The sequence below is a fragment of the Mesoplodon densirostris genome, chromosome 1 (genome assembly GCF_025265405.1).
Source record: "Mesoplodon densirostris isolate mMesDen1 chromosome 1, mMesDen1 primary haplotype, whole genome shotgun sequence".
Taxonomy (NCBI): Eukaryota; Metazoa; Chordata; class Mammalia; order Artiodactyla; family Ziphiidae; genus Mesoplodon; species Mesoplodon densirostris.
In genome coordinates, this window is record NC_082661.1 from 91,670,883 (window position 1) to 91,742,971 (window position 72,089).

A 72,089-nucleotide genomic window follows, 5' to 3' on the forward strand; every position below is an offset into this window, starting at 1 on the left:
TTTTAGATATTCAGTTATTTTTCTTTTTTCTATGAACAATGTTGCAGTAATGGCTCTTGTGGCTTTCGTGTGTGTGTGTGTGTGTAGCCAAAATAAGTACTTAGAAATTATACTTTTGACCTGTAGCACTTTAAGAATGTCAATATATACAGGGCAGAATATCCTCAGGAAAGTGGAACTATGTTTTTAATAACTCAAAACAATGTAGCTCCTCATGTGATGTCTTTCAAACATGGTACTAAATAAGGAAAAGGGAAGAAGACTGACAAACTTAAATTACTACCTTATATTTTATTTAATTATAATTGCATGAGGTATAAGAAATAACTTAAGAATCCATTCTACAAAAAGTTCATTTACTCTATCATTTGCCCTTTCTAGCCCCCAACCAAAAAAAAAAAAAATCCCTCCCTGGCTTCCAAATTGTTTAAAGTATTAGAGGAAATTTCATATAATTGCCATATATATACTGTTAAGCACTTAAAACTCTACATTATAATTCCATTAATCTCTTTTTATAGTATTTATCTTGACAACATTTTCACTTTGTAGGACTTAAAAGTGAATGCAGCTGTCTATGGTCTTTCCTATATATCAAGCATTGTTCTTTGTTCTTCATATTATTACTCTTTATCTCACAAAAAAACCAAAGAAGTAGATACAATTAGGTGAGCAAACTGAAGCTTTCACTGGAGGCTTTGGGATTAATTCCTGAGTTTTGTGCTAAGATTAGTCCTGCTATTGTTCTTCATATATTTTATATAAGGGTGCATTTCTGTGTGGTATTATTATTATTTTTTTTTTTTCTTTTTGCGGTATGTGGGCCTCTCACTGTTGTGGCCTCTCCCGTTGCGGAGCACAGGCTCCGGACGTGCAGGCCCAGCGGCCATGGCTCACGGGCCCAGCCGCTCTGTGGCATATGGGATCCTCCCAGACCGGGGCACGAACCCGTATCCCCTGCATCGGCAGGCGGACTCTCAACCACTGCGCCACCAGGGAGGCCCATCTGTGTGGTATTATTGAAATGAAAGTTACTAATATAGGTATATTAGCAGGATGATCCAGCCTGATAAATAGGATCATGGCTTGACAGTGAAATAAGCCAAAAGGTAAATATTATATCAGTCCAGAGTAATATGATTTAGAAAATTAGGGAAACTTCTACTTTTAAGATTGCCCTAATTGAAAATGGCCAATGGCAGAGCTGACTAGGAGATAGGGGCTGATGGAGGTTATGTGTATGAGTGGGTGGGTACGTGTAGCTGTATGTATAAACAGCCTTTTCTTCAGTTCTATCACTGCCTATTGACTGGATGATGATTGGCTGTGCTGGTATTCATTCGGTTCTCCAAGTCACTAGTGAAACTGCAGGAAGTTACTGGATTGGGGACTGATAATCATATCCACTCTACTCCCGCACCTGGGTAGTTAAATTGTGCTCTGTTTTGGATACTGAAAAATTTTAAATTGCCATATTTTAAGTGAAAACAATTAAGGTGTATTTTACCCTATCTTATTTATGTCCATAGTTGAACCAAAGTGCTTTTCCATAGGGCCTATTCATTTTCTGCCTCCCCAGATGTTTGTTTTCTTCCTTCCTTCCTTCCTTCTTCCCTCCCTTCCTTTTCTTCCTTGCTTCCTTTTCTTCTTTCTTTTTCTCTCCGTCTCCCTCTCTCTCCTTCCCTCCCTCCTTTCTTCCCTTTCCTTCTTTCTTTTTAAAATTTTTCCTTTCCTTTCCTTTCCCCTTCCTTCCTTCTTCCCTCCTTCCCTCCCTCCCTCCTTCCTTCACTCTTTCTTTCTAAAATTGACCTACAACACTATGTTACTTTCTGATGCACAACATTGTGATTCAATATTTATATATATTACAAAATTGTTATCCCAATGAATCTAGTTACCATCTGTCATCATAGGAAATATTACATTATTATTGACTAGATTCCTCATGCTATATATGTCATTCCTGTGACTCAATTATTTTGTAACTGGAAGTTTGTACATAAATTTTCCTGACCTATTTTACTCATCCTCCCACTTCTCCCTCTGGTAACCACCTGCTTGTCCTCTGTGTCTATGACTGTTTCTGTTGTGTTGTGTTCATTTATTTGTTTCATTTTCATTTATTTGTTTCATTTTTTAGATGCCACACATAAGTGAAATCATGTGGTACTTGTCTTTCTCTGTCTGACTTATTTCACTTAGCATAATACCCTCTAGTTTCATCCACATTGTCTCAAATGGCAAGATTTCATTTTTTTATGGAAGAGAAATGTTACATTGTACATATATATCACCTCTTCTTTATCTATTCATCTACTGATGGGCACTAACTTTGCTTTCAAATCTTGACTATTGTGAATAATGCTGCAATAAATATAAAGTGTGCATACATGTTTTCAAATTAGTGCTCTTGTTTTGAAAAAATACCCAGAAGTGGAATTTCTGGATCTTTTGGTAATTCTATGTTTTCTGTGTTGTTTTTTTTTTTCGAGGTTCCTCCATACTGTTTTCCAAGTGACAGCACCAATTTACATTCCCATCAACAATGCACTAGGGAAGAGATCAGTTACCAGTGGTGAAGAAAAGGCAGGAGACATGGGGTCAGCTTTGCTGGGTGTGGATTGCACCTCTGCCACTTACAGAAATGTGGGACTTACCAAGTAACACTCTCTAAGGATCAGTTTTTACACCAGGAAATGGAAGTAAGTTTAAATAAATAAATGTTTAAATTAAAATTAATCAAGGACCAGGAGAAGATGGTGGAAGAGTAAGACACGGAGATCACCTTCCTCCCCACAGATACATCAGAAATACATCTACACGTGGAACTGCTCCTATACAACTCCCACTGAATGCTGGCAGAAGACCTCAGACCTCCCAAAAGGCAAGAAACTCCCCACATACCTGGGTAGGGCAAAAGAAAAAAGAATAAAAAGAGACAAAAGAATAGGGGTGGGACCTGCACCTCTGGGAGGGAGCCATGAAGGAGGAAAGGTTTCCACACACTAGGAAGCCCCTCTGCAGGCAGAGACTGTGGGTAGCAGGGTGGGGATGCTTCAGAGCCATGGAGGAGAGGGCAGCAACAGGGGTGTGGCGGGCAAAGCAGAGAGATTCCCACGCAGAGGATCAGTGCCTACTGGCACTCACCAAACCGAGAGGCTTGTCCGCTCACCCACTGGGGCAGGTGGGGGCTGGGAGCTAAGGCTTGGGCTTCGGTGGGAGCACAGGGAGAGGACTGGTGTTGGCTCTGTGAACACAGCCTGAAGGGGGCTAGTGTGCCACAGCTGGCCGGGAGGGAGTCCAGGAAAAGGGCTGGAGCTGCCCAAGAGGCAAGAGACTTTTTCTTGCCTCTTTGTTTCCTGGTGCGCAAGGAGAGGGAATTAAGAGCACTGCTTAAAGGAGCTCCAGAGACGGGTGTGAGCCATGGCTATCAGCATGGACCCCAGAGATGGGCATGAAACACTAAGGTTGCTACTGCAGCCACCAAGGTGCCTGTGTGTGCGAGCACAGGTCACTATCCACACCTCCCCTCCCAGGAGCCAGTGCAGCCACCACTGCCACTGTCCTGAGATACAGGGACAACTTCCCGGGGAGAATGCCTAAAGTGCCTCAGGCTGGTGCAATGTCACACTGGCCTCTGCCACTGCATGCTTGCCCTGCATCCGGACCCATCCCTCCCCCCAGCCTGAGTGAGCCAGAGCCCACAAATCAGCTACTCCTTTAACCCCGACCTGTCTGAGCAAAGAACAGATGCCCTCAGGTGACCCACATGCAGAGGGGGGTCCAACACCAGACATGGACCTGCCCAACAGAAAGACAAGATCCAGCCACATCCACCAGAACGCAGGCACCAGTCCCCTCCAACAGAAAGCCTACACAACCCACTGAACCAACCTTAGACACTGGGAACAGACACCAAAAACAACCAGAACTATGAATCTGCAGCCTCCGAAAAGGAGACCCCAAACACAGTAAGATAAGCAAAATGAGAAGACCGAAAAACACACAGCAGATAAAGGAGCAAGGTAAAAATGCAACAGACCTAACAAATGAAGAGGAAATAGGCAGCCTACCTGAAAAAGAATTCAGAATAATGATAGTAAAGATGATCCAAAATCTTGGAAATAGAATAGACAAAATGAAAGAAACAGTTAACAAGGACCTAGAAGAACTAAAGAGGAAACAAGCAATGATGAAAAACACAGTAAGCGAAATTAAAAATAGCAGAATAACTGAGGCAGAAGAACGGACAAGTGACCTGGAAGATAAAATAGTGGAAATACTACCACAGAGCAGAATAAAGAGAAAAGAATGAAAATAACTGAGGACAGTCTCAGAGACCTCTGGGACAACATTAAACACACCAACATACAAACTATAGGGGTCCCAGAAGAAGAAGAGAAAAAGAAAGGGACTGAGAAAATATTTGAAGAGATTATAGTTGAAAACTCCCTAATATGGGAAAGGAAATAGTTAATCAAGTCCAGGAAGCACAGAGAGTCCCATACAGTATAAATCCAAGAATAAACATACCAAGACACATATTAATCAAACTATCAAAAATTAAATACATAGAAAGCATATTAAAAGAAGCGAGAGAAAAAAAACAAATCACACACAAGGGAATCCCCATAAGGTTAACAGCTGATCTTTCAGCAGAAAATCTGTAAGCCAGGAGGGACTGGCAGGACATAATTAAATTGATGAAGGAGAAAAACCTACAACCAAGATTACTCTAACCAGCAAGGATCTCATTCATATTTGATGGAGAAATGAAAACCTTTACAGACAAGCAGAAGCTGAGAGAATTCAGCACCACCAAACCAGCTTTACAACAAATCATATAGGAACTTCTCTAGGCAAGAAACACAAGAGAAGGAAAAGACCTACAATAACAAACCCAAAGCAATTAAAAAAATGGGATTAGGAAGCTACATATTGATAATTACCTTAAATGTAAATGAATTAAATGCTCACACCAAAAGACACAGACTGGCTGAATGGATTGAAAAACAAGACCCGTATATATGCTGTCTACAAGAGACCCACTTCAGACCTAGGGACACATACAGATTGAAAGTGAGGGGATGGAAAAGGATATTCCATGCAAATGGAAATCAAAAGAAAGCTGGAGTAGCAATTCTCATATCAGACAAAACAGACTTTAAAATAAAGACTATTACAAGAGACAAAGAAATACACTACATAATGATCAAGGGATCGATCCAAGAAGAAGATATAAAAATTGTAAATATTTATGCACCCAACATAGAAGCACCTCAATACACAAGGCAAATACTAACAGCCATAAAAGGGGAAATCCACAATAACAGAATCATACTAGGGGAATTTAACACCCCACTTTCACCAATGGACAGATCATCCAAAATGAAAATAAATAAGGAAACACAAGCTGTAAATGATACATCAAACAAGATGGACTTATTTGATATTTATAGGACAGGACATTCCAGCCAAAAATGACAGAATACACATTGTTCTCAAGTGCTCATTGGAACATTCTCCAGGACAGATCATATATTGGGTCACATATCAAGCATTGGTAAATTTAAGAAAATTGAAATCGTATCAAGTATTTTTTTTTCTGACCACGATGCTATGAGACTAGATACCAATTACAGGAAAAGATCTGTAAAAAATACAAACACATGGAGGCTAAACAATACACTACTTAATAACCAAGAGATCACTGAAGAAATCAAAGAGGAAATCAAAAAACACCTAGAAACAAATGACAGTGAAAACACCATGACCCAAAACCTATGGGATGCAGCAAAAGAAGTTCTAAGGGGGAAGTTTATAGCAATATAATCCTACCTTAAGAAACAGGAAACATCTCAAATAAACAACCTAAACTTGTACCTAAAGAAATTAGAGAAAGAAGAACAAAAAAAAAACCCCACAGTTAGCAGAAGGAAAGAAATCATAAAGATCAGATCAGAAATAAATGAAGGAAATGATAGCAAAAATCAATAAAACTAAAAGCTGGTTCTTTGAGAGTATTAAAAAAAATTGATAAACCATTAGCCAGACTCATCAAGAAAAAAAGGGAGAAGACTGAATTCAATAGAATTAGAAATGCAAAAGAAGTAACAGCTGACACTGCAGAAATACAAAGGATCACGAGAGATTACTACAAACAATTCTATGCCAATAAAATGGACAACCTGGAAGAAATGGACAAATTCTTAGAAATGCACAGCCTGCCAAGACTGAATCAGGAAGAAATAGAAAGTATGAACAGACCAATCACAAGCACTGAAATTGAAACTGTGATTAAAAAACCTTGCAACAAACAAAAGCCCAGGACCAGACTGCTTCACAGGTGAATTCTATCAAACATTTAGAGAAGAGCTAACACCTATCCTTCTCAAACTCTTTCAAAATACAGCAGAGGGAGGAACACTACCAAACTCATTCTACGGGGCCACCATCAAATCACCCTGATACCAAAACCAGACAAAGATGTCACAAAGAACACTACAGGCCATTATCACTGATGAAATTAGATGCAAAAATCCTAACAAAATACTAGCAAACAGAATCCAACAGCACATTAAAATGATCATACACCATGAACAAATGGGGTTTATTCCAGGAATGCAAGGATTCTTCAATATACGCAAATCAATCAGCATGATGCACCATATTAACAAATTGAAGGAGAACAACAAAATGATCATCTCAATACATGCAGAGAAGGCTTTCAACAGAATTCAACACCCATTTATGATAAATATGCTCCAGAAAATAGGCATAGAGGGAACGTTCATCAACATAATAAAGGCCATATATGACAAACCCACAGCCAACATCATCCTTAATGGTGAAAAACTGAAAACATTTCAACCAAGGTCAGGAACAAGACAAGATTGCCCACTCTCACCATTATTATTCAACAGAGTTTTGGAAGTTTTAGCCACAGCAATCAGAGAAGAAAAATAAATAAAAGGAATCCAAATCAGAAAAGAAGTAAAGCTGTCACTGTTTGCAGATGACATGATACTAAACATAGAGAATCCTAAAGATGCCACCAGAAAACTATTAGGGCTAATCAATGAATCTGGTAAAGTAGCAGGATACAAAATTAATTCACAGAAATCTCTGGCATTCCTACACACTAATGATGAAAAATCTGAAAGTGAAATTAAGAAAACACTCCCATTTACCACTGCAACAAAAAGAATAAAATATCTAGGAATAAACCTACCTAAGGAGACAAAAGACCTGTATGCAGAAAATTATAAGACACTGATGAAAGAAATTAAAGATGATACAAATAGATGGAGAGATATACCATGTCCTTGGATTGGAAGAATCAAGATTGTGAAAATGACTCTACTACCCAAAGCAATCTACAGATTCAATGCAATCCCTATCAAACTACCAATGGCATTTTTCACAGAATTGGAACAAGAAATTTCACAGTTTGTATGGAAACACAAAAGACCCTGAATAGCCAAAGCAATACTGAGAACGAAAAATGGAGCTGGAGGAATCAGGCTCCCTGACTTCAGACTATACTACAAAGCTACAGTAATCAAGACAGTATGGTACTGGCACAAAAACAGAAAGATAGATCAATGGAACAGGATAGAAAACCCCAGAGATAAACCCACGCACATATGGTCACCTTATCTTTGATAAAGGAGGCAGGAATGTACAGTGGAGAAAGGACACCATATTTAATAAGTGTTTCTGGGAAAACTGGAGAGGTACATGTAAAAGTATGTAGAACACTCCCTAACACCATACACAAAAATAAGCTCAAAATGAATTGAAGACCTAAATGTAAGGTCAGACACCATGAAACTCTTAGAGGAAAACATAGGCAGAACACTCTATGACATAAATCACAGAAAGATACTTTTTGATCCACCTCCTAGAAAAATGGAAATATAAACAGAAATAAACAAATGGGACCTAATGAAACTTAAAACCTCTTGCACAGCAAAGGAAATCATAAACAAGACCAAAAGACAACCCTCAGAATGGGAGAATATATTTACAAATTAAGCAAGGGACAAAGGATTAATCTCCAAAATTTATAAGCACCTCATGCAGCTCAATAACAAAAAAACAAACAACGCAATCCAAAAATGGGCAGAAGACCTAAGTAGACATTTCTCCAAAGAAGATATACAGATTGCCAACAAACATATGAAGGAATGCTCGACATCTTTAATCATTAGAGAAATGCAAATCAAAACTACAATGAGGTATCATCTCACACCGGTCAGAATGACCATCATCAAAAAATCCAGAAACAATAAATGCTGGAGAGGGTGTGGAGAAAAGGGAACCCTCTTGCACTGTTGGTGGGAATGTAAATTGATACAGCCACTATGGAGAAGAGTATGGAGGGTCCTTAAAAAAACTGCAAATAGAACTACCATATGACCCAGAAATCCCACTACTGGGCATATACCCTGAGCAAACCATAATTCTAAAAGGGTCATGTACCAAAATGTTCATTGCAGCTCTATTTTCAATAGCCAGGACATGGAAGCAACCTAAGTGTCCATTGACAGATGAATGGAAAAAGAAGATGTGGCATATATATACAATGGAATATTATTCAGCCATAAAAAGAAATGAAATTGAGTTATTTGTAGTGACGTGGATGGACTTAGATTCTGTCATACAGAGTGAAGTAAGTCAGAAAGAAAAACAAATACCATATGGTAACACATATATATGGAATCTAAGAAAAAAAAAAGGTCATGAAGAACCTAGGGGTAAGACAGGAATAAAGACACAGACCTACTAGAGCATGGACTTGAGGATATAGGGAGAGGGAAGGGTAAGCTGTGACAAAGTGAGAGAGTGACATGTACATATATACACTACCAAACGTAAAATAGATAGCTAGTGAGAAGCAGCTGCATAGCACAGGGAGATCAGATCAGCTCGGTGGTTTATGACCACCTAGAGAGGTGGGATAGAGAGGGTGCAGGGAAGGAGACACAAGAGGGAAGAGATATGGGAACATATATATATGTATAACTGATTCACTTTGTTAAAAAGCAAAAGCTAGCACAGCATTGTAAAGAAATTATACTCCAATAAAGACATTAAAGTAAATAAATAAATAAATAAATAAATAAACAATGCACTAGGGTTACCTTTTTCCACATCCTGTCCAATGATTGTTATCTGTTGTCTTTTTGATAATAACTATTCTGAAAGATGTGAGGTGATATCTCATTGTAGTTTTGATTTGTATTTCCCTAATACTTAGTGATGTCATGCATGTTTTCATTTGTCTATTTGTTATCTGTATGTCTTCTTTGGAAAAATGTCTATTCTGGTCCTCTGCCCATTTTTTATGGGTTTGTTTGCTATTTTATGTTGAGTTATATCAGTCCTTTTTATATTTTTGATATTAACGCTTTATCAGATATATTGTTTGTAAATATCTTGTCCTATTCTGAAGGGGGTCTTTTCATTTTGTTGATAGTTTCCATTGTATGCAAAAGTCTTTTAGTTTGTCGGAACTTCCTGGAGGTCCAGTGGTCAGGACTCAGCACTTTCACTGCCAAGGCCAGGGTTCAACCCCTGGTTGGGGGACTAAGATCCCACAAGCCATGTGGCACAGCAACCAAACTAAGCAAAACAACACATACACATACACACACACACACACACACACACACACACACACAGAAAGACACACATAAAATCTTTGTTTGATGTAGTCTTCTTTAATTTTGCTTTTGTTTCACTTGCCCTTGGAGACATAATCCTCCAAATATTGCTGTGACTGATGTCAAAGAGCCTACCTCTTATGCTTTCTTTTAACAAACTTATGGTTTCAGATCCTACATTTAAGTATTTAATCCATTTTGAGTTTAGTTTTGTATATGCTGTGAGAAAGTAGTCCAATTTTCCCAACATCATTTATTACAAAGACTGTCTTTTCATGTATATTCTTTCCTCTTTTGTTGTATATTCACTGACCATGTAAGTGTGGATTTATTTATGAGGTCTTTGTTCCATTGATCTATGTGTCTGTTTTTTTTGAAAGTATCACACCGTTTTGATGACTGTAGCTTTGTAGGTTAGCTTGAAATCAGGGAACCTGACACTCCCAGCTTTGCCCTTTCTCAAGATTGTTTTGAATATTCTGGGTCATTTGTGTTTACATACAAATTTTAGAGTTATTTAATTCTAGTTTGGTGAAAAATGCCATTGGTATTTTGATATGGATTGCAGAACCTTGGATAGTATGCTTATTTTAAAAATATTAAATCCTCCAATCCATGCCATATCATTCCATTGGTTTGTGTTGTCTCCAATTTCTTTCATCAGTATTGTATAGTTTTCTAAGTATAGGTCTTTTGCCTCCTTAGAGTTAGTCTAGGATATTTTATTCTTTTAGATTTGATTGTAAATGGCTTGCTTTCTTAATATCTCCTTCTGATAATCTGTTTTTAGTGTATAGAAAGACAACAGATTTTTCTATATTAAATCTGTATCTTTGAATGTACTTACTAGTTCTAATAGTTTTTTGGTGAATTCTTTAGGATTTTCTATGTATAGTATCATGTCATCTGCAAACAGTGACAGCTTTACTTCTTCCTTTCCAATTTGGATTCCTTTCAACTGTTTTTCTGTTCTGATTGCTTTGGCTAGGACTTCAAAGTCTATGTTGAATAAAAGTGGTGAGAGTGGGCATCCTTGTCTTTTCCTGATTTTAGAGAAAAAGCTTTTTGTTTTTCACAGTTGAGAATGATGTTGGCTGTGGGTTTTTCATATATGGCCTATATTATATTGAGGTGCATTTCCTCTATAACTTGTTTGCTGAGAGTTTTTATCATAAACGAAAGCTGAATTTTGTCAAAAGGTTTTTTTGTGTCTATTGAGATGATCATATTGATTTTATTCTTCAGTTTGTTAATGTGGTGTATGACATTGAGTGATTTGTGGATGTTAAGCCATTCTTGCATGCCTGAGATAAATTCCACTCAGTCATGGTGTATGATCCTTTTAATGTATTGTTGAATTCAGTTTGCTATATTTTTTAAGGATTTTCGTATCTATGTTCATCAGTGATATTGGCTTTTAATTGTTTTTTGCAGGTCTTTGTCTGGTTTTGATATCAAGTTGACACTGGTCTCATTTAATGAGTTTGGAAGCATTCTTTCAATTTTTTGGAATAGCTTGAGAAGGAGAGGTGCTAGCACTTCTTTTAATATTTGGTAGAATTCATCTGTTAAGCTGTCTGGTCCTGGACTTTTGTTTGATGGTAGATTTTTTTTTACATTACTGATTCAATTTCAATACTAGTGATTGTCTGTTCAGATTTTCTATTTCTTCCTGATTCAGTCTTGGTAGATTGTACATTTATCCATTTTTTTCTACACTGTCCATTTTATTAGCATATAATGGTCTTAGTAATCTTTTATGATCCTTTGTATTTCTGTGGTGTCAGTTGTAACTTCTTTTTCATTTCTGATTTTATTTATTTGGGTCCTCTTTCTATTTTTCTTAATGAGTCTGGCTAAAGGTTTATGAATTTGGGTTTATCTTTCCAAAGAACTAGTTTTTAGTTTCATTGACTCTTTTCTGTTCTGATTCTTTGTTTTAATCTCTATTTCATCTCTTATATTTATGATTTCTTTCCTTCTACTAACTTCAGGTTTTATTTGTTCTTCTTTTAATAGTTCCTTAAGGTGGAAGGTTATGTTTTTCACTTCTCTGGATTTTCAAAGGCATTTAACATATATTTTCTCTTTCTTGAGACATGTATTTCTTATTCTAGTAGTTTTACAAATTCCTGCTTATCTAGCAGTCAGCATTTCAATTTTTCTGGTAAAGAAAATAAAGAAGCATTGGCTTAGTTCAGATATACTGTTTTACTAAATCTGTGGGAGAGAGAAGTATGATAAATGTTCTTTTTATATGAGCCTTTATATAGTAATTTTATGTTTCTTTTGATATTAAATCACACTGTTTCAAAAAGTTTTAAAATTGGAATTGAAATTGGAGGTACTGTATATAAGGAGAAAAGATAAGTCAATCCATTTGTGTGGCATTTATATAACTTAGTTGATATTGGATTAGTATACTTAAAGTTGATGTTTATTGAAACACAAAGAAATTGAATCAAGAGAAAAACTATATACAGATCCCCCTCTAATAGTGCAGATTTCCTCATGTATAAATAACAAAATTAATAGTCATAGTATAAAATATTGGTAAAGTATATTAAGTCTTAATTCACTTCTTTATAAAGTCTTATCCCTTGACATATTCAGAATAATCTGTGAGGGAGGCACCGTGTGTTGAAGGAACAATGTTCTCCACCATCAATATGTTCCTCTTAATTATCTGCATGTGTGATTCTCTATTAATCTTCCTCAATATGGATGAGTTCAATGGATGTCACTGAATTTTCCGTGTTCCTGGGAACACTTAGCTTTAAAAAATGTAGGAAATGGATATTGGGAAAAGATAGAATAATAGTAGAAAAAACTGAGGTGGAAAAAATGGTGCTTTTATTTTTTTAATTATTTTATTTATTTTATTATTATTTTTTTAATGTGGATCACCTTCAAAATCCTCACTGAATTTGCCATAACATTGCTTTTGCTTTATGCTTTGTTTTTTTGGCCCTGAGGCATGTGGGACCAGCTCCCCCACTAGGGATTGAACCCACACTCCCTGTATGGGAAGGTGAAGTCTCAACCACTGGACAACCAGGGAAGTCACATAAACGGTGCTTTTAAATTTATAGATAGATCTGACTGAGAGACAAGGATTCATTCTCATCTAGTTGTACATAAGGTTATTACAGATAAATTAAAATCTATAGGGTTGGTTCTGAAAAATAATTCTTTATTTATAGCAAATCCATAAATTGTTTCCGACCACAAAGATTTTTTTCTGTCTCAGAATTACAAATACTTTTGAATTTTAATGGAAATCAACCACTGTAAGACACATTAATTGTTCACCTAGTAAATCATTTTTGTGCAATTACCATATTACAAATAGTACCATGTTCTGGAGATATGGGATGATTAGGAAATACACAGTTTCTGCCCCCATAGAGCTTTCCAATCTTCAGGGATAAAGATATTAAACAAATTAGACTAAAAAAATATACTAAAGGAGCAATTGGTGTGCACAACAGGAGCACCTAAGCTTATCTAGAGGTTTTCTGGAAAATTTCTTTCATAATATTCAACATATCTTCATAATATTTAATTAAAACAAAAAGCATGAAAAACAATTAGCTAGGTAAATGGAGAAGTAGAAAGAAAAAGGAAAATGTGCAAAGGCATGAAAACAAGAGAGGTTTGGTTTGTTGATAATATGAAAAAAAAAAAAAACCTCAGCATCGCTAAGCATGGATGCAAAATAGAAAAGGATAAGTAAAGAAGCAGAAAAAAATGTCAGGAGCCAGGACATAAGGGACCACATCAGTTTCATTAAGGTTTTAAAATACAACCTAGTTTAGAAGTACCATACGAGCTACAAGATGGAGATAATGGGGTTACAATTGTGAAGGTACAAGAAAGGGAAATGAAGTTGCTCAGGTGAGGGATGATGATGCCTAACTAATGATGAGGATAGTAAGGAATGAATTGGATCAGAACTGTGTGTTGTAAGTAGAATGGTGAGAACATAATTGATTGAAAGTAGGAAAGATGTAGGGAGAATAAAAGAATGGTTTCCATGTTTTTGACTTGGGCTCTTGAGCCAATAATTGTGATATTCATAATGTAAAGAGCACTGGTGAGAAAAAGAGTCTGATGTTTTCAGTTTAGAACATGCTGATTTTGTGGTAACTGAGCCACATACCAAATACATATGTCTAGCGGACATATAGATCCAGAGTGTATAAGAAAGACACTAATCATATGTAGTAATTACAAATGGAGTAAAGTATAAGCTGATGAGGGTGGCCAGAAATGTATTCTGCAGAAGAAGATGGGGAGCTCTTTCAGTACACAATTCAGGATTGTATTATACTGTGGATGAGGTACAATTACACAATTGCCTTACTAGATAGTTTATAATTTGAAAGTCGCAAAGTTTTATCATCTCTGTATTACTCCTTACTCTACTACTCAATCACTTCCTTGGATAAGCAGTTCTAGGAACACTCTGTGTGTAAACCTTTACCCCACATGAAGTTAGATGCTGTAATCTGTTCCTTCCCTCTTTTGGGTTCAAGTCTACAGCATGGAGAATGCTTATTGAACTTACATTCTTGAAGTCTCTGTTCTCTGGCCTCAGGGTCAAAATTGTGTCAGATGATTTCTAAGTCCTTCCTAGCTCCATTTATATTGCTTTCTAGCAACTTTTTATAATTTAATTATCTTAACTAAAGGATATTATTTTCTTAAAGGTTTTAAATGATCACTTAGAAAAATAATTTCCAACATTGATCTATGATTATTTAAATTAAATTCTAACATTGATTTGGTCTCTTATTATAATAATTTTCAAAGTCATATTTTTAGTTGTATAATTTTATCTTTGAATATTATTTATATATTATTTATATATATTTACATATATATAAATATTTTACAATTGCTTCTGTAATGATCTAGCCATTAAAATACACTATTTATTCAACATGAACCATGTATTTGGCTCATACTTCATCTTATTTAATCTTCTCATATCATTTAAGATATGCAGTAGTTCTAATTTATAGACCCGTGTCTTTGGGCAAAGTCATGAATCTAAAATTCTATGATTTTTAAGAGTATATTTAAAATTCAATGATGCAGTAAATATAGGAATCACACATGTCCCATTATTGAATTATTTTGTAAAATGTTTGTAAAATGATCATGACTCTTTAATTGCTGCTTTAGGAATACATATTTGGAAATCTCTTTGTAAATTAGCTTTATATTTAATTGTATATTCTATTTTCTATTATGCTGTATTATCTCAGGGTTTTTTGAGTTCTGAAAATGATTTTGATAATAAATTTTATTTTGGGACTGTTTGTTTCAAACAATGAGCTATATTTTGGGGGAATTAATATTTCCTGTGATATACTTGCACATCATTCAGTAGCCATTTGCATCAACATATGATATTCTAAGAAGATGGCCAACAGACACATAAAAAAGATGCTCAACATCACTAATCAGAGAAATGTAAATTAAAACCACAGTAATATATCACCTCATACCTGTCAGAATGGCCATCATCAGAAAGAATACAAATAACAAATGTTGGAAAAGATGTGGAGAAAAGGGAACCCTAGTACACTATTGGTGGGAATGTAAATTGGTGCAGTTGCCATGGAAAACAATACAGAGGTTCCTAAAAAAACTAAAAATAGAACTACCAGATGATCCAGCAATTCTACTCCTGGGTATATACCCAAAGAAAATGAAAACAATAATTTGAAAGGATTCATGCACCCCAATATTCATAGAAGCATTATTTACAATAACCAAGATATGGAAGCAACCTAAGTGTCCATGAACAGATGAATGGTTGAAGAAGTAGTGTGTGTATATATATACACAGCCACACACACACACACACACACACACACACACTGGAATATTACTCAGCCATAAAAAAGAAATACATACACAAAATGGAATATTACTCAGGTATAAAAAATGAAATTCTTTCATTTATGACAACATGGATGAACCTAGAGGTTATTATGCTTAGCGAGATAAGTCAGATAGAGAAAGAATAATACTGCATCTTATCACATGTGGAATCTAAAAAATAAAATGAATGAATATAACAAAATAGAAAAAGACTCACAGGCATAGAGAACAGACTGGTCGTTACCAGTAGGGAGAAGCATGGGGGAGAGGCAGGATGGAGGTAGGACATTGAGAGGTATAAACTATTATGTATAAAATAGATAACCAACAAGTATATATTGTATAGCATAGGGATTATAGCCATCATCTTGTAATAACTTTAAATGGAGTACAATCTATAAAAATACTGAATCACAGTCTTACTGAATACAGGATTGTTAATTTAAAAAAAAGGAAAAATGTGTTTGTATGCATGTATATGAAGAGTTACTGTCCTTTTTACTCTTTCATTCTCACGTTCACTTTCTTCACCCATTAACTCTAATGCTAGCTCAATAATAAGGAGGTAATTACAGGAAGAACCTCCATGAGAAAGCCTATCTCAAGGTTACATATCCTCTCAGAAAAAAAGGAGCCATCCTTTCTGATGGTAAACTTGTAGAGTGTGTATTGTACAGCACAGGGAAATATAGCCATTATTTTGTAGTGACTTTAAATGGAGTATAATCTATAAAAATGTCAAATCTCTAGGTTGTACACCTGTAGCTAATATAATGGTGTGAATCAACAATAGTGTAATAAATACTGCAATAAAAAATTGAAAAAATTAAAAAAACAAATATATATATATGTCATTTTTAAACATTGATTTAATGTGAAAAGAGCTTTTACCAAAACTTTATATTCAATAGAAGATTAAATTATGTGTTAAAATGGATTCTGCAAGGAACTCAACAATTCTGTTATCTTAGAAAAAATAAAGGTTATAAATTTTTTAAATGTCCAACTAAGCTACATTTTTTGTTGTTGCTTCTTTGTTTTTAGTACAAAAAAATAAGATTTTATATATAACCATATTCTGATGATATAAAAGGCTATCAGTTAATTTTATAATCATTTTATTATACTTTTGTGAATTAGAATCATTATCAATAGAAATTAAGATTTTTCTTTGCTATGTGTATCTCCTTTCTCTATGAATTTTAAAATTCTATAATGATGTCTATCAAATTTTAAAATAATATAATAATTAAAATACTCAGTTAAGTTAGAGTGAGTAGTATAATGTAGATCAGAAAAGTAATTTCTTCATTTAACCTTAATTTATAATGAATAAGTCAAACTGGTTTATGTAGTGGCCTATTCTAGGAGTATCAAACTGATAGTGTTGACATTTAATCAATATCAAATCCTTTGAATTACTGTATTTCTACTTACTTTTTACCTCTTATAACATTCTTAAAATTTAATCTGCATCATAATGTAATAAATACCTTCATATGTTATACATTTAACTTACTAGTTAATAATTTGAAATTTTGCAATGAATTATCATATTAACATCATCCAGTATATACTCAGTGTTGTCAGTTAATTGATACACCTTGATATTTGGGAAAATTGAAGGCTCATTAAAAGCAAGAACTAATATTCACAGATTGTTTGCAATGTGCCTGGGTGTTTAATAAATCCTCAGAACAAACCTATGATAGATAGATAGATAGATAGATAGATCTTTCTTCACTTTATAAATGAGGAACCTAAATTACCACAAGACTATTAATAAAGATTACCCTCTGACCCTTTGTTTGCTAAGAGGTTTATTGAAGCCTAAGAAACTTCATTCTCTCAAAGGCTAACACTTTATTGAATAATGTAAACTCATGATACAAATTATAAGTTTTCCATGTAAAAGTCTTGTATTCTGAGAAGTTATAACTAGACTCTTGAAATATGGTGTTTCTTAGATAAGTAATCACTTTGACAAAAAGTAGGAGGAGATAAGAATATAGATTATCAGTTTATCCATATTAAGGATAGGTTCCATTCAGACCCTACGCGTTGAGTAAAAATGGATGTTCATAACGGAATTATTACAGATTTTAAACCAAGCTAATGGACTGTCAAAGAAAATTAGCTCTATATTTTACCATTAAAAATATACCTTCCAAACAACCTGGAAGGCCAGGATTAATTTAAAGTTCTCAGGCTCCTCAAGTATCTGTGCTTGAATGTGTTGGCCAGGGGAGAGCTGGACCCCAGCTCCATGTCTTCAGCCCACAGCTTGCTCCCACTGTCTTCCAATCTCTGGCCTTTTCTTATTCCTGGAGGGACCTCATGCTCACAAGTGCAAACGTTCCAGCTGTTACTTTTAGGCTCCATCAAACAGCTTCTTTATGGAGCCTCCCCTTGGCCATGCTTTGGGCTTAGAAGTGTGTACACTCCAGTATGTTATGCCCTAAGGAGAAGAGACTCAAAGAAGAGGCCCACACAGGAACTGGGAACAAGGTCTGTGCATTTAGGCAAGGACTTTTAAGGTCCTGGATACCTAGAACATGGCCCAGAAGGGGAACCTGTGGACTTTGGTTGGTCATGACTTGTTGGCTTTAAAGACTCCTCCCAGGGCATGGCCTCTGGTATAAAGATGGTAATGTTTATACTATGTATTAAATGTAACCATATTTCTTACCCTATTTGCTGATATTGTCCATGAGTCCTAAGTAACATAAATAAGTGATTGGACACATGGATCATCATCATCATCTTTCTAACAACCAATTCTCCTCACGAACATCAATTCACATATCTTGGAGAACTTGCTATCCTCTATTTTAACCATCACTATACAGTGGGGGCTGTTCTTTCTGCCACAGGTCTAAGGATGCACACATAATCCATCCTGACATAGGATTAGGTAAGGAGAATAGGTCTCTTTGAAGTAGAGAAACTTTAAGGTATGAGATGGGAGGGAGTTATCTGGAAAGCCATTATTATCAACCCTCTGAATAAAAATATAAGAAAATGTTGCCAGTATGCAGAAGAAAGCAGGGAAGGGAGATGGTAAGTTCCAAACAATGTCCCTTATCCTCTTAGGACTGAGCCAAGCCTCAACATGGTGTTTTTCTCCAAGGCATGGAGACCTTATAAAACAATCCACTCGGGTTGTTCAAGACCCTAAATTATCTGGACATTATCAAAAAAAAGTTTAAGAACTGTAGATATAGTCATCAGCTTATTAAAGAAAATCTCCCCTTTGTTTTATCTGAGAATATCATTTATTTTGCACTAGTTTGAGAACAGCTTGCTTCTCAATACTGTGACAGATTTTCAATCTGTAACCTGTGAGTGCAGGGGATCCCTGTGAGTGTTAGAGGCCATATGGTGCTTCTCTGCAGTCATATGGAAACACAGCTGGGCCACCTAAAGATTTATGATCAATTATCTATGCTCAAAGGCCATAAAGCCATTGAACAATGGCTCTTTCTGAGTTGCTATGTGAGGAAAATAAGCAGCTATTGTAGAGTTCCTTTGTCAACAGAGAAGTTATTAACTCAAATTATGTGTTTATACTTCAAATGGGCTCTTCAGCTGATAATAAAATATTAAGTGCTTTGAAAGAAGTTTTAGTGTTCAAATAATAAACATCCACAAACACACACAGAACACACATTTGCACCCACATACGTAAACACTATCAAACTTTCTGGTATGATTTACGTAAATTCTACCCTAGGACATATGTATGAAAATAATGATTTTTAAATGGTTCCCTCCTATACTTTCATGATTATTTTATTCTAAGTGGGAACAGCCTGGAAAATATTTTATGAATTGTCTTCTCATTTTTGAGTCTTGCTATCATCTAATTGTATTGTCCTCTCCAATTTGATGGCTAATAGATCTGGGGGAAATACTGTGTTCTCTCAGGTTCTCCTTAATATAAAGATTACTCAGTTTATTGGTAATTTTTTCACATGTTTACTGTGCCCATTGGCATGTGCACATGTTTTATTTCCACATTGTTCCAGGAGGAATTTGAAAAAGAATCTTTATAACCTACTTTTACTAGTTTGAGTAAAAGTTTTATTTATTAGTACTTCATTTCCAATATTGGTATTCTGAAGAGAGTTGTCCCTTTATAAGAAGAATGAAAAATAGTTACTTCTAACTCTGTTTCTCAGAAGGGATGCACGTAGAATGATGGAAAGACTTAAAATGAGACTGAGGCAGAATTAGAATTAGGGCCATTAATTTTCTAATCTTCTAATTCTCCAGGATGAAAATCTGGGATTAAAAAATAAACTTCATCTGTTACATTGAATCAAATGTCACATTTGAATTATTTACCTCCAAAGGTTCTATATATTAGAATAAACTCTGTGCTATAAACTATATTTAAGTGTCTGATATTTTTATCATTGTGAATTTATGACACAGAGTCATTTAAGTTTACTGACATACTAATACAGTGTATAAACCCCAGCTGATGGTTTTATATTGTAAATACAACTTTGCTTGTTTTATTTTTATAATGAATCTCTACAAGAGTCCTTAATTATGATTAATTGTAAGAGCTCAAATGAACTACAATATGGACAGGATTTTTTTGACAAAATCTTGAACAATTAATAATTATTTATGCCCTGCCCACTTCAACAAAAGAATCAGGCTAATGTCTCAATATCACTACAGAGAAAATGAAAATCTATTTTATAAGTAATTTAAAAGTCTATTTCTGTCAAAACAAGAATCAATAAACTTTGAATTTTGATAATTTCTTTTTTTAATTAATGGAAGTTTCTGGTGATATACTGCAGACGAATATATTTTGAGCTTATAAATTACATATTACTTTTTTTCTAGAGTATTGTTAATAACAAAACAAACATTCAAATGCAGCCAAAACAAATATTATTTTCACTAGTTTATAAAATTCAATGAGTAGGGGCCTCCCTGGTGGCGCAAGTGGTTGAGAGTCCGCCTGCCGATGCAGGGGATACGGGTTCGTGCCCCGGTCTGGGAGGATCCCATATGCCGCGGAGCGGCTGGGCCCGTGAGCCATGGCCGCTGAGCCTGCGCGTCCGGAGCCTGCGCGTCCGGAGCCTGTGCTCCGCAACGGGGGAGGCCACAACAGTGAGAGGCCCGCATACCGCAAAAAAAAAAAAAAAAAAAAAAAAAAAAAAAAAATTCAATGAGTAGTTGTTTGTTTTCTATAAGTATCAAAAAGAGTGAGAGAACTTTAAAAAATGTGCATGGATGTTAAACATTAATACTAATATTAATATGTTATCAAGGTTATAAAAGTATTAGAAAATTCAATGATGTTTTTCTATAGATAGTTACTTAACATTATTAATGAGTTTTCTAGTGTCTTTCATCTTTACCTAAGGAAAACATTTGTTTCTAAAAATTTACACTGAGCATGGATTTGACTCAGAAACAAACAAAAACAAGTGACACAAAACTCTAGAGGTTTCTCCACTGCACTATGATTTTTTTATTCTCTTTATTGTTTGTGGATTGTTATATTGGGGGAGATTGTTAATCAGGAAGAGAAGAAAGATGTGAACGGGTGATTTCCAGAAAATTACTGATGCAACTATTAATCTATAAGGATATGTATGACCTTTATCTAAGCCCCAGGTTTCCCTAAATACATCTGTTATTATCAAAATAACTTCTTAGCTGTAGAAAGTATGTATTATGTGGAATAATAATGGCAGAATTCTTATAAAAAATATACAGTCAGTGTGACAAAACAGACTTAGTGAGTAAATAGTAAAGTTGTCCTCTAGACAAAATTTATCATCACATACCTATATGTACACAATAATATCAAATCCAAGGGGGAATTAGGAATGTTGATTAAGGTCTGTAAAATACTTTGAAATTAATTGTTATTTATGCTTTGTTTAATTAGAAAATATAATTTGTGTTTACATTTAGATATTCAGAGTACTAAAACTATTTTATGTATGCCTGTAAGTTTTAACTTGGAAAAGCTTTAGTGTTTATTCTAACTGCTATCTAGTCCTTGGCCTTTATTGCACTGCTAAATCAATGAAACAAGTTAAAAACTGAATTCAGATTTTGGGTCATAGCAGTATTATAAAAACAATGCCTAAAATTATAATGATTAAGGATGCACATTTTTAAAACTCAAAAATATAATTAGGGAAGATAAAAATGATATCCAAGGCTTACATATATTTGCACTCCTTCAGTAAAATCAGAATAATGAGCTCCCTGTAGTCATTAAAAAATATGAGAGGTGATTTAATTGTTTTGGGGGCTCCTAACCTGATGCTTATCCTATAACTACAACTCAGACAAAGAGTATTTATCATGGACCACAAGAAGTGAACCTGTAAAATCTATAGAGTAAAATGATATAAATCACCAGGCAGTAAATTGTTACTGGACCTCTGGACTTTTAGAATTCCCATTTCTTCAGTGAAGCAATATGAACTCTACAAGAATGGTAGAAGAAAAATTTAATGATCTAGAATAGAGATGACAAACTGGTGGATTAAGAGAGTAAATATTCACTGGACTTATGGGTTTTAAAAAATTCTCATTTCTTTAATGAAGCAAATGAATTCTCTATATGGTTGAAATATATACAAGGATGATCTATCAGAGGCTGCACACCAGTGACCTGAGGGATTTAACTTAAAACTGTGTTTGCATTTACAATGAATTGAGTAGGTAGGCAGCGTGGTTTCCAAATTGAACTTCATTGGCAACATTTAAAAATCTTTAGTTTTCCTATCAAAATCCATTTTCTAATTTATGTTAAAATTGAAATTACCATACCTTTTACCTCTCCTTCTTTGAGTCATGAAGGTTAAATTTCACATGGAACTGCCTGAAAACCTTCCCTACCTATCTACCAACTCAGTTTATTCCATATCCTGTACTATATTCACGGCAATTACCACTATTGAAAATATCTTCTTTGCTTACTTGTTAATGAATTGTCAAATTTTTATGAAACATAAACACCAAAGTGTAGGGATGTTGGTTGTCTACTTCCTTAGCATGTTCCCCAGGACCAAGAATAAAGCCTGGTGTATAGAGGATTCTAAATAATAATTCTTAAGTGCACATGATGTGGTTGTTGTCCTTTATGTATATGATGGTCTGTTGTTTTGCTCAGGTTAAATAAAAAATATCAAATTCTCCTTGTGGTTAAAACTCCATCACAAGTAGGAAATACAAAATTTACAGAAGTTCTATGTATTACTTATATTTGAATTGTTTCACATTTTTTTATCTTCTTTTTTAGAGTTTTTTAAAGAACCATTCCCACTTAAAGCAAACAATTATACCACTGCCCTTAATCAAATAATCTATTCCTTTTGATTTATAAGTCTATATTTATAATATATCAATCTTTATAAACAATTGTCTATTCAAATGATTTTCACATCCTTTAAACAGTAGTATTTTAAAATCATTACAGCTTTATCATACACTTTCACATTCGTTATTCTTATATAGAACTTTCCTTTATAGTACTACCTCTTTACCTTGTTAATTTTCCCAAGTTGAGTAAAAAATGATGGCCAGAAATGCAGCACATTTACTTATTAGACTCAGCTTGTTCTATTCACATTATTATCTCCAGCATTTCACATTATTACATTAATTTCATGAAATAGATCATATACTGGTTTGATGAAAGTTATCAATTTTGTTTCATATATTTGTAGTCAAATATTTTAATATATCTGTGTTAATTCCTTTGTGTCTTCTAGCTTTTGATTCATGTGATTATTAATAATAGTATCTCTTGTTTTTCAACATAATTGCCCTATTCCAGAAATCAAGTATAATTTTAACTGTTGCCCTAAAGTGGTACCCATCCTCATTTTACGAAGGTATCTTTGTCTTCTTAATATATTTTTGTGACTATTGTAAGAAATTGATTAAAATGTTTCAGGGGAAGATAACCTATACTAATTTATGTGAAACAATTTAAAAATGATAGATATTGGGATAAAGAGGTACATGTATGGCATATTTTGGGTAGGACATTTAAACATAAGTAATTGTGTTATATTAAGACATCTGGTTTCAATATATTATTTAAAATTATTGATGTCTTACTAAAATCAAAGTACAATAGAATAATTGAAATAAATCCATATGTTAAATTATTTGATGAATTGAAAAAATAGCTCAAATAATCTAAGAAGTGTGTTTCTTTCTTATGTTTATTTTAAATTATTAATTTAATTATAAATAATATACCAAATAAAAACTTGATAAAAGTCCAATTTCAATTGCCAATTCTGGCTAAGATGGACTTTCCCTCAGGATCTCACTACTACAACTAAAATAACACAATCATAAGAAGCATAACACAAACCTTGGACTGAAACAATCATAGGAAGATTCAGAAAGGTGGAAAGAAGAAAGCGACCTGCCTAGAGACCCCAGGACTTGAGGAAGAAATCATCACTGAGTTCCCTGGGTTTATTTACTATCTCTCATATATCTCAGATAGGGTGCTGCAAAAGCCTCCAACCTGGAACTGACAACAGGCAAAGATGAAAGTTCCACAGAAAGCCTGGAAAATGGTGGTCTGGTAACACTCCACCCCAGGAACATACCAGTGGACACTACCACCTCCATGATTTCAGTGATGGAGGAACAGGAAGAACTGATTGTCCATCTCCCTTCTCGGAGAAACAGGGTAATACCAGCAGAGTCTAATGGTGAGGTAAGCCTCTACTTACAAGGCAGCAAAGTGCATAACAATACGGTGTGGGGTGGGGCTATGTTTCATGGCTCCACTCCCACCCCAACTGTCAGTAGGACCTAGGCAGGAGTGGAGCCTCCACCCCTCCCTGCATTAATGAGAATGAATAAGGCATTGTGAATTGAGGGTAGGTAACACTTCATTTTCTCACTAACTTTGTTGTCAGCAGGACCCAGCTGGGGACCTGAACGTTGACACATCCCCATCAGTAAGGAGACTGAACAAGGTGTTGGGAAGCAGGGTCAACTCTGATTCCTTCACTGACTCCAGCATCTGTAGGTGCCAGTGGAGGTTTAGAAATAAAACATAGGTTTCTAAAAAGAAAAAAATAAGGTCTAGTATTACCCCTCAAAATAAGAAAAGATAAACAGAAGGACAAGAAACTAATAAAACAAACAGAAAACAAATGATAAAATGAAAAATTAAAGCCATAAAATATCAATAATTACCTTAAATATAAATGGTTTAAATACACCAGTTGAAAGACAGAGATTGGCAGAATGTATTTTAAAAACTAGACCCAACTGTGTGCAATTTACAAGAAATTCACTACAGATTCAATGACAAAGGTAAAATTCAAGTAGAAATATGGGGAAAGATACATCATGCAAACATTATTTTTTAAAAACAGGAGTGGATATGATATATCCAATAAAATAAAATTCAAAACAAAGATAATTCTTAGAGATGAAGAGGAATATTACATAATGATATTAGAATCCATCTATGAAAAAGACATAATGAACCTAAATGTTAATGTCCAAAACAACAAAGCTTTAAAATATATGAAGCAAAGGCAGAATGGAGAAATAAATGTATCAATCAATAGCAAATATGTGATAACAAAAATTAAAGACACAATACTATTTACAATTGTTCCAAAGAAAACGGAATACCTAGGTATAAGTCTAACAAAACAGGAATATGATTTGCATGTTTAAAATTACTAAATGGTCATGAAAGAAATTTTAAAAGGCCCAAGTAAATTGAGATACACATAATGCTCATGTATAAGAAGACTCAACATAGGAAAGATTTAATTCTCCTCACATTGAAATACAGGATTAATGCATTTCCTATATATATATATTTTTTAAAAAGGGCTGTTTTATGTAGACACAAAAAAGCTTATTTCAAAATTTATACAGAAAGTCAGAGGCCCAATATATCTAAAACAATCTTGAAAAAGAAGAACAAAGAAGGGGCTATTACTCTTCCCAATATTAAATCTTACTACTAAATTATTTTCCTAAGAAAAGAATTAAAAGATGCAACTGTAGATATCATCTCTTTTTCAAATATTTTACATCTGTTACTGCAATGTTTTGTTCATGTTCTACCAATTTCCTGAAAGGGAATAGCCATATAACTTATTTTTCTTTTGTTATTATTTCTCTGTATGTTGTATTTGTTCATATTTAAAGATAAAAAACAAGCTTATAAAAAAAACTTACAGAAAACAATGGTACTGGTATAACAATAGACAAACAGATCCGTGGAACCGGATAGAGAACCCTAAAACTGACCACATTAATATCCCTAAATGATTTTTGACAGAGGTGCAAAAGTATTTCAATGGAGGAAAGATGTCCTTTTCAACAAATGATGCTAGAGCTATTGGAAATTTATAGGGAAAAAAAATCAACCTAAGTTTCACACATTAGCATACAAAATTAACTTAAAACGATAACAGACAATATAATATGTAGAACTATAAAAATCTTTAGAAAAAAAGATTGGAGTAAAATTTTGAGTTCTAGGGCTAGACAGGAGTCTTAGACTTGACATGAAAGCATGTCCTATAAACATAAATACAGATAAACTGGACCTTATAAAAATTACAAACTTACTCTACAAAAACCCATTGAAGAGGAAAATATAAGCTGCAGCCTAAGAGAAACTATTTATAAACTACCTATCTAATATAGAAAATTGTATCTGGAATATATAAAGAACTCTCCAAACTCAACTTTAAAAAAATCCAATTTGGAAATGAATAAAAATTATGAGCAGATATTTCACAATCTCACACTTTTCTCTGACTTCAGAAAACTCTTTCTCTGTGCCCCTGAGAATTTATCATGATTATCGGAAAAAGTCCTCTATACAATAATCCCCACTCTGAGTGTTCTCTCCACCTTCTTACCCACAGCAGGCTGATCAACATGATCCCACTGTTCACAGATTAGGGTGCATAAATCACAAGTCTCTTAAGTGTGTATAGGATAGGTGTTCTTTCCCAAACTCTATTCCCATAAACCTGGAGAGGGAGCATATATCCTCCAGGCTCCTCATTGCTGCCACTTGCATACAGTTTTCTGTGTCTCTTAAAGCCTTCAACTCCTTGGAATTATAGGTCACTTCTTTTACAATGATTGAAGATTTTAACATTCGAATTCACCCCCTCTTCTTCCATAATTTATGATTTCAGTATCAACATATCAGATCCTTTCAGTACCCTGGTCTTTTATGATCTTGACTTCTTTTCCTGTATGCCATCTCAGCTACTCATTTATATGATGAAATATGAAAAACTGTTATTTATAATGAGTATACCCACACAAATTTTCTCTATTAAATGCCCTACTCTCTGGACCACAGCTGTATGTCTGTTCAATATTCTCCCTCTAACATCCCAATTCCAATAAATATTCAAATGTAATGGGACCTAACATTTATTAAACATTTTCATTCTCTTCCAAATTGAAGTCACTTTTTTTTAACTTAACCTTTAGAAGTTCCTCCTCACATCCATCTTTGACCCTGGTGTGGTAGAACCAGCTCCTACTGCCTCCCGAGAGCCATCCCATCCTACTTCACTTACAGTGGTGTCAAGCTGATAGCTTAAATATTTACACTACATAGTCTGTAAACATCTGTTCATACACAACTGCCTTCAAATCCCTTATGCTTATACTCATTCACATTTCCCTGACAACAATGTGGTCATGCATATAGATCTGGCATTATCTTCTCTGCATCTTGATCTCTGCCTTTCTATCTCTCACCATATATACTTCATTTTTTTATAACCCTGTCTCTATATTTCATAGTTATTTGTTCAATTATGTACAGTCTACCTCCACCTATGAAAACATAACCTCCACAAAAGGAGGTATTTTTTTCAACGTTTTTCCCCTCTGCTTTATAAAAAATAATATAGACTATTTCCTGGCATATTAATATTAATAACAAACCTTGATATATTTTATTGAATTAATTATTGAATTAAATGATATCAAGACTTTTGAAACATTTTAACTACCTATGTAATACACACAATTCCATATTTTTTAATATAATATTTGGTTTGAAGAATATATATAATATATAATCATAAGGTATAATAATAACAATAAGATCCTATTAAATATCCCCATTTTAAAGTACTACCAACCCAGTGTTTTTCTCATCTATTCCATTCCTTTGTTTCCTCTCTTTGGTAACAATTAAATTAAATAGATGTCTGCTATTACTATAAATTTAAAAAGTGGTTTCATCATAAAAAGATACTGTTTGATTTTTAAGTTAGGTAGAAATGATATACCATGTGAAATCTTCAAGAGCTAGCTTTTTTTCATTCTCATATGTGTTTTAAAATTTAAGGTGTTGTAAATAGTTGTCATTTATTTTCAATAAGTGCTTCATGCTTTCCTTAGCCACTTTAAAGTAGACTGTTATTTAATGCGTTTGCAGTTTTGGTATTGTGAAGAATACTGCTAAGAAAATTCTTGTAAATATTTCCTGGTACATATTTCCAAGATTTACTCTAGAGTAAACTAAGCCAATTATAGTTCCACTTTCTATCAGGAATCGATTGAAAAAAATATAAAAATAATGCATTAAAATAACTGTTCAAATATAAAATGTTTAATAATAATAAGATGTTGAAAAAATCTACATTGAAAACTATGAAACTGCTGAGAGAAAATAAAGACTTAAATACATAGAACATATACTCACCTATTAGAAAACCCAGCACCATTAAAATATTAATTTTCTTTAAATTTATTTAAAGGTGTAATACAATCTCAACCATGTTGAACTTTTTACCTCAAAAAACTCAATATTTTAATTTAAAAAAATAATGGAAGTATTATTTATACTGTTGGAGTATTGTCCAAATAAACATCACACTTATTTTTAGCATTACATGGAAAATTAAAAGCTTGATCTTATAGTAAATATTAATGACTCCAAAAATCTGGGAAGGATGTTCTATTTTTAAGAAACTTTCAGGTGATTGTGATACATGTCAAATTTTGAGAAGAAAGAATCTTCCCTCTGTATTCAGTCACTTTTCAGTTTTTTAAGACTAAGTTCTCAGTTTAATAATCAAATTCTCAATAGAATGTGGTCATTGAAATCTAATCAATACTACAAAAGCCACAACTTTAAATATTTGCATTTATGCACTTAACAGAACACGTCAAATTCTTCACTTTCTTAATATCCTTCAAAAATATATCAGTGCTTAAGATTTTGCCTATAATCTTTACAAGTAATCATGATAATTACCTGTTAAAATGATGTTGAAAAAATAAATATTTTTCAATACTTCCTAAGTAGCAATACTTTCATGTGCATTGTGAAAGTTATAGAAATGAGAGATGTGTTTGAATTTTGCTGTTATACAAACTGAAAAGTGCCTGCTAGAATTGGCAAAGCACAATAAAGAGTTATTAACTTGAGTGTTTGTTCTAAAAGTCGCCATTGCCAATTTTTGAAGAAAAAAGCATAAAGCCTAGCTAATGCACCTAATACTACACCACAGGGTATATTTTTCTCCAACCCATCTGGAAAGCAGTTAATGCCCTGAAACATGAGAATTGATAGCCCTTTTAATTTTTATCCTTGCCAGTATAGGTCCTTAAAACATTTTATAACTTCTAAATAAGACATGTCAGTGTTTACATCAGAATACAAAATGGTAGACATGATCAAAGCTCAAGAGCCTAACGATCAATAAAATTTCTCATGTTGCATGCAGCATACTGTCTTATGCTGTAATTTGTCAGGAGTAAAACAAAACATGAAATGAATTATAATTCAGTATATCTTAATAGGATATCTACCTGGTGTATTCCCAATCCATATATATATATAATATTATGTGTATCATGGAGCAAATCATTACTTAGAGCAGAAAACTCACTCTGGTTGCCTCAGAGGTCTTAAAATCATATAATCTGTAGCAATATGTTTATCTATAAAATAGAATTCAAAGGTAATTAATATGTGGGAGACATTTATAACCAAAAGTTTAAAAAAATTAGAATTAAACTTTTCTTAGATGTCATCTTACAAATATGCACTTTTACAAAGCAAATATTCCCTCTACAGTATTCACTGCAACATATTACCTTGCATCACAGAGGGATAAACGAAAAACAGTAAGATGAACCTGAGTACTTCCCTAGAGAATTAATATCACTCAATTTTTAAGAAAATAAACTTTAAAAATTTTGCAACTCCTAAATATTTATACAAGCAATTTGGAGAAAAGTATATTATTGAGTACTAACAGAAGTCAGAAATAGTACTTTGGTATTATAATAGTGTTAAGTCAGGGATTAGGAATGGTCCTCTCCTAAGTGTTCTTAAATAAACAAGCACCATACCAAATGAAAAATAGTTATGACAAAAAGGGAATCCTGCTTTATTAATATGTTTTAAAATAAGATCTGTTTAGTTTCATCTCCTTGGATTTGGAATGTTCAGATGTGAATAAAGAGACAGAGAGACTGAGAAGCTTGGCTATACATGTGGACCCCATGGAAGCCAGAAGCAGACAGAAGAGGCTGACCAGTCTTGGAGGAGGACTCAGTCCCTTTTTATGTGAAATACAGAAGTGCAAGAATACTGCCATGGTAGTTGATCCAAAAGGTCTTGCCTGATAACCATGCCTACTTATACAATATGGACTATAAATGTCCTTACCTTTGATTATTCAAAATAGCAATTTCAGTTTTGGAAGGTCTGTAGAGGGTAGTTACAGTGAATTTGCAGAAGAGAAACATTAGCTGAAGGGACAGAGTCTGCTATCTCATTAATGCCAAACCAGATCCTCATATGATGCATCCACTGTCTTCACAAAATAGAACTGGAGAATTATTTTTCTCATATATTTTACGAGAAATATTTTAAAGTTTTAATGTTAAAATAAATGTGGATATATTTTCAACAAATATAAGATTTCACTAAATTTTAAAATAAAACATAGAAAATCAAATGTTTGTTTTATATTGAGCGGTAACAAGTTTCATTCCCAGAAACCTCCGTATAGTATAAGCTTGAATCTCTGTTATATTAGGGCTACCTTGGTAAAAATATTTCATAAGTCATAGGCTGTTAAAGGCAAAGCACTGGCTCTGAATTCGCTTTTTGAGCCCACATAACACTTACTGGATATGAGGGCTTAGCCACTGCTTAATAGTTCTTTGCTTCATTCTCCCTTTTCTGAGACAGAAATAATTAATACATAACTACAAAAATGCATGTAAATAGGGAGATATATAACAAGCTTTCAGAAGGAGAATTGCCTTCATTACTACTACTATTAATAATAGTATTACTATTACTACCACTATTACTACTATTACCACTTCTAATTCTACCACTAGTAGTGCTCCTCCTTTCACTGGGCACCTGCTTGAATACCTCCAAGGATGCTGGGTTCAATGCTATCTATAACAAGATCTGTGTTGTTAGATGTATCAAAGAGTTTGTAGTGTTTTCCTTACTGTTATTAAACAAAAATCTACCTCCCAATAATTTGTATCTACTTTAAACTTTTTTTCTCTTTACAGAAACAACTTCTCCTTACAATAACCTTTATTCAGATATCTGACATAAATGTCATATATTAAGTCTGTTTGCTCAATTTTCTCAAACAGCTTTCATCTGAAGTGGTTCGTATTACCATTACTGTCTTGTTCTCTCTCATCCAAATATGGTTTTGTTCCTCAGTGTACTTTGTAAATTCAGTGTTCTAATTTGTATAAAGTGCTACTCATGCAGTCAGAACGACACAGGAAACATGAAATTCTTTTACATGTTAATTGGGAAACTTACTGTTAACTTTATATAGAATTGTGGTGTTGTATTTCCATTAAACTGACTGGCAGTGGTCCCCAACCTTTTTGGCACCAGAGACCATTTTCATGGAAGACAACTTTTCCATGGATTGGGGAGGGGGGGATGGCTTTGGGATGATTCAAGCACATTATATTTATGGTGCACTTTATTTCTATTATTATTACATTGTGATATATAATGAAATAATTATACAACTCACCATAATGCAGAATCAGTGGGAGCTCTGAGCTTGTTTTCACTTGCCATTCACTGATCGGGTTTTGAAGTGAGTCTGCAAGCAACTGATTTATTATGGTCTCTGCACAGTCAAGCCTCTCTGCTAATGATAATCTGTATTTGCAGCCACTCCCCAGCGCTAGCATCGCCTCAGCTCCACCTCAGATCATCAGGCATTAGATTCTCATAAGGAGCACACAACCTAGATCCCTCGCATGCTCAGTTCACAGTAGGGTTCGTGCTTCTATGAGAATCTAATGCCACCGCTGACCTGACAGGAGGTGGAGCACAGACGGTAATGCGAGTGATGGGGAGCAGCTATAAATACAGATGAAGCTTCGCTCGCTTGCCCGCCGCTCACCTCCTACTGTACAGCCTAAAAGGCCACGGACAGATACCATGGGGTCCCCAGCTGACTGATATTCTGATGACTTCCCCTTCTTGGCCCCTTTAATGAAATTAATCATCTAGTCTTTATGCTTTCAAGTCTTATTTTTTTGAAGAGTGAGCATTCCTCTTCGTCTCTACAATATTTTAAATTATCTGTTTGTTTGAATCTCTTATGGAACTTTTAGTCTTTGTGTACAGGTAAAATCACATTCATCTTGATGTCTTCTGTGTTTATTGAATAAACATATAAACAAATTACTAGATTGAGAATTCTAATTTTAAGTCCAAACTCTGGTGTTTCACTCTTAAATTCATATGCTTTGTAGTAAAATAGTCATAAAACTCTTTCCAAAATTTATTTAAAATGATGAACCAAGAAGTAAAAAGCATCTATAACTTACTTCTGTAATACATATTCAATATGTAGAAATATGAGCATTTTGTTCTTTTAATGTGAAACATAAAATCATTTTAAAGGATCATTTAGATAATGCTCCATTGCTACAAGCACTAGTACAAATAATATTCTACACATATAAAAACACAGATTTCAATATGCCTTAAATAGTGCCACATTAAAAAAAGTAAGTTTTTTTCAAGAACAATTTTTCCTTCTAAATTTGTTAAAGAAATTTCTTTAACAGATTAGCTTTTTTTTTAACAAATATAGTTGTCTTAATTTCCAGAGCAAAATTAAAAGTTACTGATGCAGAGAATTTTCCCTCTGTAAATGTCTGTAAAGAAATAATGATTTTATTAATAACCTATAAATATGAGGTTTTTTAAAAACTGCATCATAGCATTTACAGATGGAAAAAAAATTATACTTTCAAGAGTCATCTGTTGATGAAACCTTTAACTTGCTATTTCTTGGCACTTGTTTCAAGATAAATCACTTCTATTTCATGTCTATGTTTATCAAAGTAATTTCATAAAATTCATCCCATTTAGGATGCTTCTATCAGGTGCTAAGGGAAAAAAAATGAGAATGTTATCTTCAGTAATCTTAGAGCCAGAAAATGCTCTAATGGCAGAGTTCCACCTTAAATTTTTTATTTTTAGTAAGGAAATTATTTTTTTACATGGTGAAGCTGTGACTATATAATGACAAAGAAACTATCTAATAAAATTAATTTGATTAAATCAGAAAATTTGACTTTTTAAAAATCAATATTTTTTTCTTAAAACAAACAACAACAACATGAAACAAAACCAGAAACTAAGCTCCCTTAATATAAAGTTTGATATTTCTTCTACTTACCTTCTAGTCTACCAGGTACTTGAATTTTATATTATACCATTATAAATCCCTTAATGACCTTAAGAACATTAACTCAAAACTAAACAATTGACTTTTTACATTTATTTTGCTTAATATTTATGTTTACTTTCATTTTTATCCTCCTGGGTTTGTTGTCTTTTTTGATAAAATGAAAAAGTCAAATGGAACTGACACTTTAAAAAGTCATGGAAGACATCTCCAAATACTACTAAGTGCTGAATTTTATCACCGATGGTTTGCTGGACCTTTGAAATATCTTTTTTGATCTATGTAAGAGCAATATTGGCTTAGAAAGACGTTTAGCATATAGCCTTATTCTTTTTCCCCAAACTTATTTTCAATCACAATTTAAACAAAATGAAAATATAGAGAGCATTAGGATTTATATGTTCTGAACCTTGAGATGTATAGCACTCTGGATGAAATCTATATAAGTTTTTTTAAGATGTGACTTTAAATGTTAATCATGTAAACACAAGCTTTTACAGGGGTTCTGTATTGAGGCAGCTATTCGTTCATCTTTTCTATTCAAAAAAATATTTTTCATGTAAAATTTTAAACACTGCTAAAATTAAATCTTCATTATTCAAGAAATTAGAAGTAATAAAATCCTCTTCTCACTGTCATATAGTTTATATCTTCATAGCAGTGGATTATTCTCTAATTAAACATACTTTATACCATTTTATAAGAAGATGGGGTTCCTTTGCACCTACAAAGTGTCAACCCATTTTGCAACCCTCCATGAAGACTTTATCTGAACATTTCGATGACACACAATATTTTCTCCCCCTTCTCAACTCATTTTGCAATTATAATCTACATATCTTTTGAATCATAGACCTCCTGATCTTATTTCATAGCTATTGTACAAAAATTTCATATGCTTTGCCACCCCCTTTCCCTTCCACTATGAAACTGGAAGCTTCTCAAGGCCATAGGCCATGTGGTAAATTTCTTCATATGTTGTCACAGTACCATTACTGAACAAAGCAGAGAACCAGTGATTAAAATATACTTTATGTTTTGTGTAATTATTCCATTCCTACAACAAACTTCATTGGTTATAACATTGAAAAATACCTTCTGAATTAACTTACGATTTTGATGAGTGTTTATTAAAACTAATTTTATGTCAGAAGAACAAGTGTGTGGGGTAAACAGTATTTAGCCTCTAATAAGGATTGGCTTAACTGATCGTAACTCTGACAAACATCATGCTGCCAGTCTAAGAGAAAACAGCTGGCAGACAACCAACAAATAAAAATTGTCAGTATTTTTTCCAAGGGTAAACCTAGGGTGAATTAAAGCTCTGAAGTCTACTAGAACAAGAATAACTAAAATATGTAAATTGTACTTTTTTCTTCCTGTCAACTAAATAGGCATGGTTTCATAAGCATGATTTAATCCAAAAAGCAGATGTACGTTTTCCCAATGATACTAAATGGAGCCAACTGGCTTGCAGAGTACTTTTTTCCCCCCTGTGGTTATTGGAAGTGACAGGTTGAAAGAAATAAGACTTATAATTTCAGGACATGGCAGTAGATGCAAAGAACTGAGTTCCAATCCTTTGGAGGAAATAGAAAAAAAATAGAGAAAGAATAAAAGAAGGACATATATGGGAAGAGTATTGGCATTGAAAGCAATGATGTCAACCAGAAATTACATTATGAAACAAGCAGTGACAATACTAAAAAGCAAGTATTGTAAGTCCCTAAATAGCTCTTCAACATGTACCTAAAGGGCTCTTATGTATTAATCAATTTCTATTCAACAAATTTGTTAGATGTTTGCTATCATTTAACTATCCTCCTATGAATATCTAAATCCTTTCCTCAAAGAACCCAAGTGATATCACATTTTTCTGGTATGGTGGCCTGGGAAGCTATACTTGCTGAATCTGTAGACTTTTCTGGATAGGCCTATGGATTGTAGCTCTCAGATGGCTTCTTATTCATTTCTGTATTTGTACCCTATAGTTTAGTGCCTACTATACCATAACTACTCTTTGACAATTTTACATACAGACATGTATATTCAAATGGGTCAAGTATATAATTTTGTAGTCAAAAAAATCTAATCTCATTCTGAGTCCAACACTGATATGTATTAGCTAGCTGTATGGTATAATAAAAGTGGCATAAAATTTAAGCTCTTTGGTTTCTGAGTTTTTAAAAGGTTTAAATTAAATCTATGTAAAGCACTTCACTCTATACCCAGCATATAGTAGACATTCAATGAATGGAATTGATTGTTATTAATAACAAACTTAAGGGCATTACAGAATTTGGTCTTACAGTGAAGAAAACACATGAAATTCCAGTTCTCTTCTGAGTGACTAAAAAGGGTTTTAAAAGTCCTGGTATATTGGGCCTTCAGGTTTGCTTTTGCTTCCCAAGTCCAAAGTCCCTAATTAGAACCACACTGTGACAAGCTAGCTGAGTCCATAATAGAGTTTTCTGCCTTGATTGGTTAAAGAACTAAACTCTTCCTTACAAAGTTTGAATTATCAGTGAGAGTCTTACACACTTTCAGTTCACATCAACAACTAGCTTTCATCCAGTATGAGGTACTTCAATTAAGATATTCAGGATACCCATAAGGAAAACTAGAATTTGAGCATATATTCAAGACCTTATTACTGCAGGCAATAGACTGGGAAGAAGCTGAAATGTTTTAGAAATACATCTATCCTATGTATTGTATTATATATCAGGAATTCAACAGCGTTTAATAAGAAACAGGGTATTTTTTTGGTGTACTTTGGATTTCATTATGTAGCTAAATCTAGTGTGGGTTGTATAATTGCATTTAAGTGTGGGTGCCAGGAATCCCATGTTTTTTGTACCTCATAAGATGTACAAATACACCAGGAAAAGAAAGCCAAAATATGAGAGTCTTATATATGCACTACAGGATTTCAAAAGGCTCAACAATAACAATGATAACAAAAGCAACAACAACTATAAGAACAACTAAAATGTTGAGTGCTTACCACTATGTGCCAGGCACTGTTCTGTGTTCTTTACCTATGTTAACTCATCTAGCATCACTGGAACTCGTGAGTTAAGTCTTGTTGTTATCTGTGTGAGTCAGGGTTCTCCAGAGAAACAGAACATACACACACACACACACACACACACACACACACACACACACACACACACACAAGACCAAGAAGTCCCACAATTTGCCTTCTGCAAGCTGCAGAACCAGGACAGCTAGTTGCGTAACTCAACTGACTTACACAGTTCAAAGACATGAGAAAGGGGTCGGGGATAGATGTTGTAAGTCCCTGTCTGAGTTGGAAACCCCAAGAAACAGGAGGGCCAGAGTTCAAGGACAGGAGACAATGGGATGTCTCAGCTCAAGCAGAGGGAATGAATTAGCCCTTCTTCCACCTTTTTGTCCTATTCAGGCTCTCAGTAGATTGGATTATGCCCACTTGCCTTGGTGAGGGAGAGCTTTACTCAAGTCTACTACTTCAAAGGCTAACATACCCTCACAGACACATCCAGAAACAATGTCTACCAGTTATCTGGGCATCCCTTAGCCCAGTCATGTTGACACATGAAATTAACCATCACATAATCTAAATTTTACATATGGATAAACTGCGGAATAGAGAGGTTAAATAATTTCTCCAACGTTAACCTTTAGTAAGTAAATCAATTTAAAAATATTTTACAAATTTTAATATATCTTGAGGGATAGGGGTAGATAACTTGTCTAGTCTCAGGAGAAAAGCTCTGCTTCTGCTGGAATACACTGTATATTTATTTATACTTATTTCATAGTTCATATTATAATTTTAATAGTTAATATCTGATATTTCTAGATTATGTTGTTAATATTAGATTTTTCTTATATTTGAACTGCATGCTATTTCATAACAACTACAAAATTTCTTTAACCTTCTCTTAATTATCTAACTTTAACAGAGAGAACTTGTGGCTTCCAGTGGCCTCTAAGTCATTCAGGAAATGCAGATTTCTGGAGAGAAATACAAGACAGCACATCATTTATGGAGACTGACAGACAGGACTCCTCTAAGAAACTTCTGACTGAGCTATGACTTAAGATTCCTGTAGCAGCTGCCTCAACCTGGTCCACTGCCTGTCTCCACAAGGAGGGACTAGATTACTTCTCTTTACCAGGAGTTTTCTGGTCTCCACATTTCTCAGAATATAGAATGTTATTCACAGAACCCAGTGAGAGAAAAATATTATTCTATCTCTAGAATCCATATTTTCTTTCTCATGATCAATTTCTTCCCATAATGACTGACACTGAAAAAGTCAACTCTGTTGAGGAAACCCCAAATTCTACCTATAGGTATAGGGTCTGCCCAATGTCTCAACCAAAGAATCACACAATTATCATACATGGACCTCTGCTTACAATATTGCTTTTACATAAATAAAATAAAATGCAAGAAAAACCAATTATGTTCAAATAAAGGAATTTTTAAATGATGCTTTGGGTATAATTAAAACCATAATTTCAAAGGAGTTACAGGGTAAACAATATTTCAGGCTTTTTACAAAAAATTTAACAAAATTTTAATTGAACAAATTTGCAAGAAATATCATTTAGAAAAAGAGTTAAAGAAATTTTTATTGGTGACTAACTCACAGGTACTGCTAATAGTTCCAAAGTTAGTGAAAACAGAGATAAATTTATTTTACCCATAATTGTTCAACTTTCCCTTAGTCTTTCATCTGCAAACTCTTTGACGGTGCATTCATTCTAGATTATTAACTCTAGTGTAGAGGCAAATAAGAGGATTTAAGAGGGGTCTTCATAAAAGGGGCCTGACGATACTGTTGATATTGAGACAAATAGTCAAGAATAGCAAGGTTTGCTTTAAATAATTTGAATGAGATAAGTGAACTCAGCATCTCAAAACCTCAAGGAAGCCTACTATTCACACATAAATGTAATTTAGGAGAGATAGAAATCAAACAAAAATGAGATCTGGTTAATTTTGGCATGACTTGGGACATTATATGCACTTGAAATTGAAACTCCATTGGAGAAAAAAATTAGATCCACATGGAAATTTAGTAAAAATTTTGTAAAAAAAATTGTTTGAAGGAAACCAATTATTTTAAAATGTATAGGCCCCCAAAAGAGGGAGATTGAGTTAATCTTTTGATCCTCAACATACAGAGTGAACCTAACTAGCATCTGGGTAACATAAACAATGTGGTGATGAACATCTTTGTGTAAAACCCTGTGTACATCTGTGTATGATTCTTGGGATATATTTCTAAAAGCAGAATTTTTAGTTCAAAGGATATGAAATAGAGAGGAGTGAATAGCATTGTGATCATAAATGCCCCTATTAAAGAAATAAAGACACATTTCAGACACCTGCCTGCAGGTTACCCTCTCCACTAAACCTTCCAATGTTTGCCACTGGACCAGCTTTGCTGGTTTCATCCCTAAAGCAGTCATATCTGTTAACATGGCCACTCCACCTGCTTCTTAAAGAGTTAAAACTTAGCTGGGACTGAACAACTGAAAATCAGCTGACACTGAAAATGAAACAAGTAACCTCACTATTAACACTGTAAGAGCAGACACTTACAATGCTAGCTGCAAAGTTAGTAGGAAACATTGTTTTCCCTAAGGTCACCCAGCAGTTATAAAATGACAGAACAATGGCCTCTAAGTAAATATGGCTTTTTTTTTTTTTTACAATGATGCTCCCAGACCCACTTTGCTATACCCATATAACTAACACCAGGGATATCCAAGTGCTAAACTATTCTCACTTCATGGCAGCCACCAATCCCTACTTAATATCCCATTTCCTAATCTGACCACAGAAACACACCTGATCTATGCTGCCCGTAGTTCCCTCCTCAGAATCCCTTGGAGGGAACCCAAATCTTTCAAAAGATGCTTCCCTCCTTCCTTTTTTGTTCAGTGGCATTCTGTGGGTGCCCTTGGGTGCCCTGCTTCATTGAAGAAAATTTAAAAATATGATTTTGTCAGACTACAGTACTGTGCTTAGCGGGTCTTTGGCATTAGCAGTTCACTCACATTATAATTTGTCATCAAGCACATCCATGCTTTCCACTAACTCAGACAACCACTGCCAAGCTGTGTAGTTCCCTCCCACAATAGAACACTCTCCATTCTATCACTGCTTCATCTACTTTTCACTCTCCAATATTGACCCCTTGCTCCCCCTTATCTCTGACTCCTGTGACTACATTAGATTATTGAAGGGCTGCTTGGCAAAGCCATTGCCTCTACCCTCTGATATCATGAAGCTCTTTGTTTTTTTCTGCTGTAAACTACTCTGTAATGCCTATGTGACTTCTAATCTTAACCATCTCACAAGCACATAAAATTTAGTATTTCAAATGTAAAGTCTTGGCTTTCCACCTGGAACATAATGTTTTTTCAGTCGTCTTTTTAGCTCCACTCTATACAACTGGTTAAACTAAATACTTGATATTCTACCTCTCTTCACAAATTCCAACACATCAACAAGTTCTGCCAACTCTAATTCAACAAGATAGACCTTGAAGCATCCTCTTCCTCCATCTTTACTGCTATACCAACCTTGTCCAAGACATTATTATCTCTTACATGTTCTTCCCTGATAAGTTCTTAACTGTGCTTCCAACTTATTTGGTTATTTTGCATACAGATTTTTAATTAAAATATATATTTATCTAATTATATTTAATTACATAAATTATAAATCTTTTTTTATGTTTTAGTTAGCATCTCTTTGCTAGGTACTTTGATAGACACTGAAATACAGGATGAGGTTGTACATCCTTCCTGCCCCCAGGACTGTGGAGAAGTAGACAAGCAAATCGAGGATTAGAGTCTGAGAAGTATGAGAAGACAAAGGAAATGACAGGAAAATGTGGGAATGTATGTGAAAATATAATAATAATATTCATAAGGATACTTGCCATGAAGCTAATGAAGCTCAAGCTGAAGGACATCTTGCTTACATGAGTCCAGTTCAAAGCCCCAAGAGGGAATTCTAGAAATGTGTTTTCATGGTCATATGTTTTTGTGAAATGTGCAAAAGTAAGATATTTTAACCACAATTGTAAAGACCACTGTCTTTGTCCACTCAGACCTCCCTCTGACACACATCCTTTCATCTAAGGTAGCATTTCAGTGGCCACAGTCATTTTGAGGGATCTGGTAAAAGGAAGTTGAGTTGGAAATACATTTAGTTTTGTCTTAGTGGGATATATTTTTGTGGTTCACAGTTATTTCAGTGTATACTTATATTCTTGCAAGGCATCGTCCAGCAGTAATGACTGCAAAGAATGTATTTTCCCTTTACCATGCCAATCCGCCCATCACCCAGATATAAAAGACAGGACTATAGGTTGTAATAAATATGTCATGAAATTTAACAACTTAAATTTAAAAGAAACTAATAAAAGCTTTACCAAATTTGGTATGGATTATAAAAAGTTTCTTGACATTATGAATAACAAATTGTGAAGAATGGAACTTTTCAAAATGCCAATGATAATAATTTTAAAAGAAGTTCTTAATTATTTTTCTATTCTTATTACTGAAATTTGTATTATAAGATTATTGTCATATGAAGAGGCAATCAAAGAGGTGAAACCTGATTGTTTTAAAAAAGTATCATAGACTCCTGACAGCTAATACAATTATTTTTATTATTTTTATCAATATTGTGATATTCATAGTATTTGATAACCTTTATTTTTTTATTGCAAATAACTGTGATTACACCTAAAAAGACAAGTAATGGAGGAGGGGGCAAGGGATACAAACTGTCAGTATTTTACTTAGTTTTTAGTATGACAAAATTTAAATAGAATGTAATATTGTTCTAAGGAATCACAATTTGACCTTTTTTTTGTTTTTTGCTCCTTTAAGGTCTGCCTGTTTAATTATTGAAATTAATATTTGAGTTTCTATTATATTTACCAATGATAAAAATTGCCTCTCTGAAGTATCTGATATCTGAAATTTATCAGAATTGCCTATCACCTGTACAAAAGAGACACTTTTAAAGACAGCCTCCCCAAATCCAGATGGGAGAGTTTGTCCCTAAAATATGTGCAATAATTACAATCAAATCTGAATGAACCAAGACCACCAAAGGAACACCATTGAAGGTGTTGCAAGAATTGAAAATTCAAAATTATTGCTTTATGTTTGTTATAATAATTTCCATTAATATTTATCTTATATTTGAGTCTTGTTTCAAATCATAATTTCCTATAAACTTAAAAACTATTTAAATAATAGTGAAAACAATTCTGCATAGAAAAACTCTTCCCAATTTTAAACTCATATTATAAAAAGTTAATGTATCATACAACTTCCAGATTCTGATCAAGCAGGGGAAAATGTTCTAATGCTGAAAGAATTTAGGGCTGAATGGGTTGGCTGAATGCAAATTAAGAGAAAAAACATATATTCAATGCCTTCAGTTTTAGTTTGAAAGTAATGGAAATGACAAACACAAATCTCTGTGGATTTTCTTGTTACACTTTCTGTCAGTTGCTTAATAAAAGCCTCTCCCATGATGCTAATTTTGCCTTTAAAGAAGTGTTAAATGTTATTTAATTTCCAATATGTTGCTATGGTAAAGAAGATTTTGCTGTCTGCTCTTTGAAGATAGTTAAGCTGAAAGGGTTGTGTAGCCTTCTGATTATTCTTGATTTTATTTTAAAGTCGGCAGCTGGGAAGAAAATCTTCCTAAAGGAAGTATGATATATGACTTGGTCAGGAATCAAAACACTTTGAAGTGGCTCCTGAGCCAGTGAAAGAAACCATCTGCCTGTGAAATATCTGTGAATGAAGTCTGACAGTAAATATCAGAGAAGTGAGCGTTACATGGCAACAGACTGCCACACACAGTTACAATACATGCTGAAATTTCCTTCTATATGCACATTCATATGGACATCTAATTTTACTGATGAATAGTAATGATTGCTTGGCAGATATAACCCATCATCAAATGCTTTTCGGCATCTGAGTTGGGATGTCTGTTATTTAACCTCTTTAGAATGATTTAATGGGACTGGACCAGAGGAAATGTGGAGAAATTGAGCCTGCTAGACAAGATTATTGAAGGAATTGTCCAGGTCAAAAGCATCTCAAGAAGTCCATTCCTTTTGATCAATAGGTTGCTTTACCTAATTCAACCCCTACATCTGATGATGATCAGGAATGCTTCTTCATTTCTGGTTTCTTTAATTAGATTAGAATTCCTTAGCACTATATTTGGGGGAAAATTCATATGCCATTTCCAGAGATCAACCCTATTAATGTTTATAAAATATCTCCTAGTTTTTATCTATGTAAATATATATATGACATAATATAATATGATACAATATAAGTTTATACAATATGCTTTTCTGTAGGTGTATTATACTTAAATAAAAAGGCAAAACATATGTGTGGAACAAATATTTGTAACTTTTCATATAAGATGACTTAATATTATATAGTATCTATTTCACTATCATTGTAAATATGTTTTAAAATATGATTTAACTATTTCTTTCTTTTACAGTTATTCAATATTATAATATTTTATCAGATAGACTACTGCATAATTGTCATATTTGAAAAATAATTTGACCACTTTTTCAATTATTTCTTTAGGTTACTAACAATGTAATTATGAATAAATTGGTACTTGTTACCAATTTTTTAATAAAATAAAATAAAATTTCTAATAAAAATAGATGGAGTATTATTAGTTTATATCCTCATTGTCACCAATCATAATTGTATTTTAAATTTCTGCCAAATGATAAGGAAAATGTTCATTGACATTTTAATTTCCTGACTATAAATATCAGTGTGGTTGGATAATCTTGGCTCTTTTATTTGTGAGTATTAAGTCCTTATATATAAATATATGCATAATATTATGATATGCAATATGATACATATATAATTCACTCAAGGTAGTTTATTTTCTGGGTAATTTTTTTTTCTGTTTTATCAGTATACCTTTAAATATTTGTGATGGTAATATATTCTTTGCCTATTGTAGTTATATATTTTAATATTTGTTAATGCAAATATCCCCTCAATATTCTCTTACAAAATTATCTTGGCTAATTTTGTCTATTAATTTTTCAAGATTTCTTTAAAATTAAATTTTATTTTGTAAAGATAAAACTTCACTTGTTAATGGACAGTTGGGCTATTTCCAGTTTGGGGCTATTATTTAAGCTGCTATAAATACTCATGTACAGGTTTTTGTGTGAATATAAATTTTAATTTCTTAGGGATAAATGCCTAGAAATGCAAATATTGGTCATATGATGGTTGCATGTTTAGGTGTTTGGGTTTTTTTTCTGGCCACACCTGGAGGCATGTGGAATCCAGTTCCCCAACCAGGGATCAAACCCATGCCCCCTGCATTGGAAGTACGGAGTCTTAATCACTGGACTATCAGGGAAGTCCATATGTTTAAGTTTTATAAAGAAACTGTCAAAGATTTTTCCAGAATGATTTAATATTTTACATTCCCACCAGCAATATATGAGTAGTATATTTTGTCTACATCCTCACCAGAATTTGGAGTTGGCACTATTTTCAAACTAAGCTATTCTTTAGGTGTGTAGTGATATCTCACTGTGGTTTTCATTTGCATTTCTCTAATAGCTAATGCGTTGAACATCTTTTCACATGCTTATTTCCCATATGCATATCCTCTTCAGTGAAAGCTTCCTTCACATTTTTGTCCATTTTCTAATCAGATTGCTAGTTTGCTTTAATGGATTGGAATTTTGTTAGGTGTTTGCATATTCTAGATAGTAGTCTTTTGTCAGATACGTGCTTTGCAAATATTTTCTTCAGAGTCTGAAGCTCATTTTTTCAACCTCAGAGTCTTTCATAGATCAAAATATTTAATTTTGATGAAGTCCAATGTATCAATTTTTCCTTTTATAAATAATGCTTATGGTGTGAAGTCAAAGAACTCTGCCTAGCCCAAAATCACAAAGAATAATGTTTTTCTCCTTTAAAAATTATGGGGTTTTTGTTTTACATTTGAGTCTGTGGTCAATTTAAAGTTAATTCTTGTATGAGGTGTGAGTCATAAGTCCAAATTTTTAATTTAATTTATTTATTTATTGCCATTTAATCGATGCCATTTGCTTAAGAAACAATATTTCCTCCATCAAATTGTTTTTACACATTTTTCAAAAATCAGGTAGGAATATTGGTATAAATTTTTTGGGTCTCCGTTCTGTTCCATTTATCTGTACATATGTCACTCTGTCAATACCACACAGTCTTGATTATTATAACTATTTAATAAATCTTGAGTATATAATAATTAGGTAGACTGGTTCCTCCTAGTTTTGTCTTTTTTCAAAATTCTTTTGTCATCCTAATTCCTTTTCATTTCCATACAAATTTTAGGATGCTCTTGTCTGTATTGACAAAAAATCTTATTGGAAGGTTGATAGGAATTGTGTTAAATATATGTCAATTTGAGGAGAAATGATATCTTTACTCTGCTGAATCTTCCAATCTATTACACAGTTTGTCTCTGCATTTATTTTGCTATGTAATTTCTTTCTTCAACATTTTGTTGTTTTCAGCATACAGATTCTATATAAATTTTGTTTGATTTGCAGCTGGGTATTTTTTGACTGATTGTTAATGGTATTTTTCTCAAATTTTTCATGTCCATGTGTTCATTGTTAATATACAGAAAGACATTTTATTTTTGTAGGTTTATAGTATATCCTGAAACATTGTTAAATTCACTTATTTGGTCTAGAAGTTTTTCTTTTTTTGAAAATGTGTTGGGATTATCAATGAAAACAATCATGTTTTCTGCAAATGGGGACAGTTTCATTTCTTCCTTTACAAACTATATGTCTTTTATTTCCTTTTCTTCTTTAGCCTAGAACTTCCAGCTCTATGTTGATGTTGCGTGGTGAGAGTGGATGAACTTGCCTGGTTTCATCTTAAAGTAAAAGCATCCTTTTTTAACCATTAAATATAATGCTAGCTGTTGGTTTTCTATAGATGGTCTTTACTAAGTTAAGAAAGTTTCTATTCTTTCTTTTTCTAGGGTAGAGTTTTTGTTATGAGGGTGTTAATTATTTCTGGCATTGATTGATATGATGATGTGATTTTTCTTTGTTAGCCTGTTGATAAATTACATTGATTTTTGTTTGTTGAACCAATCTTGCATACCTGAAATCAAACCAACTTGATCACTGTCTTTTTAAATATAGCTGAGTTCTGTTTGGTAATATTTTGTTATGTAGTTTTGCATATATATTGATGATATGTTTGTCTTTAGTTTTAATTTTTGTGTGTGTTTAACTTTTTCTGAGTTTTGTATAGGGTAACATAAAATGCATAAGATAAACTGGAAGAGGTAACATCCTTTTCTCTTTTCAAAAAGAGATTATGTAGAATTGGTGCTAATTCTTTAGAAGTTTGGTAGAATCATCCAGTGAAACCATCTGGGCTTCGAGATATATCTTTGCAGAGTTTTTTCCTATTGTTAATAGTACTGATTCAATTTCCTATCAGTATAGGACTTTTCAAATTCTCTGTTTCACACAGGTGAATTGTGGTAGTTAGTACTTTTTGAGGAATTGGTCAGTTTCATCCAGGTTTTTAAATTTTTGTATGTAGAATTGTTAGAATTTTCTCTTATTATCATTCAGTACCAACAAAGTTTATAGTGATGCCCCTGGATACTAGTACTTTGTGTCTTCCCTTTTTCCTTTTTGTTAGTATTGCTAGAAGTTTGTCAAATTTATTGATCTTTTCACAGAACCAGCCCTTATGTTCAGTGATTTTCACCAAAGTATTTTTTTTCCTGTTTTCAATTTGATTGATTTTTGCTCTTGTCTTTATTATTTCTTTCTTCTGCTTCTTTTTGGTTTATTTTGCTATTGTTTTTCTAGGCTCTAGAAAGAGGAACTTACTTTTTTTATTTGAGACTTTTTCAATTCTCTAGTGTATGTATTTAGTGTTGAAAATTTTGCTTTAGACACTGCTTTACCTGTGTTCCACAATGTTGATACACTGTTTTAATTGTTGTTCATTTTAATATACTTTTATTTCCCTTGAGACTTTGTCTTTGGCACATGGATTATTTAGAAGCATGTGCTTACTGACCAAGTATTTAGAAATTTTTCTGTTAATATTACTGCTTTCTAGTTTGATTACATTTTCTGTTGGAGAATATATTCTATATGTTTTCCATTCTTTTAAACTTGTTGAGGTTTGTTTTATGGTATAAGTTCCATGGGCACTTAAAAAGAATGTGTATTCTGCTATTTGAGAGTATGCCAATTAAATCCTGTTGGGTGATGGTACTGTTGAGTTCTTCTATATCCTTGCTGATTTCATATAGTTCTATCAATTGTTGAAAAAGCGCTCTGAAGTCCAATTATAATTGTGGATTTCCCCATATCTCCTTTTTGTTCTGTCAAATTTTTTCACATATTTTGCTGTTCTGTTGTTTAGTGCATTCATACTTCTGATTGCTATGTCTTCTTATATTGGATATTTTATTATTATGTAATATCTCTGCTTATTTTTTTGCTCTAATATCTACTTCATCTAATATTAATATAACCACTCCTACTTTTTAAAAACTATTATCTGCATGACAAGTGTTTTTTATCCTTATACTTTCTACCAGATTATATAGTTATATTTGAGGTAAATTTCTTGTAGGCAGCATATAGTTGATTCATGATTTTTTAATCCAGTCTGTCTCTTTATTATTGTATTTAGACTATTTATACTTAATGTAACTTTTAATATGTTATGACTTTAGGTTGCTATTTTTGGTTTGTTCCCTCTGATTTTAATTTCTCTGCCTTCATGTTGGTATTTGAACATTTTTTAGAATCTTATTCTTATTTATTTGTAGTGTTTTTGAGTGTATCTCTTTGTACAGCTTTCATGGTTGCTCTAGTAAGTTGCATATATATGTAACACAGTCTACCAGTTTTATCAGTTCCAAGGAAGTGTAGAACTTTCATCTTCCTTTATGTTCTTTTCTTTTTCTTTTTTTTTTTTTTTTTTTTTTTTTTTTGCTGTACGCGGGCCTCTCACTGCTGTGGCCTCTCCCGTTGCGGAGCACAGGCTCCGGACACACAGGCTCCGCGGCCATGGCTCGCGGGCCCAGCCGCTCCGCGGCATGTGGGATCTTCCAGGATCGGGGCACGAACCCGTGTCCCCTGCATCGGCAGGCGGACTCTCAACCACTGCGCCACCAGGGAAGCCCTATTTTTCTTATTATAACATAATTTTCTTAAATAGTTTCTCTATATAAATTAGAATCACTAAAACATTGTTATATATTTTCTGCTCCAACCATGAAATATAATTTTGAAAACTCAATGAGAGAAGGAAACAGTATTTTATTTACTTCCCATTTTTGCTTACTATGTTTTTACTTCTTTTCTGATATTCTTACATTCCTTCTTTTATTTTTCCCTCTCTGTTTAGAGAACTTCCTTTATCCATTCTTTCAGTGTAGTCCTGTCATTGGCAATTCCTCAAGTATCATTATGCTTAAATCATGATCTGCCAGAAAACACTAAAATAAAATGAGCAAATTTGCTCATGCAGTATATAAAATGGAATCTAAGATTTTAATTCAACTGGAGTCATCCAAAAAGCATAGTGATTATTTTGCATGGCTATTCATGCATTTATATTAATACTCTGGGGATATCATTGCTTTAAAACAGGTAAGAAAGTCTCTTGCTTATTGTCATGTCAAAAACTAAGCCAAAGAGATATTAAACTAACAATATTTAACTTTAGACCACATTTTGAATGAGAAATTTTTCTAAACATTTTAATTTCATTCAAATCCTTGTGACAACAAATGAGGTAGATACTTTATTATTCCTATTGATGGTACCAAGGTCACATGGCTGCCAAACTGAGGGGCTTGGGTCAAATCCTTGCAATCTGATCCCAGAAACAATGCTCTTGTCTAATATACTACACTGTCTTTTTACATCCTAGAAAGATATCAAATAGAAATAACAGATACCCTTCTATTTTTGTTTTTGTTGATAATAAAATTAAGAATAAAGTAATTTGTTTAAGTTAACTTGATAGCAATAAGCTAAAGAGTCTCCTTTCTAGGTGAACTGTGGAAATTTCAGCCTGGTTCTGTGTGTGTGTGTGTGTGTGTGTGTGTGTTCTACAATGCAACAAAATGTGATAAAGATGAGGAAAAAGAGAATAAAGGATTTAACCTAGTATGATCAGAGTTCTTTGAAGATCTTCCAAGATGAACTATATTTAGGCAAATACAATTATAAGATTTCTATGTGTAGTCTTCAAATCCTGTTATATCTTATTTGTTGTTGTCATTTATCAGATATTTTATCATATAACTAAAGAATTCTGTCTCTATGATAAAAGCAAGTATTCAGTATATTCACAGGATGAACTATATTTTATGATATTCTAACCTTCCTCATATTAATATATTAATATCATGTGCCTACCATGAAAGTCATACTGTGTTGACACAAAGGTTATTGAGCTTTCTAAGACAACCAGCTAGTTCTGACAAAATATACTGCCTGTAATTTTCACAGTGGTCATCTTTCATAATTCCATAGGAAAATCTAGTCATAGAAATGCATCTTCTGTCTCTGTAGACATTGTTCATATCCTATCAAATCAAATCAATATCTTTTTCACAATCTGTCAGTTGTAAAGCTATGCTTTTTTTTAAGTTTTTGTTTTGAAAGCTCCTATGTCAGTTATTCAACTGGTCAAACATCCTGCCTACTAGATATTCTCCATTTAAAATTATTCTACCAGAAATTGATAATGAAAGTTATTCATTCTTGATATGTTCCTATATTATGTACATTCTCTTCATCCTAGTCTTCTATCTTTCCAAAGAAGCATGATTTTCAATATTTATATGTCATATTACTTTATTGTTGAGACAAATAGTCAAATGAAGTATGAAATAAATAAAATGAAATTTTATGTAACAAACATGAAAAATAATCCCTATTCATTATATCAGCTACTTTTCATTGAATTTAATTGTTACAAATTACATAAATTATTAAATCAGTTGTGTGATCTTAAATTCCAAGTATTACTACTCAATACTTCTTTCCTAGATTCCAAAATTGCTGTGAAATACTTCAACATTAGGTAAAACCTATGCCACTAAGAATTTGATGCATGCTGCATATACCATATTTTCTATCTCAGTACTTCACTATTCCTAACCTTGCTTCACAGAGGAATCAAGGTAGCTTAAAGAACACACACACACAAAATGATGGCACATAGAAAGAAACAAAAATTTTACACCAAAACCAAAATACTGGCCCTGAAATAAGATCCATTTCAAAAAATGTAGATGAAGGACTCCATATAATTGCTATAGTTCAACTTTACAGTAAATTCTGAATTTCTTGGGAACCTATATGAAATATACTCTACTATACAGGGTTCTCATAGGAGAGCACTGAGTGAACAGCAGCAACTGTGCAGCAACTTGGAAGAACGAATTGAACATCACTACATTTTACAGTTTAGAGATCTTCAATATAAAACATCCTGCAACAACATCAGCACTCAGCACACTAAAAAGATTATTCACAAGTTATCAAGAGATAAAGAAAGTTATTCCTAAGTGAGTAATTCTCCTTGGAGCATTTTAAAATTTGTGGAGGTGAGAGAGGCATTACTGGTGTTTTGTAGAAAGAAGCTAGGGATGGCAAACATGCTCCAATGTGTATAACAGTCTTGCACAATAAAGAATTATCTAGAAATCTACCTGACTTACAAATGCCCTGCTAGACATTCACCTGGATGGGACATATATTTATAAGTATTTGAGCTTAGAAACAAACCCTATTTTAAATAAAAATACAAAGTATTTCTTTCAGAATTTATTATGCCTAGAAGGTAACTACTGATAAATCAATAGAAAAAATTATTTGTTTGGTTTGGAAATGTATCAAGAACTATTTTTCTATTTTGGGAAAATCACATCACCACGTCAAAACTACTTGAATTGCCAAGCTCAAATTTGCACCAGTCTGCTTCTGTACCTGCCCATTTCCCCTGGTTCCTGGCTCAGTGAGTAGGTAAGGGTGTGTTTTCTTCATTATACTTTCCAGTGTAGTCCTTTTTATCCTACATAAATTTAAATCTTAAGAATTTATATCGTAATTTTCTAGGAAATGATCCTATTCAATTTCTCATTTATAAGAAAACCATTACTGTGTATCTTCAATGTTCACTCATAACAACACCTGTCACAAGTTTAATTAAATCTGAAAATAAATCTGCCATGTTTTCTTTTTAAATTTTTTTTCTCAACTCTGGGCAAATATGGAGTTGTTCATATCCAATTTTAAAATTGGAATGTTTGGTTAGAAAATGAAAGAAAGTATAAATCTTTGACATGGGCATGCACAGATATTTTCAGTAAGTGTATTGACATAATAATGACAATGAAACTTTCTTTGGGAGGAAGGTTTCCTGTGCTGCTATATATATAGTGATTATATTTAGAAACTAGGGTAAAAGCAGGTACCCAGTAGGGATTTCCAGCAACTGAGCCTTGGAAAAATAACTGGGTTGACTGTTCAACCCAGTCAAACACTTACAAAGGCAGAGAAGGCAAATACATATACTATTCAATCATATATCAAATGCTTTTTATTTTTTAAGTAAAAAAATGACTCCATTTCTGGATCAAAGAATCAACCAACAACTTTTTTTTTTTTTTTGCGGTATGCAGGCTTCTCACTGTTGTGGCCTCTCCCATTGCGGAGCACAGGCTCTGGACGCGCAGGCTCAGCGGCCATGGCTCACGGGCCTAGCCACTCCGTGGCATGTGGGATCTTCCTGGACTGGGGCACACACACATGTCCCCTGCATCGGCAGGCAGACTCTCAACCACTGCGCCACCAGGGAAGCCCGAAATAAACTCATTTTTTACTTTTGTTTTATATCTTCCTGGCTTATTCACTACACATAAAGCCACACACTCCTCATACACATGCACACATGCATTAACACATTTATATACAAGGAAATGATACTATATGCATTAATGTGAATAGCACTTTGTAATGTAAATTTAAAATCATACTCTGAAAATTCTCATATTGCCACACAATATGTGTTGATTATATCTAATTAATAATAATTATTATTAATAATATATCTAATTAAATTAATTAATAAACTAAAATAACATGGTTCAGTGTTTCCAAAAACAACAACATTAGTTTTTACAAAATGATGTAATTTAGAATTTCCACAAGAAAACAGTAGGTGACACAATCTTGAAGCTCTCTTAAGGATGGGAATAGTTTGTGGATCTACTAGCCAGAGTTGAATGACATCTTAATACATGAGGCAGTGGTTAGAAGGGCATTGCTTTAGTAGTTAAGCCAAATTAGTCCTACATTAGTAACTAATCTGAATCTTCCCTAAAGAAGCTTTAAGACAAGTCTTAAAACAACCAAATTAATTCCAAGCAATTTCAGTGTATATCAAAACAACCTCAACCGTATTAAAGGGATAGAACAAAATTCAGTGGTCAACAATGTAAAATCACAATGTTTGGCAATTGTTGAAAAATTATCAGGCAAGAAGGAAGCAGGAAAATATGACCTAGAGAAATATAAAAATAACATAGGTGATGATATTAGCAGACAGGGACATTAAACCAGCTCATATACACAGACTATGTATGTTCAGTGAGGTAGAGGAAAAATTTTATTATGATGAGAAAAAATGTAAAAAAGACCTTAGTACACATTTCAAATTATAAAACATAATTTCTGAAATAAAAAAGAATGAAAAGAATGAATAGCATATTTGAAACTACAGGACATATTTCAGTAAAATAGAAGAGAGAACATTAAAAATAAAACCAACAAATAGTCAAAAGACTAAAAACAGTGTAATCCCCAGATACCTGTGGGCAATATTGATCATTCTAACACTTGTTTATTTGGAATCCCTAAGAGGAGAAGAGAGAGGGCAGAAAATTTACTTAACAAATTCATGACCATAAAATAAAGAAAAAAAACCCTTCAAATTAAATGAAAATTATAGTCTCATAGATCCAATATTTCAATAAACACCAATAACAAAAAAATTAACTCAAAATTAAAGATTTGAACATAAGACCTGAAACCATAAAACCCTTAGAAGGAAACACAGGTGGCAAGCTTCATGACATAGGTCTTGGGAATGGTTTTTTGAATCTGATACCAAAAGCAAAAGAACAAAAACAAAAATAAATATGCAAAATGACATCATACTAAAAAATCTGCACAGCAAAGTAACAAAATTTAAAGGCCACCTACTGAATGGGAAAAATATTTTCAAATCATATATCTGATAAGGGACTACTGTCAAAAATATATATGGGACTCATACAAAATAGCAAAAGAAACTAAACAATCCAATTTAAAAATGGGCAGAAGATCTGAATAGACAGTTTTCCAAAAAAGATATACAGATGGGCAACAGACACATGAAAAGATGCTCAATATCGCTAATCATCAGGGAAACATAAATCAAAATGAGATATCACCTCGTATCTGTTAGAATGGCTATTATCAAAACGATAAGAAATAACAAGTGCTGGTGAGAATGTGGAAAAAAGGGAAACCTGTGCACTGTTGGTGGGAAAGTAAATTGGTGTAGCCAACATAGAAAACAGGATGGAGGTTCCTCAAATAAATTAAGAACAGGATTACCATATGATCCACTGATTCTACTTTTGAGTATTTATCTGAAAAAAAAAGAACACACTAACCAGAAAAGACACATGCACCGCTATGTTCATTTCAACATTACTAAAAATAGTCAAGATATGAAAACAACCTAAGTGTCCATCAATAGATGAATGGATAAAGAATTCATGAATGTTGCAAGAGAGAGAAATGTCACATCTGAGAACCCACTTGAGTCCCTGGGATAGACCACCAAGTGAGGGTCCTTGGCTTTGAGCAGGAAAGAATTCAAGAGGGAGTCAAAGTGAAAGCAGGTTTATTCAGAGAGATACACAATCCACAGGCAGAATGTGGACCTTCCCAGAAAATGAGAGCAGCCCCAAGGCATGGGACTGTTGATTTTTATGGGCTGAGTAATTTCATACGCTAATTAGTGGGAGGAATATTCTTGGTTTTGGGGGGAAAGGTAGGGATTTCTAGGAATTAGGACACTGCCCACTTTTTGGCCTTTTATGGTCCACGTGGGAACTGTCATGGTGGAAGAGAGAGTGATTTTTAGTATTATAATGAGGGTATAATGAGCTAAAGGTCAATGACCAGACTATTCTCAAGACCACATTGGTTTCAGCAGGTTCCAGTCAGTTTTTATCACATCCTAACAGGTGCTCCCCTTCTTCATTTACCTAGCAGTTGTGGCCTGCCCCTTCCCCTTCTGTCTCAAAAGCATGTTCTGATAGTCGGTTTCATGTGGCAACTTGACCTTGCCAGCTATTTGGTCAAACGTCATACCATGTGTGTCTGTGAGGGTGTTTTGGATGAGATTAACAGTTGAATCAGTAGACAAAATAAAACAGATTTCCCTCCCTACTGTGGGTGGTGCTAATTCAGTTAATTGCAAGTCTAAATAGAATAAAAAGATTAAGAAAAAAAACTCTTTGGCTTGACTTGTTGAGATGGGACATTGGTTTTTTGCCCTTGAGTGGAACATACGTCATCAGCTCTCCCAGTTCTCAAGCCCTCAGTCTCAACTGGAAATTACACTATTGGCTTTCCTGGTTCTAAGGCCTACAGACTCAGACTGGAACCAGCTCTCCCGGTTCTCAGATTTTTGAATAAAAACTGGAACTTACACCATTGGCTGCCCTTGGGTGTCTAGCTTGCTGACTTCACATCTTGGGATTTATCAGCCTCCATAGTCATATGATACAATTCCTTACAATAAATATTTCTATCATCTATCTATCTATCTATCTATCATCTCTCTAGTGTGTGTGTGTGTGTGTGTGTGTGTGTGTGTGTGTGTGTGTATCATCATATATATCCTATTGGTTTTGTTTCTCTAGGGTACCCTGACCAATATAGATTTTGGTACTAAGAGTGGTGCTATAGGAATAGAATTTCAAGGATGAGTTTTCTCCATTAGTTCTGGGATTTCTGGAATTGGCTTTAAAATTGGACTCTGATAGTCAATAACAACATCTGGCAATAGAGACACAAAATATTACCACCAATGGTCCTAATCAATCACTTATAAGAAGCAAGAAGCTGGATGACTGTGATTATTATACCTTCAAACATTTTTGAAAAATTTATGAATATAATGAAATTGGCTGGTTGCTCCTAATACCACTGAAAAGTAGGGAAAGAAATGGATGAGTTCATGGCTTCAAAGTCCCAGCTCAAGTGCCACATAAGTGATATGATAGTTTCTGTATTTGCCTTGAAGGAGACCTTCATTTCCTGTAGCCACAGGGCTGAGATTGCTGGAAATAAAATTGAGAATCTCATCCTGTGATTGGCTGACTTACAGTCCAATTTGAACTTCCAATCTCATAGGGAGTCTACTGTTAATGTGAGGGCATTGACTGGGAAGATGTGAGATCCTTAAAGTTGGAACAGGGACACGTAGGGAGACCCTGATGAATCTAGGGACACTGAGCCCTTAAATTCTGCTGAGCCATTTCTGCCAGTAAAAGAGGCCTCCCAAGACCAGTGGGAGTGGCCTCACCACTCCCATCTGAGATTAACCATGCATTGCCTGAAGAAACTGTAATGGCCTCTCAGGAGGCAGTTGCTGAGCAAGGCAATGTTGAGTCTCCACAGGAAACACCCCCACTACCCCTAGAGACCTATAATTAATCTCAAGCCCTGGTAGGTCCTAAGGATGAAGTAAAGAGTGTGACTCATCAGAGATGCACTATACTCCAAAAGACCTACTTGAGTTTTCTAATTGAATCAGACAGAAATATGGGGAACATGTGTGAGAATGGATATTAAAGATGTGGGATAATGGTGGGAGAAAAATAAAATTGAATAAGGTTGAGTTTACTGATACGGGTTCAATAAGCAGACAGTCTGCATTTAATGTTGCAGCTCAGGAGAGAGAAAGGACTCTAACTGGTTGGTTGGTTGGTTGGTTGGTTAGTTGGTTGGTTAGAATATGACCAAAAGGGGACCAAAAAAAGTGAGCAAGTTGGAAATACCAGACCTACCTTGATTTAATATAGTGGAAGGAATTCAGTGGCTCAGGGAGATAGAAATATTAGAGTAGGTTTGTCATTTAAGACCTACTCACCCACACTGGAAGGGTCTAGAAGATTTGCCTTTCACTAATACTGTGAGAAAAACATTTGTGAGAGGAATTCCAGAATCCTTGAAGAGCTCTTTGATTACTCCTCTCTGTAGGTGAGATCTTACAGTGTGAACTACAGTCAGTGAATTGGGAAACCTAAATGAAATGGAAGTAATTGGACCTAGGGGTCCAAGAGGAACCAAGTGGCAGGGGCCAAGTGGGAGCACTCAACCACTAAAGACAAAGTGGACATGTAATAGACAGCAGAGTCAAAGCATCAATATGAAAAGTCTGAAGGGCTGAAGGGAGTAATTTCCAAAATATGCAAGTAGCTAATACAACTCAACAATAAATAAACAAACAACCCAACTGAAAAATGGGTAGAAGACCTAAATAGACATTTTTCCAAAGAACACATACAGATGGCCAATGGGCACATGAAAAGATGCTCAATATCACTAATTATTAGAGAAATGCAAATCAAAACTACAATGAGGTACCACCTCACACGGGTCAGAATGGTCATCATTAAAAAATCTACAATAACCAGTGCTGGAGAGGGTGTGGAAAAAAAGGGAACCCACCTATACTGTTGGTGGGAATGTAAATTGGAGCAGCCACTATTGAGAACAGCATGGAGGTTCCTCAAAAAACTAAAAATAGAGTTGTCATATGATCCAGCAATCTCACTTCTAAGCATATATCCAGACAAAATGATAATTCAAAAAGATACATGCACCCCTATGTTCATAGCAGCACTATTCACAATAGCCAAGACAAGGAAACAACCTAACTGTCCAGTGACAGATGAATGGATAAAGAAGATGTAGTATAGGTATATACATTGGAATACTACCCAGCCATAAAAAGGAATGAAATAATGCCATTTGCAGCAACATGGATACAACTAGAGATTATCATACTAAGTGAAGTAAGTCAGAGAGAGAAAAACAAATGCCATATGATATCACTTATATGTGGAATCTAAAATATGACACAAATGAACTGATCTACAAAACAGAAACAGACTCATGGACATAGAAAATAGACTTGTAGTTGCCAAGGGGAGGGGAGTGATGGATTGGGAGTTTGGGATTAGCAGATGCAAACTATTATATAGAGAATGGATAAACAACAAGGTCTTATTGTATAACATAGGGAACCATATTCAATATCCTGTGATAAACCATAATGGAAAAGAATATGAAAAAGAATGTGTATATACAATATATATATATATATATGTGTGTGTGTGTGTGTGTGTGTGTGTGTATAATTGAATCACTTTGCTGTACAACAGAAATTAACGCAACATTATAAATAAATTGCCTTTCAGCTCCCCAAGATATTACACTGGCACATTACATTGATGGCGCTATGCTAGTTGAACCTAGAGAGCAAATAGCAGCAATTACTCTAGACTTATTGGTAAGACATTTGCACGTGAGAGAGTGGGAAATAAATTTGACAAAAGTTCAGAGGGCTTCTACCTCAGCTAAATGTCTACAGGCCCACTAGTGCGCGACATGTTGAGATAAACCTTTTAAGGTGAAGGACAAGTTTTTGCATCTGGCCTCTCCTAACAACAACAACAAAGTCACCACAACTAACAGGACTGCTTTGGATTTTGAAGCAACATATGCCTCATTAGGGTGCATTACTCTGGCCCATTTACTTAGTGAACCTAAAAGCTGCTAGTTTTGAGTGGGACCCAGAACAAGAGAAGGCTCTGTACCAGGTTCAGGTTGCTGGGCAAGCTGCTCTGCTACTCATGCCATATGAACCAGCAGATCCAGTGGTGCTTGAAGGGTAACTGGCAGATAGGGCTGCTGTCCGGAGCCTTTGGCAGGCCCCTTTAGGTAGGTTAATCATAGTTCAGGTACTTAGGATTTTGAAACAACACCCTGTCATCCTCTGCTGATAACTGTTCTCCTTTCAAGAAAGAGCTCTTGGTCTGCTACTGGGCCTTAACAGAGACTAAAAAGCTAACCACAGGCCAAACTGTATCAGTACAATTTGGTTTTATTTCTCTGGAGAACCCTGACCAACACACATGTCCACAATAAGATTTGTATTCCAATATTCAAAGCAACATTATTTAAACTAGCCAAAAATTGGAAGCAATCAACCAGTGGATTAATAAACCAATAGTGGTATATCAATACAGTAAGATACTACTTAGCATTGAAAGAAGTGAATGGTGAATACATGTGACAATCCCGATGAATCTCAAAAGCATTTTGTTCAGGGAAAGAAGCCAGACGTAAAAGCTTATGTACCACGTGACTCCATTTATATGACATTCTGGAAAATGCAAGACTATAGGAAGAAATCAGTTCAGTGGTTGTCATGGGCTATGATTAGGGGAATGGATTGACTACAGGGCAGTATGGTAGGACCTTTTGGAATAATAAAAATGTTCTATATCTTGATTGTGGAGGTGGTTACATAACTTTTTAACTTTCTCAAAATTCTTTGAATCATACACCTAAATTGATAAATTTCACCTCAAGGTGAGTTTAAAAATAAAAAGAAATTGAATTTTAGTCTCCAGATTTCACATAGAAAAGAACAAGCAAAGACTCCAGTGTAAACTAACCATTAAAGATTTTTAAATTTAAATAGTTAGGGACTTTTAAAAATATCCTCTAAAAATTTCAGTAATAGCAATTCACCAAAAAATCGTTGCCATTTATCTGTAGCTATATTTTCATCATTTTTAAGGATAGTATTTAAAAGTGAAAACAGATCTCTTTTTGAGTAAATTACCAAAAATGACTTTAAAAATCTAAGTAAGAGATGATCATTGTATGAAGTGAAATTGCTTCAGTCTGGTGCTCACTCAGAGCAGGTAACGTCAAATCTTATGAACTCCAACTTCCTAACAAAAGTCAAATTTTGCAGCGTGGGTGGAGTCAGTCTACAGGGGAAAAAAAAGATTATTTGATATGTACTTTGGCAAGATGTAGGTAGCATTCTAGAATAACACTATCTATAAAACTAGTTGGCAGCATTTATAAGAAAAAGTTTGCCATTTAAAATTGTTATACATTTATTTTAAAAATGGCTATAACAGAATGTAATATAGCTTGTCTTTCAGAAATTGCCCAACAGATGCTTTCTATTTATATTTTGTTCAAATACAATACTTCATTCATTCTTAATTAAATGTTTATATGGCTCAAATTTAGGTTAAGTTGAAATTATGTGTTTTATTTGAATTCTGAGAGCAGGCAATGCCCTGTACCACCACGGCATAAGGTAAAAGGCAAATTCTGCAAAATATTTTCTAGTGAAATAAACCTTTGTGTTCTGCACAGAGCATTTTATTAGCACTTATTAATACTATGCTCAGCAATTAAATTCTATATTTTTGTGAGCATTATAAAAGCTATAAAGATTATTTTAAACCTGTCTTCAACAAAAGGTTACTTTTATATGTAATTGTGGACACTTAAACAATGAAAGTTCTAGAACATTAGACAAAATTTCCATACCATGACACAGACTCATTCTGAATTTTCAAAACTTTTAACTCAGAAGGAATAATTTGGGGAAAGTTATGAATACTCATTTTTTTAAAGTTTCATGGCAATGTAAGTATACGGAACTCTAATAAATAGCACTTCCTGAGAATTTGAGGTGAGTTTGAGGGGAGGGGGAAATAAAAACAAATAGTGGACATAGCCATGAGGTTCCCCATAATAAATTTCGTTAGGAAATTTAGTTTTTTAAATGGACCCTCAGAGTTTGTCCAGACATGCATACAGTACTTCCATTCTAGTAACTTTGGAAGATATTTTTGTACACCTTGCTGAGCCACCAATGTATGCTGTGGTGTTTCAAGGTAAAGAAATATATGGTGAGTATTTTAACCATCTTCTTGTCAGAATTGCAAATGGGTTTTCTTTTCTGAGAAAAGAATAAACAAAACATGGAGAAATATTAGAATGGCAAAGATCAGTGCCATAGGGGTGTGATTGTGTGTGGCATGTTCAATCCCACAGCTCAGAAAAGCAATGGGTTTAGCATATATCACCCTATTAGGAAAAGCACTCTTTTTCATTAACATTCACTGACATTGTTATGTATTTACTTTTATGTGATAAGATCTGTTATTGCAGTCTTTACTGAATATTACTATAACTATCTGAAAAAAATAATATTTAGAAAATATGTATGTTTTGATCTTTATGTTCTAATGATTGGATGGACACATTTATGACTGATTAGAAACAGGGAAACCAATCTACTCCCTCTCATTCTCCCTCTCTCTTTCTCATATGTGTGTGTGTGTGTGTGTGTGTGTTCTATAGAAACATACAAGCAAATAAGTTACATGTAATGGGAGACTTTTAACGAAAGAAGGAAGGTCTCCAATCTAAAGTTGTTTTTTAAGGGCAAAATTCTCAGAGATCTGTGGGGCAAGAGTGAGCTGCACATGCTGCTGAAATGGTGAAGCATAATACAACTCACAAGATCAGAAGGACTTTATGCTAAAGTTAATCTGGGTGATAAGCTACGGCAAACATCACTTGAAGAATTTACAACAAACGAACAAAAACGATGAAAGTAAAATGATTACTGCTTTGATAGAAGGTCAAAATGAAATCATATTTCATTTGGCAATTACTCTCATACAATGAATCTTCAGACTCTTTATAGATAATTTTGAGTCTATCTTTCAAAACAAACTAAAAATAAGTCAGTAAACAAAATGCTATGTTATTTATTATTATCAGCTAAAAATAGAAGTGTATAAAACTTACTTCCAAAAATATTGCTTCTTAAATTGATGTTTTCGTTGAAAATTTTCAGAGTAAAAAGGACCAGGTGCTTATGTGATAATGTTTCTACTTATTATGAACAAAAAAATGACAGAACCTTTGGGTAGTGGTTTAGAGTGAGAGGTTGACTGGAGAGAAACTACACCTTAAGAAATGTTAAACTTTTGTTAGTAGCCCCAGATACTTTTCCAAACAGAATTTAACCATTGTTTTTTCCCAATGTGATGGCAGAAAAAATATTCCCTCAGCCATTCTTCTAATTTCTTTTAATATTGGACCTCTGTAGTATTATGATGGGAGTTTCTTAGCTGTTTATAAATACTCCAAATTATTTTTCTAACTAATTTTTTTCCCGAAAATAATTTTTCCTTTAAAAAACATGTGATTTATTGTTGCTAGTTTTTTTTCTTCTTCTTCTTCTTCTTCTCTGGGCTAATGAAAAAGAAAAGGGAAATTAGAATAATTCAAATATCCTCTAATTAGAGATTAGAAAAGTTTTTCTTCAAGATTGTATGCATTTTCCTTATGGGCTTCTTTTAATGTCAGCATTTTTAAATTTATTTTTCTTTATGTGAACCTTTAATCAAAAAAAAAATCCATCCTAATTTAAAAAATAGACAATATGTAATTTAGAATTACTTTAAATTGTCCACTTAAAATTACTTGTACTTCCCATAGATTTTATTAGTGAAAGAAAAATAAAACATATGTCCAAAAGAAATTGACAGAAAAAAATGCAGAAAAATTGACCAGGTCCTGGGATTACTAGAAGGTAACATTTGGGGAAATAATGGTTTCCAGACAGAATATTAGCCTACTACCATTTTGGAAAGAGGAAGGAAAGAAAAAATATTTGTAGTATATGGTTGAATGCATAAAAATATCAAGAATTGTGTCATGTCGGATGTTGTTCTGTTTAGTTATGGTCATACAGCAAACACGGGACTCCAAAATTTAGAGGCTTAAAACAATGAAAATCATTTTGGTTTTGCTTATGGTTTCTGCAGGAAGAGCTTGGCTGAGTTCTCTGGCTCAGGGTCTCTCACATGGTAGCAGTCAGATGAGTTCTGAAGCTGGGACAGTGGAGGGGGATGTGGAGGACCTGGAGTCTGTGCAGGCCCCTCTTTCCCTTCCTCTCATCTCAGGGCTTCTCCACACAGTCTCTCTGTGGGGGCTGGTTTGGACTTTCTCACATTGTAGCCCACTGGGCCATCAGACTCCTCACGTGGCAACTAAGGGCTCCAGTGTGAGTATGCTGGTAAACAACATGGCAGCTGTGTGGCCTTTTATGACCTGCCCTGAGAAGACACCTAGCATCTCTCCCACTGTACTCCAGTGGTGGAAATAGTCACAAAAGCCTGCCTAGTTCTAAGTGTCACCCTAACACTGTAAGAAGAGCAAGTGGGATGGCAGACATCATTGAGGTTCTCTTGGGAAAATACAACTTTATTAAAAATTTATTTTGTTTTATTAAAACTGATGTCAATTAATAAAATATTTTACTTGGATCTAAAAGTAATTGAAGAAGTAAAGAAAAACTAATCTAAGTAGAAGAAAATATATGTCAAAGAACCACAAACATATCCTAATAGACTATATATTTTAAAAAATCAAGAATACAAAGAGACTTCCTGGGCAGTATGCTAGGTCAGTATGTCTTAACTAGTATTCATATTTTCATTTGACATTCTTCCTTCAACAATTATGATAACTATTGATTGCTGAAGAAACTGTATATTATAGCCACAGGACAACTTTTACACACATCTTTGTTCAGCCCTCACTGCTTCCTTATAAAGTAAGGTTTTCCATGTTTATAAAATAAGAAAAAGGAGGGTCAGGCAATTCCTTTTTCCTATAAAGAAACAGAATGCCTCAGGCTAGAGCTTTTGGTAAACAACAATATCTATATAAACGATTATATTTCTATCCTTTTCATGATATTTATTTTTTGTCGTATTAGTGGGGAGTGATATTAGTCTTCTATGATCTAATAAAGTGTACATTAAAACCTTTAGGCCTCAAACAAGTCAACTAAAAGGAAGATAGTAAATAAATGATAGCTAATGTGGTAGGTATGTGTGCAAAACATGTGAAGAAGCAGTAGCCTGACTGAAGTTCAGGATACCCTGCTGTCTTACACACTATTAGAAAAAAGTCTTAAAGCATTTCCAAACATGACCATTTTTTGTCAAGTCACATTTTATACTTTTGCTTAACCCTCTATCCTAAGATGTTGCACACTTATCATTAAGTGTTTCCCACTGTCTTCCCTCTTTAGCAATGGCAAATGCAACATCTACCCTGCAACCTGGAGATAGGTGGATGGAACCTTCTTAGACTTCTATAATTACAGTGAATTGTGATCTCCAGAAGGACTGCCAGGAAATAGAGAGGTCAAGTACCATGCTTACACTTCTCTCATTTGGCAAGCTCCCAAAAGCCAGAGACCATCACTAATTTAGCAGTCATAGATTTGAGATTAAAATGAGAAAAAAAAAGGAGAGGGGGGAAAAAAGAAAAAATGTGGATTGTTCCTAGGATGATCCCTATTTTATAAAATGATATTAGTAGTAATGATACATTTAAAACAACAAATAAATAATTCCTATCGTCTTCTTGCCAAGGAGCCAGTTGGCTTGAAAAAGAGTTAGCTATCCCTTTGTATAATAATTACGTTCACTTTTACTTTCAGAAGAAAATTGCTTATTATATTAGTTTTAGGAATTATCAAGGATTATAGCATTACATGTCTTAAATCATATTTATTTTAAGGATGATTGACATACACATTAGTTTTCATTGTAAAGAGGTTAATTGAAATAATCTCTGAAACCTACAAAAGTGAACACCACTTTTGGGTGTTCGCGCCATAAAATGCCCCAAGTTTTCACAATCACCACAACTATATAGATGATACACCTTTCTCTGAGTCCCTCATATTTAGAATATGAAAAGATAGAAATTACCCGATTGAAAACAAAGTCAGATTGAGGTCTTACTGAAATTTTTTGTCATGTTACAGTGTTAAACATTGGGTCTTAAATTTGATGTAAATTATTCCAATTCTTCTTTTAGAAAAGAACAATAATGACAAAACACCTAAGTGTTAGAAAAATGTGAATTACCAACTTATCAGTGTAGCAAAAAATTATTTTAAGGAAATTTATAGATAATTCTAAGTAAAAGTTTTTGAGTTCACATTGAGCATATTTATTCCTACCACACCTCATCCCCATAACAGAGAACACATGAGATGTCAAAACATCTAAAGTAAAAGGGATTTAAATAGTCTAAAAATATGTATGTGCAAGATATACTGCACACATATCACATGGAGCATTTATAAACTATCCTCCCATTGTACATCCCAAAATGTTTACAGGTTATCATTGTAAGAGAGTCTTTAATATACAGTACATAGGGGGTCAATAAATTATTTTCCTAAGCTTTGTAAATTGCTTTAAAAAAATCCACCATGAAAGACCAGATGGCTCAACAGATTGGCAATTTATGAGCTAACTTTAATCTCTCACTGGACAAAATGACTAAAGGTCATTGTCATCTGCCATCTGCCATGTGGCATGTGAACAATGAAGTGGTGGGCTTAGTCTTGTTACCATAGACAGGTGCCTATACCATAGAAAAGATGAGCCTCATTCCACTTGGAAATAATTTATTTACAAGTTCAAAGAAAGACCTTTGCTAAATGTTGAAAGCTGAGTTTCCTGACTAGAGCTGAAAAATATCTCCAGGTTAAATTTAATAGAAACTGAGAGACTAATAAAATTGATTTCTAATCTTTCTATTTCAAAAGAGGCTATCTATCTCCCCACATATTTTCATGACATTGAGTCATATCTTCAGAATTAGAAGTTATTATTCACCTTTAGATCTTTTAAATTTGTAGAACACTTTGCAAAATAATTGTGTATAGACACTAGATTTATACTTAAAAATCATTAAGTATCAATAATATGCATGGCATAAAATATACTATTTTAAATTTAAAATTTTTATTTCTAAATATACATATATATAAGTAATTGAGATTTTTAACTATATATGATAAGAAGAGAGAAGAAAGAATGCATGTTTTGGAAAGAGTGAGTGTGAGAAAAAAAGAGAGAGAGAGACTTGGCAGAAAAAACTTTATAAGCATAATCTTGTTACCCAAACTTGAAAAACTCAGATATTTAAATACATTTACCAACATCTGACTTTTTATGCTATAGTTAAAAACAATAACCCTAAATATCAATTATTGGGAAAAATCTGGCTAATGTTTAAAAAAATGTTGAGTAGAAAATTTGTGGTTAGGATTTGTTTCTTTGTCTGTTATTCATTTTTCCTTGAACACAGAGTGATTAAAATTTGCATGCATTGAGGCATCTTTGCTCCATTAACATCTTGCCAAAAGTGGGGTTCTGGTGATTCTGGAGAAGATATTAGGGGAGGCAGAGTCAGCATACTTAAATAACTTTGAACCACAGAGTTTGGAAATTACTCACTTTTAATCTTTCTGATTAAATAATGGGGAAACTCTAGTATCCCTCTAAGCACATGCTAATCCCCTTAACAGAGCAAACAGTAGGGCACAGAAGTTACCATGCTGACAAAGCAAATGAATACAGCAAAAATTTCAGAGATTGTGGTATTTTAATTTTATTTTTATTTATTTCCACAGCTATTTTTAATTAATCATACCTCTTACAGATTTTTCATTTGCTCTTATGGTATAATTTTTTTTTAGTTAAAACTGTTTAAATTGTTAAATATACTCAGTTTAAAGTCAAGTAGTGCTCCTCAGATATGGGAAAAGTCAATAAGGAGATAGTACAATGTTTTAAGTTTATGTAGATAGCATACTAATTTGTTTCATTATATACTTACAAAATATATTTGCATTATTTCATAATTCAAACAATGTGCAATCACAGATTTTAATAAATATATTTTAAATTATGTCATCCTTTGCCAGTTTTCAAAATATATAGACTTTTTTTCCCCTTCAGCTCTAACCTCATTTTCTAGATCAACAGACTCTATTTTAATCTCAGGCAGGTGATCCGTTAGGTGTTCTAGACTGATTTTGAGATCTCTGTAAATAGTCTGTTGTTACTTTTCCACTATTATCCTGCTAATCTAGTCTGATAAATTAATGTTTAACTTGTTCCTGCAACCTTAATACTTAACTTTTGCTAAGAATTAACAATAACTTTTGCTTTTCCTGTTAGGAAGGGTAACAGTTTCCTTATTGTAATTATTAATCACAATTATTAATTACAATGAATTATTCCTTAATTCACTGTAATTGAGTTAATGTCTGGATTCCGTGTTGAATGTCATGGTTGCTAAGCATCTGGTAGTCCTATCTGACAGTTACTGCTACCTGCTGACAAACTTCTCTGATACCAATCAACTCCCTGTCTGTGGATTTTGAAATATTACATTTTTATGCAATTTTATGCCCTGTCTCTCTATTGGTGTTGGAACATTCTTAATATTAGTGGATAGACTCCTAATAGCAGTTGTGTTCTTTAGATCGCAACCCTTCCATATTCTTCCTAAAAGATAGACCTACAGTGGTTTCCCTATTTCCTACAATCAGAAGGACCCACACTCACTACCTTACATTTTTCCTTCACTTGACTAAGCTTCTTGGTATCTTCAGTTATGAAACAGGCAATAAATACTATGCTTAAAAGTATGAAGTATTTTATTATTTACCTTATTCACATATATTCATACTATAGTCACTTTTCAAAATGTAAATAGAGTTACCTGCTCTGATGAATACAAACTAGGGTAATGTAATAGAAAGGAGGGGGAAGACAGGGAGAAAATGATTTAACTAGGGTGGTCCTATGGAAATGATGATTTGTGTAATACTTTTTCAGGCAATGAAGAACTTCAAGGAAAATAGGCTTCATGCATATTCAAACGAGTGCAACCAAAATTTTAGGGAAGGCAAGTAAAGTTATTTGGTCCTTTACCAGAAAAAAAGTAAATATGACAAGGTTTCTGCACACCAAATATTTACAAGCTAATAGGGTTATCAAGACACATTAGTAGAAAATGATCAATATCTTAAGATAATGTCCAACAAATTATTTATAAACATATAAACTTACTTTCACAAATGCATAATTTGAGTTTAAAAAAATAGGTTAAAAGAAAGTACAAAAGACTAAGGCAGTACAGAGGAAGAGGCTACATCCTACTAGAGAGAATAAGGAACTGTTCACATACAGATTAGTTCTAAGTAGAGAGACACAGAACAAAGATAAGGCAAGAGAATACACAGGAGGTAATTACTAGAGGTGAAGAAAAATAAAAGCATAAATTCTGTCCAGAAAGTTTTAAGTAAACTTGGAAAGAAAAAGAAAAGATCAAGTGGTAGAATATGTGAATTAAGCAAAGCAAATTAGGTTTTATCATTAGTGCTTTGAAGAGGTACTGCATGTATACATTATATACATATTGATTTTAGATTCACATAAAAATGTACATACATTGAGATGATCAGATGACTTAAATTATTTAGAAATTGTTTCTTAAAATATAAAGTCTATAAAACATGTATATGAAATACCCAATACCTAATTTTAGAAACTATAAGTTAATGCTGCCCATTGTATAAATACATTAAAAACAAAAAAGCTAGAGAATGCTTGCTCAGCAAATAAGTGTGCAAATGCAGTTCAGGAGACTAAAATTCCCCAAGAGTCAGTAGTGGCATATGTAAGGCTGTCTTGCACAACTCAATTGTTAAAAAAAAAAAGCAACATTGTTTAAAAACCTATCACACAGCAAAGTAAGAAAATGATATGCATTGGAAATATGCATTGCTTCTTGCCCAAACCTCAAAATACAGCAATGAAAGATCATAACTAACACTTGTTCTAAGAGTGTGTGAAGGACTTCTGAAAAGGAAGACAAGCAATACCCTTAGGATTGTTAAGGAATATATCCAGGCAATCTCCATAATTTTAGGAGTTTTTAAGGGAAAGAAATTCTATTTTTAAGAATAATAAGACATCATGACTTAAACCATTAAGTGTCTCTGTGAGCTATATTTACCTATTTTGAAGTAAAAGGATAAAATTAAACCTATATTTGAAATAATACACCTTAATTTAATATGGAAAAAACTAGGACATTTTAATTCTCTGTGGTTTATCTAAATGGGGATATGAACTCTGAGGTTCATATACTGTTAAAAAAAAAAAAAAGTAGGAACTTAGAATCATTGAAAGTTTTCTGGGTGATATAGCCCAATTTTCTTAAGGAAAGTAAATTACAGTAGCTTTTATTCCTTGAAAGCTATATTATTTTTAAGAGTCATTTTAATAAATATTAGGATTGCCTTAGCTAAAAAATAACCTGGTAAGGAAAGGCTTTTTTGGGGGAAATGGGTGAATACAAACAACAACTACAACCACCACCATGAAAAACTTTTTAAAAGCATTCCGATACAACCACCTAAATTTGCAGCTGCTTTATATATGAAAAACTATTAATATATTCATGCATTTATTCAGTCAATATCAAGTAGCTACTACATGCTTGGCAGAGTTGTACGGACTGAAGCTTAAATGTAAAGAAAATAGACAGCACCCTCTGCAGTTATAGTACTATTGTGGGGAGACAATAAATAAGCAAGCAAATAATTTCAGACAGTGGCATACCATCTCTGCTGACAATCAATTAAATTAAAGAGTGATGGTGAGAATGGGGAGAGAGACACTTCCTGACTTAGATAAATTAATTGCAGAAAGCATTATTGAGGATGTATTGGATAGAGCTATCAATGAGGAGATTTGAGGAAAGAAAGTAACTAGGTTGAAAGAAGCACAAGTGCCAAAGTGAGAGTTAGAAATGAGCCTGGAATGTTCATAAAACACAGTGTAGTTGTATATGGCTGAAGCACAGTGAGAGGGGGAAGAATCTCATGAGGCTTACAAGGTAGGCAGGTGCCAGATATTCTATTATGTTGTAAGCCTCATGATGGAATTTAGATTTTATTGTAAATTCTATAGGAAGTTGGGAAGAGACCCATAATTATCACCTATCCATGTACTTTACACTTCCATAGTGATTGAATACATAACCACTCAAAGGAGGGGGGGTAGATACATTTACTAGCCTCTCTTGCAGCTAAATACAGCCAGATAAGTTTGAACCAATGGGATATAAGCAGATGCAAGAACTGGTAGCTTAAGTAACCTTCCTTAAAAATCAGTTGTCATGTGTCTCCTCTTCCTTTTTTCTTCAGTTTCTCTTTCTTTCCTGCTGGCTGAAAGGTGGATGTAATGACTAGAGGTAGAAAAGCCATCATTGGCCTGCAGTGAACTTATTATTTTATCCACTTTATATGAATATATAATAAACTAGAGTCCTGAGGATCTTGTGAGAGCAGAGTTATGATATCAGCTTGGATTCCCCTACCATTCTACTGTTATATGAGATAAAAACAAAATTATCTCTTATTTAGGCTACTGATATTTTGAGTCTTTCTTACTCACAAGCAAACCTAATCTTAATTGATTTCTCTTAATGGTATTTTAAGCAGAGAAGTGTATGACTTCTGTGTTTACCAGGATAGTAAAATGCCATATAGTTTGATTGAAGCCTTGAAAGTCAAGAACCACATAATATGTGCCAAGTATGTCCTCATTACAAAGTTAGGTGCTAGTCCACTTATTTGGGAATTGAAAGGATATAATTGAAAACTATTGTACTTCTCATAAGCAGACACCCTTCTAAGGGAAAAATGGATTGATGTTGAAAAGACCAGAAGAGAAGGAGTGTCCCCTGTATTCTGTTCCACTCTGTAGAAAGACATTTCTCCTTGAATTAAAGTCAGATGAGAGGGGCTATAAGGGGAATAAACAGAAAGATTGACCAGGATCCCTTGCTGTCTGGGGGATACAGTGACAGAGAAATATGAAGTTGAAAAATCATTGTTAACAGCCTGAAGCTTCTCAGTTGACAAAAGTTGTACTGTCCTTCTACAGATGTTGGGGGCAAAGTATGTGTCATTATTTCTTCAGGTTGGGACAATAAACCAGCCTGAAGTTGTCTAAAAATTATTAAACTGGAAGTGTGATAAGGCCCTAACAGAAAGGTACAGTCCCTGTGGCCTGAGCCACAGTTTGCCTAGATTTTAAGGTATTTGTTCTTAGGTAACTAGTGAAAGGAGAAATAAATCACACAGGTCAGAGGAATTGCAGTTAGAATTTTTCAGTGAGGACATTTCTGAGGAAACTTGAATGTGTTCTGCTAAAGAGTGTGAGATCTAAATCCTGCCCTGAAAGCACTGAGACCAGGTCTTAGTGTTGTCAGTGAAGTCAGGCCTCTCCCACTTATTGCTTTCCTTCATTTCCTTGATCCAAATCTGGGAGGATCCAAAGGCAGTCTGGGTGGGATGGGACAGGAGAGGAGAGGAAGGAGAGCCACAGAAGTGAGATGGAGAAGTTACCACTGTGTCCCATGCTGATACTCGTAGCATGATGCAAATCCAGGCTGAGAGAGAAAAGAGGCTTGAATTTTAAACAATGTTTTGAGATTTGGCCAGCCATTTTAATAATCAAATTTAACAATTTGTGTGATTATAAATGACTTTATATCATTTAAATGACAGAAAAAAAAGAAATAAAGAAACCTGGACTAAAATTGATTCAAGACATAGGATAGAGCTAGCTAAAAGAAGGATCGAAAGAACCAGTTGCCTTGGCATGTGCTCTGTGTGTGTGTGTGTGTGTGTGTGTGTGTGTGTTTGAAAAGGAGAAAGAAAACTGTTTAGTATTCTTTCACTCCACCTCACTGACTTCAGCCTTTTCAATACATAAGTAACATTAATTAATTAACTTATTTTTGGGTGTGTTGGGTCTTCATTGCTGTGAATGGGCGTTCTCTAGTTGCAGTGAGCAGGGGCTACTCTTCATTGCGGTGCACGGGCTTCTCTTTGCAGTGACTTCTCGTTGTGGAGTATGGGCTTTAGGTGCGTGGGCTTCAGTAGTTGTGGCGCACAGGCTCAGTAGTTGTGGCGCACAAGCTTTAGAGCGCAGGCTCAGTAGTTGTGGCACACGGGCTTAGTTGCTCTGCGGCATGTGGGATCTTTCTGGACCAGGGTTCGAACCTGTGTCCCCTGCATTAGCAGGTGGATTCTTAACCACTTAGCTACCAGGGGAGTCCAAGTAACCAAGTTTTTTTTTTTTTTTTTTTTTTTTTTTTTTTGCGGTATGTGGGCCTCTCATTGTTGTGGCCTCTCCCGTTGCGAAGCACAGGCTCCGGACGCGCAGGCTCAGCAGCCATGGCTCACGGGCCCAGCCGCTCCACGGCATGTGGGATCTTCCCAGACCGGGGCATGAACCCGTGTCCCCTGCATCGGCAGGCGGACTCTCAACCACTGCGCAACCAGGGAAGCCCCAAGTAACCAAGTTTTAAACGCACACTTTGGCTGCTAGAACTGCAGGGTTGGGTGAACAGAGCTGTGAGACAATTTTAATAGTTCGTGGAAGTGATCAGAGTAGTTTGAACTAAGGCAAGTGAAGATGAAGGCAAGTGGATAAATTCAGCATATACTTTGGAGGTGGTGTCCCAAAGATTTTTAGGTACAGACTTTACAGCAGTTTGTCTCACCATCTCTGGCACAAACAGCTTCCCCTGGGGAGACACTCTAACCCCCCCTCTCTTTCACATATCTTTTCAGTCATATTAATATTGAGAGGAATTGCATATTTACCATTCTATTATACATTAATTTCTGCTGATCATACCACCCTGGTCAACGCCCCTTTTCCAAAGTGATTCTTGGATGTGAATTTCTTACCATATTTAAACAGCATTAGTTTTCTTTCAGATGATTTACAGAAACATTTTCCTACTCTTTAAGAAAACTGGTTCAGAGATACAACGTGAACAGTGGAAGAAAATATTATATTGCCTATATATTCAGTATCATATGGAGAAACTTATAAATGGATAAAATATAAAAACAGACAATTTTCAGAATTTGCTATGGTAAATGTTATACAGAACAAAGCTATTTTTGAGGAAAATTGTCCAGAATTTATAAAGCAGTTTTGTTTGCACAATGCTACTCTTAAGAGCACTATCTGAATATAACACTATAATTCTAAATCTATGAGAAAAAAAGAAACTGAGCCATCAAAAACAGGAAAGTAAGCTGCAGAAAACCTCCCAATTCTACTCTAAAATAACAAAATGGCCAAATTATTTTTGTTTAAATAATAGTCAACATCTTTGAATAATCTTTTTCATAGAATATGCAAAGCTGTTTAACATTTTATTTTTCATTTCAAGGACATGGGAGCCAACTTTTAAGAATGATGTATCTTGTAAGGATTTTGAGACTAGCATGACTTATGTTCATAATATTTGGATGTTTTGTATTTTTCTTGGACTTATCTATACATTTGTGTCCATGCCAGCAAAAGAAAGGAAAAAAATAGAATTTGATCCTCATTCTCAGATGTTTAAAGCTATAACTGTTCTTTTTCTTTGCTTTCTTGTTGCAGGACAGAATGTCTAGTATTTATCTCATTGAGTGAACTGGCTGTATCTATGACTTTAACATCCTCCATATAATCTGAAGAGCATATACCTAACAGCAGTTCCGTGGCACAAAGAACATGCTGCATTTGACTGAC